Source organism: Pistacia vera, unplaced genomic scaffold (assembly GCF_008641045.1).
Source record: "Pistacia vera cultivar Batoury unplaced genomic scaffold, PisVer_v2 Contig787, whole genome shotgun sequence".
Lineage (NCBI taxonomy): Eukaryota > Viridiplantae > Streptophyta > Magnoliopsida > Sapindales > Anacardiaceae > Pistacia > Pistacia vera.
This window is the reverse complement of record NW_022196653.1, coordinates 453772-525860: the sequence shown is the minus strand read 5'-3', so window position 1 is coordinate 525860 and position 72089 is coordinate 453772. Positions and strand designations below refer to the sequence as shown.

Genomic DNA, 72089 nt, shown 5'->3' with positions numbered 1-72089 from the left:
CAGGGGTGACCAGAAGGCTTCTAGGGATTGTTACTAAAATGCTTTCAAGGCAAAGCGAGGGACCATGCAACAATTACAGAGCCGCTCGGTGGCCGGAGCCGAGCTGGACCAACCAGCCAGCCATGGAAGAGCTAGACGACATCCAAATACATCCCAATCACCTGAACCGTAAAACCCAGATTGGGGCGCAACTCAAAGCCAACATTCGACAGAAGTTGGTGGACTTCCTCAAACAGAACCAAGACTATTTCACTTGGTCTTATGTGGATATGACCAGGATCAACCCCGACGCTATTTTCCATATATAAGTTAAACGCCGACCCAAGCTACCCCTCTGTGAAACAGAAGAGGAGAAAGTTTGCTCTCGAGAGGAATAAGGTGATCAACGAGAAGGTAGAGAAGCTGCTAAGCAACGACTTGGTTTGAGAGGTTCAGTATCCCGATTGGTTGGCCAATGTGGTTGTGGTAAAAAAGAAGAACGAGAAGTGGAGAGTCTGCATTGACTTCATTGACCTTAATAAAGCTTGCCCCAAGGACCCCTTCTCACTCCTTTACATAGATATGATGGTGGACGCCACTATCGGACATGAACTGCTAAGCTTTATGGACGCCTTCTCTGGTTACAACTAGATATTGATGCACCAAGACAATAAGGAAAAGACCGCTTTCATAACTGAAAGAGGCACCTACTACTACAAGGTAATGTCGTTTGGTCTAAAAAAAGTCGGCGCAACTTATCAACGCCTCGTGAACAAAATGTTTGTCGAATACCTTGGAGACTTAATGGAAGTATATATCGACGATATGTTAGTTAAATCCCTAGTCGCTGAACAACACCTCGATCACCTCAGGCAAACATTCGAGGTGCTATGAAAATACAACATGAAACTAAACCCAGCCAAATGCTCATTCGGCATCTCATCAGGCAAATTCCTTGGTTACATGCTGACACAGCGAGGTATCGAAGCCAACCCAGACCAGATCAAGGCAGTCATAAACATTCCGTCTTCGACCTGTATCAAAGACGTCCAGCAACTCACTGGGAGGGTTGTTGCGCTGAGCCGATTCATATCCAAATCTGCAAAAAAATGTCATCTCTTCTTCGTCGCCCTCAGGAAATAAAAAAAGTTCGAATGGACCCCAACTTGTGAAGAGGCACTAGCCCACCTGAAGAAGTACTTAATGTCGCCCGTTTTACTATCTAAACCAAAAACAGGGGAACAACTCTCCACCTACTTAGCCGTATCAGAATTTGCAATATATGTCTTATTAATCTAAGAGGAGGAGGGAAAACAATTGTTGGTCTATTACACCAGTAAGTCTCTGTTGAACGCCGAGCTACGGTACATCCAACTTGAAAAGCTAGCGCTCGCCCTCATCACTGCTGTGCGAAAACTAAGGTCGTACTTCCAATGCCACCTGATCGTGGTCCTGACATCTTACCCCCTCAAGAAGATACTCCATAAACCTGATCTGTCAGGTTGACTCATTTAGTGGGCAATAGAGCTAAGCGAATTCGATGTCTCTTACCAACCCCGCATTGCAATCAAGTCCCAAGTGCTAGCCGACTTTATTGTTGATTTCGCACCTAGCACTTCTATTTAGGCAGAGAAGGAGCTCCTGTGCTTGACAGACCACCCACCGTCGAAATGAACCATTTTAGTGGATGGATCAAGCAACGTCAATGTTAGCGGCTTAGGGCTAGTTCTCACTTCCCCAGAAGGGGATACTTTGCAACAAGTTGTACGGTGTGGCTTCAAAGCAACAAACAACGAGACCGAATATGAAGCATTGATAGCCGACCTCTCCCTCGCCAAAGAAACGAAAATTAAAAAGCTTGAAGTCAGATCCGATTTGCAACTGGTGGTGAACTAGCTACACGACTCCTACCAAGCACGAGACGCCAAGATGATCTTGTATCTCAAGCTAGCCAAAGAGCTCCAATCATCTTTCGAAGAAGTCACTGTCACTCAAATCCCAATAACTGAGAACACACACGCGGATGCTTTAGCAAGCCTCGGCTCGACACTGAAAACATCTCTACCAACGAGTATCCCATTGGTTCACCTCCAAGCACCAGCCATAGGGACAACTAAAGTCTCGACAGTTGATTCAGATAAATCATGGATGACACCTATCCTCCACTACTTGGAGAATGATGAGCTACCTCTAGACAAGAATGAAGCTCAGCGGCTGAAGGCTAAGGTGGCTCGTTTCACCACCCATGAGGGTCGCTTACTCAGCAGATTTTTTTCAGGACCGTATCTCAAATGCATTACCCCTAAGAAAGCAAAGTATGTACTCGCCGAACTCCACAAAGGCAAATACGGTAATCATGCCGGGGGACGTAGCCTTGCCAACAGAGCATTGACCGTCGGCTACTACTAGCTAACCATATGCTTCGACTCAGCCGAATACTCTAAGAAATGTGATAGCTATCAACGTTTCGCAAAGGTATCACACCTCCCTCCGGAACATCTCAGTTCCATCATCGCCTCCTAACCATTCATGAAATGGGGGATGGACATTGTAGGTAAACTCCCCACCGCGTCCGACCAAAGAGTCTATATGCTCGCGGTTACCAACTACTTCACCAAATGGATAGAAGTAGAAACCTTCACCCAAGTTAGAGACCAGAAAGTAAAAAGCTTTGTATGGAATAACATCATTTTTCGATTCGGCCTGCCAAAAGAGATAGTAACTGACAATGGCTCCCAATTCATCAACTCCAACTTCCAAGACCTTTTTAGAATGTGGGGAATCAAGTTAAGCTTCTCCACACCACAATATCCCTAGGCAAACGGTCAAGCCAAATCATCCAACAAGACCATCCTACAAACTCTGAAGAAAAGACTCCAAAAGGCTAAGGGTGCGTGGGCAGATGAACTTTCGGGGGTGCTATGGTCATATCGCACCATAGCCCAGTCCCCCATAGGCGAAACACCATTCTCTCTAGCCTACGACTCAAAAGCTGTGATTCTGGCAAAGGTGTCTGTTCCCTTGGCTGGGCTACAGTGGACAGACGTAGACATAAATAATAGGTAGCTGCACCACAACCTCGACACCGTCGACAAACTAAGAGACTAAGCACTCGTCCACAATGTTGCCTATCAGTAAAAGGGGGCTCGACACTACAACAAGAATGTCCGAGCGAAGATTTTCAAAGTCGGCGATTGGGTCCTGCGTCGAGTGTTCCAAAACACAAGGGAGTTGGGAGCTGGCAAACTTGGCCCAACATGGGAAGGGCTCTACAAGATCACCAAAGTTGTTGGGAAAGGAGCCTACCGATTGCATACACCAAAGGGAAAAAACATCACCAACAGTTGGAATATGACTCACCTGAAAGCCTATCATTTCTGAAATCACCCGGTCCTGCTCCGCAACCCGAAGAAATCCTATCGAACGGGAGACAGAGTAGGCTTGTCCACTCCCTCGGTTCCGTCCAAATAAACTTTACCCTAGGGGTGGCCTATGTTTCCTTTTCCTTTATTTCTCTTTCATTTTCTCATATATCTTTGTTACTTTGTTTTATTTACTCATTAATAAATGAAGATACGAGATACCATCCGCAAAGACGAACGCCTCAAGGACAATAAGGGTCACACCTTTCACACACGTTCAGTGTCGCACTCGACCTAAGCACGTAAACAAAATGTACGAAAACGTTTGCTAAAAAAAAAAAAAAAAAAGGCGCTAACATGCAAAATGATAATAGATAAGTCAAAGGTAAATTACATCGTCCAGTGCGCTTAGCACCCCGAATACAAAGGCATCAAGCCAAGACATAAAAACAAAGTGAACCTAGTGCAATACGTCTGCATCACCCTTGTCACTCGGCCCTGCCCCGTCCACCGACGGCTGAGTCTCTCCGATACCAGGCTCATCCTCAAGCTGTGGCAGTTGGGCCCCAAAATCACGCCGATCATCACTCGGCTCCTCCAACTGAGTCTCCAAGCTGACTGAATCTTCCTGTCGTGTCACTGGCTCGGTACCACCCATATCCTGTTCAGCGTTTTCCTCTAGATCCCCTAGGAAAGACTTGTACATATCGATCTCTTCGTCTGGATCCCAATCATTTTGCTTGCTGGCCTTGAAATCCTCCATTAGCTCGGCTCTGGTCTTCAAAACAGCCTCGGTGGCCACAGATTCTAGCCTCTTCCCACTTCGTCTAGCTAGACTCCAGCTCGGCTCGGGCCTGTTGCAATTGGGACGTGATGTTGGCTCGGCTCTCACGTAACTCGTTTGCTTTTTCTCCTGCCTTGACCAACTACTTCCTAAGCTAAAAGTTCATGTTAGCCAAGTCTTGGTTCCGCTTCTCCTGAGTGGACACCAATTTCTTCAAATGCATCCCGCCGGTAACCTCCTATAACCAAGATAGTCGGCTCAGGTAAGTAAAAACAAAAAACTAGTTGGCTCGGCTCAGGCCAAATACCTAGAACAAATGGGTGCAAAACCAGTCGGCTGCCTGATGGACGCCAATCTCGCTCAACCGATGCTCATCCTCCAGCAATAGCAGCGAATCCATCACTCCACTAACAAAGGATGTGTCAGAATAAGCTAAGGCAATCGACGGTATAACTATCTTCAACGACTCCTCATCATCAGGAATTATAGCTTTTGGGACGGTTCCACCCTCTGTGCAGATAGCGTCACAAAGCCGGACAGGACAACATTAGCGGCGCTAGACAAACCTGCAACCAACTCCAACCTCTTCCTCTTCTTCCCCTTCTCGGCCCGATCTCGGCCCGATGCCTCTCCCGCGGTTCTTTAGCACTCGATACTTGGAAGGTCCCCTTCATTCTCTCCTCTGCAAGGAAGAATTCCTCAGGAGTTAGAGGGTGGAGAGATGACTTACCAAAGATAAGGATGTTGCAATACCGAGCCAACAAGGTATACAATAATAACTCCCAAGACGGAAATGGGATACCTTGCTGTATTTTTGGAATGTATCTCCACAAGTGGCTCTGCCTCAAACTCGATTCTGATAGCACGCGGTGATAATCCCTCTCCCAATCAGGAAGCTCAAGAATGACTCTGCTCTTCTCCTCAACGAGCAGCCCTGGCAACGCTCAGTTATAGGATAAGTCTGCAAAAGAATGAACAATACGACTCAGTACACCAGAGAATAACAAAAAACGCAAACGATACTCACATGTTACTTGCCAATAGAAAGGAATTTCCTTGGCGCTAGGGGTGGAAAAAAAAAATCGAAAACTGGACCAAAAATTCGGTTTTTTTTTCTGGTTTTGGTTCGAATTCGGTTTGCCATGTTTTGTAAACCAAATATTCATTTCGGTTTTTTGAAATAACAAAAACGGTTAACCGAACTAGATTTTTAAACCAGTTTAAGGAATAAAAAAAAAATTATATTTTTCAATTTCTAAAAAAATTATCCCTAGGTCTTCACTAATGCGCATTTTCCAAAATTCAATTTTTAAAAAAATAATTTTATATTTTGCGCATTTTAAAAAAATTTATCCCTAGGTCTTCACTAATGTAATTTTAAATTATTAATATTTGATGTACATTAAAATTATATTAATTCAAATTATTCAATTACAATAAATATAACTTTAATTCAAGTTAAAAAAAAAAAAAACCTGGAAAAAAAAAGGGCCAAAGTGGAGGGTTTGACCGAATTGGGTCGAACAAATGCAGCTCATCATAATTAACCGGTTTAAAACTAGTTAACTGGTTAACCGAATTGAATTTTTGGTTCGGTTTTAAACCGATTTATAACCGAAACTGGACCGGTTTCTGTTCAATTTTTTTTCGAAACCGAAAATTGGTTTGGTTAACCGGTTTTTTCCACTCCTACTTGGCGCCACTCTCACCAAAGACCAACCCCCCAACAAAAAGTATGCATCCTTCCATTTTTTATCGTAAGTCTTAAGCCCCGTAACTAAGTGTTTGTGACTATGTTACAGCATAAAAAGATATCGACCCCTCTCTTTGTCATGCTCCTTAATGTAGTAGGTATTGAGCAAATCCATCACCCCGAACTCTATTTGTAATCCCATGCATAAGCACTCTAGTAATAGCAACAACCTTCACGCATTTGGCGTCAACTGGCTAGGAACAATCAAATAATGGTTCAACACCTCCCGCACCAGCCTTGGTATGGGAAACCGCATTCCCTCGATCATAGTCTACTCATACGTACTGATCCAACCCGGCACTAACCAATCAACCCTCTCATATCTGGTGGGGGCCTTTATCTCTACAGACTCTGGTATCTTGCAGAGATACCTGAGCCTCGACATCTCTTCTTGGACAAGCCTTGATGGCAGATTATCAGTTAGCATACCGCCGAGACAGCTTGGGTCATCAACATTGCCACCACTTGTCGATGGCATATAACTCGTAAAAGCACGATCAACCTCAGACTCACTACCGGATTTGGAGTTATCACTCAAATCCACACTACTTGAGTCATCGCTGCTCGGCTCGGCACCCTGATCCCCAAGCATACGCCCCACATGGAAGGCTATACTCACACCCTCTGTTGGAGCCTGCGCGTCACCTTCGGGGAGCACAACCATGGTGGGAGCCCTCTCATACTTATCATCCCCAGACATCGGTATTCAGTTCGATCACCAGATGCGACCAATAACAAATCAGGTTGGCTCTGCTTCGGTCGACCCTTTATCACTAATGGTGTTGCAAAATTATCGTTATCTCCGCCAAATAGATCCAAACTGCTTAGCTCGGCTACCCTCTATATTGTTAGGCCCCAACCGTAATCTATGCTGATAATCAACCAAACCAACACGCCTCGGCTCAGTACAGCAGATCACATAAAGAGCAGCCGAACGGAGTCTCTGAATATCCCCAAACTCGTCCTCCTTACTAGAACTTTTCGCAAAAACCCCTCACTCTTCCCAAAATCGATTTCAGCAAAAACGTTTACAGCCTCCAGAAATCACCAAACTCTTACACCATTCATCGCAAATTTTCGCCAAACTGCTCTCAAAACCGATCGAAAACAATCCAAATTCCTTGAAGCGGCGAACAAAGATGAATAGGCAGGAATCAGACGAAGAAAAGATAGGAAATTACCTTAGAAATGGCAGCTAGAAATCCCGTATGAAGAAACGAAGAAAAAGAAGAACTCTCGCCAAAAGTCGACTGTGCGTGTAGAAGGAGAAGACAGATTTAAAAGAAAAGGAACTAAAAAGACAAGGAGAGAGAGTACCTAGCACCTAATAAATGCAGCTCTAATCGAAGCAGTGATGCGTGGTGACCTTTGAGAAGCTTTGGAAATTTGAACCTTTTCAAATCCCCGCCCAAACAAATCCCAACAAAAACAACAGGTTCACTCGCCATTCGACACGGCTCCCCAGGGAGTCTTGGAACAAATTACCTACTTTGATTGTCCTCCCAGCTCTGCCTGATGATTGATAAGGACAACAAAGCCACCCTCCGCTCGGCTTTCGCTCCTTCCCAAAACAAGCATAGCCGAGTCGATATTCAGGTCTGCTTAACCTTGCATAGACCATCCGATATTACCCCAAAGCCACAACAAGTGGCTCGGCTCTGCTCCCCCGAGCATGACCGGCTGATCTGGCCATCACCAAACCATAGGCTACGATGTTGCTTCTTCACGCTTTGCGCACCATCTGACTCAGGATGAATATGCCTCAAACAACCCGACTAAACAGTTCAAATGCCCTAGCAACCTTGTTTGGCTATCCATCCCCATCAAGCATCGTGAGCTGAGCCGAGCGATCTCATATGGTTCGCGCGAATCAAGCCGAATGGTCTGCGTCTCTATGACAATGACAAATACTTTGGATCAAACCCTCTTCGAAAAGACGTCGACCTACTCGCTTCACACTTGCGGGTGAATGAACCTACTCTCTAAGCTAAATACCCTTTAACTTAGAGAGTGGGTGACAAACTGTATGGGCCAAAAACCGTATTGGGTCTGACAAGGCTCAATAAAAAAATAAACATGCTACGACCCAAGGCCTTAGCCCAATTCTGGTTGGGCCCACGCTTAAATCTACTTTGCGAACTGCCCTCTCCACGAGTTGGGCTACCCTGCAAATTAAGCTTGACTGGGTTTCGACCCATCAGCCCACAACAGTCTAATAAATAGAGAATCATAATCCAATTCTGCTTCTTCTTCGGGTAAGACCTAGATTCTCATCGAAATTGGTGAGTCTAATTCGATAAAGGCGAGGAATCATATCTCTTCCAGGAAAAGAACTCCTCCAAAGATAGGACTCAGGATCCTTTCGGGATGGGAACACTCAAGGTTCACTATATAAACAGAGGCAAACTCTCTCATGGGGGATCGCCCAAAGCCCTAGCATTCCGCCCTAAAACCATAGCATCATTCCGTCTCAGGCTCCACGCCCTTTGCTACTTCTCTCGTAGGTCCATTAGGTTGCCAGTGGCCCATACTACTAGATTCGACCCTGTATTCGTGACCGTAGATTTTACCATCTACAATGTAAAAGATTTAAGTCGTTCAAAGAATTCAACTAAACTTAAATCCATTTAACAAAATTCTACCCATTTTAACAAATAAATAATAAAAATTAGAGATTGACAATTTGACATCAATTTTTTTTTCATAATTATAAAATTGCCCTTATTTCTTATAATATTTAAAAATATGTTAAATGAATTGACACAAATGGTTAATTACCCAACCCACCATATTTAACAACGATTATATCTTATTGGTATCGTGTCGTGATCGTTTATTGTTATAGGGTATGTAATATTATAAATTATCATCATATCAATGATTATATAATTACCTTAGACGATTAAAATGACAAATTTTGAAGATGAATTTTTTAATTATTAGGAAATAATAACGGAGAAAAAATGTTCATTGGCCAACTAGAATTGTTTGTCATTGTCAATACGGCATAGTTTTGGCGTGGAGAAGGCGATAAGCTTACTAATAGACGAAACATGAAAAAATACGGATGATAAACTGAACTGCCTGGGCTAAAAATTGAGAACAAAAAATTAAGAGTGTGTAGGAACACGTGGCATGCATAGGATCACAAAACCAAAGAGAAACGTTGATTTAGACTTTAGGAATGGATGTGTGGTGTGGGTGTGTGAAGGAGAAAAGATTTGCTTTGAATGGAAGAATTTTATTTTCCTAATAGGAGTTAAAATTGGGTTTATTTTATTTGATTACGTGACATTATTAAAAAGTATAAAAGACTTTGTCTGAATGAGACTTTTCTAATACCTTTTTTTGCTATATAGTTTTTTCTATTTCTATATATAATGTTGACCTTCTTTGATTTTTTTCATTTAAATTAGAAAATGGTGAAAAAGGCATCATACCATTTCATTCAATAAATCATTACCGCATTTATTTTTTATTTTTTTAAAATATTACCATAATTGTTGAGTTTAAATCACAGCCATCTTGAATTTTCGATTATGTTGAAATAGATCTTTTTCAATAAAAACAAATTGGCTTTCATCAGAGGCATGTGATCACGTCTTTATACTTTTAATTTGTAGAAGGATAAAATAAATGATTAATAAATTTTTTAACAGAGCTTCGAGCTCAAACCCCACTATTAAGGAGATTTTTTCCATTCCTTGAATTATTGGGTTCAAACTTTAGGATCACTTACCACGATAACGTTCAATAGACTCCAAATATTAGTTGAAGTGTATGCAAGTTGACTCAGACATCAAGGTTACCAAAGAATTATAGAGTATTCAATGGGCCACAGAGATTAGTTGAGATACACGTAAAAAGAAAAAAAAAAGTAAGATTAAATTATATATATACAATAAAACCTCTCTATAGTCATAATGGTGAGATTAACTAATTTTATTGTTACAAGGAGGTTATAATTTAATGGAGATGTAGTTACAAAAATTATAGTTTTGATTTCTTATTTTTTAATTCATATTTTAGTAGTACAGTATTAGGATTTCAATTCATATTTTAGTAGCATTCAGATTTCAATTTAGCATTTCAATTGCCTACTTTTGAAATGGATAGAAGACCGTGTTTTGGAACCAGCAAAGATATGTCATTGATAGAACTATAAATGCAGTTGATGTATGGTCAATTGATGTGAAGCCATAAAGAATTGTTAATGGTTTTAAGCATTGCAAAATTAGGACCGCCAATTTCGATGAATTGCAAATTACAAATGAAGTAGATGAGGAAAATAAAAAAGTTATTGCAAAATTGAGTGATCAGATTCAACAATTTCACTACACTAATCTAATGGATATTAATGTCTCTCTCGATCATCCAAATAAGCAACAAATCGTGTATGTTTTAACCAAAGAAGAAATTATTGCTACAATTAAACAAGAAGATAAAGGAAATAATTCTAAAGATGATAGTACGGAAATACAAAAAGTTTCATGCCTTGAAGCTCTAAACATGCTTGAGAAGCTAAAAATATTTTGGCTTCAATAAGAAGATGTATATGCTAGCAAGTTATTACATTCTAGCAAGGTAAAAGATGTGGTAACAACTCTAAAATATAAATCATTGTCCTAAACAACTTTAGATAGATATTTTATTTTATATTAAATATTTAATGTAATATAACATAACATGTATTTTTTGGTAATATACAGATAATTATGACTAGGTGGAGGCAACGTTTCTTAAGACGGGAATTAGAAAAATTATAACTTATTACAATGTGGAGTTTATTCTTATTTATAACTATCCCAAATTGGGACTAAAATTTTTTATGACTATGTAGAGTTTATTCCTATATAGAGTATCACTATAGAGAGGTTTTACTGTATATATATTTTTAATTTGTATAATACAATAGAACCTCTATATAGTCATAATGTTAGAGGTTATGACTTAATAGAAGTGTAGTTATAAGAATTATTGTTTTGATTTAAAAATTATTGTATTCATTTCTTATTTTATAATTCAAGTTTTAGTAGAATTAGAATTTCAATTTATTGTTTCAATAGCATTAGGATAGTATAGAAATCAGTATCAAAGAGTCATTGTAAAATTGAGTGATCAAATTTGATAACTTCACTACTCTAATCAAATTGATATTAATGTCTTCTTCAATTATCCAAATGAGCAATAAGTCGTGTATGCTGTAACTGAAGAAGAAATCATTATTAGAATTAGATAAAAAAAGGAAGGAGATAATCCTGAGAATGATAGTATGAAAATACCAAAAGTTTTGTGCCAGTAAGTTTTAAACATGCTTGAGAGCTAGAAATATTTTGGCTTCAACAAGAAGATATCTATGTTGGCAATTTATTATGTACTCAGGAGATGAAAGGTGCGGTAACATCTTTAAAGTATAAATCATTGACCTGAATGACTTTAGATAAACATTTTATTTCATCTTAAACTTTTAATGTAACATAACGTATATTTTTTGCAATATACATATAATTATTACAATGGAGAGGTAAATTCCTTAAGATGAGACCTAGAAAAATTATAACTTATTACAATATAAAACTTATTCTTATTTATAACTGACCCAAGTTGGAACTAATATATGGGGTTATTCCTATGACTATAAGGGGGCGTTTGGTTGGGGGTTATGTGAGATTACTTGGGTTATGTCATCTTATATTACTTTATTACCACATTTGATTGTCAAGTAATATAAGATTTCGGTAATCTTCAAATACCAATAGTAGTTATTGTTGGTAATATTGGAAGTAATTTGATTACCTCTATTTTCTTAGGTATTGTAAGATTACCAAGGTAATTTTTTTTGTTACAGTTCTATCCCTTATTAATAAAACTTTAGGACAATAATGCCCTTATTTTTAAATTTATTTACATGAATTTTGCTTTTACTATTTCACCCCAATTAATTAACTTTCTGGACAAAATTACCCTTGAAATCAAAACAAATTTCAACTTACCCAAGCCACCACCCTTACCCACTTGCTGCCAGCCAAAACACTGCCGGCCCCCGTGGGAAGTCCCTAGGAGTCACCAGGAGTAGCCCACCATTACCGAGAGGCTTCGATATGGTTGTTTCTGGCCATATCGGGAGCAAATCTGGCCAGAACTATTCTGGCCATTTCCGGCCAGATTGATGGGTCTGGATGTTAACGACCAGACCCTTGGCCTTTAGCGACCATATCTTGCCCAGATCTGGCCGATAATGGCTAAGGATCTGGCCATTAACAACCAGATCTAGTCTGATATGGCCATTTTCAACCATCAATATGGCTAGAAACAGCCATATCGGGGCCTCCCGATCATGGTGGGCTGCTCACGGTGACTCCAAGCGACTTTCGACGACTTCCAACTATGGTTTGCGATGGCGGCAGGGTGGTGGGGATGATTTTGTTATAAATTAAAGTTTTATATAAGAGGGGTGTTTTAGCTAAATTTTAAATATTGGGGGTTAAAAAATTATTTAAAAATTAATAATAAAAATAATATTATATTAATATTTAAAAAGAAGGTAATTTAGTAATTTAAATAACATGCTCACCAATTTATTCCTCCTAACCAAACATATTAACATAACATACCTACCCATTTATTCCAACTAACCAAGCACATTTTCCTAAAGATTCCCAATAATTTTCAGGGTGTGTTTGGTTCAGAGAATGTTGATTTACTAGAATTTTATATTACCTTAAAGATTATTAGGAATCTTTAGGAAAATGTATTTAGTTAATTGGTGGGTATGTTATATTAATATGTTTGGTTATGGGGAATAAATTGGTGGGCATGTTATCTAAATTACTAAATTGCCCTCTTTTTAAATATTAATATAATATTATTTTTATTATTAATTTTTGAATAATTTCTTTTAACCCCCAATATTTTAGATTTAGCTAAAACACCCCCACTTATATAAAACTTTAATTTATGACAAAATCACCCCCACCCCCTACCGCCACTGCAAACCACAGTCAGAAGACTCCAAAAGTCGTCGTGAGTAGCTCACCGTGACCATGAGGCTCCGATATGGCCGTTTCTAGCCATATTGATGGCAAAAAACGGCCAGATCTGCTCCTGATATGGCTTTTTCAGCCATTAATATGGCTAGAGACAGCCATATCAGGGCCTCCCAGTCATAGTGGGCTGCTCACAACGACTCTAGGTGACTTCCGGCGACTTCCTGCAGCGGCCAGTGATGGTTTGGTTGGCGACAGCAGGTGGGTGGGGGTGGTGGCTTGGGTTAGCTGAAATTTGTTTTGATTTCAAGGGTAATTTTATCCAAAAAGTTAATTAATTGGGGTGAAATAGTAAAAGCAAGATTCATGTAAATAAATTTAAAAATAAGGGCATTATTGTCCTAAAATTTTATTAATAAGGGATATAATTGTAACAAAAAAAGATTACCCAAGTAATCTTACAATACCTAAGAAAATGGAAGTACTCAGATTATCTTCAATATTATCAATAGTAGCTACTATTGGTATTTTAAGATTATCAGAATCTTATATTACTTGACAAACCAAACATGGTAATTAAGTAATATAAAATGACTTAACTCTAGTAATCTCATATAACCCCCACCTAAACATGGTTAGGGGTGAGCACGGGTATCGGGTAGAACCAAAACCTGGGGGTAGAACCGGAACCGGTACTGTGCAGGTAGGTTCCGATTCCAATTTTTTGGAACCGATACTGTGCGGTTCCGGTTCCAGTTCTTGTGTGTGGAGGAACCGGAACCGAAACCTGTAAAAAAGGTACCCTGTTTGGAACCTGTAGGGGGTACCCGGTTTGAAACCGATTTTTGGAACCTGTTTGGAACCTATTTTGGAACCTGTTTGGAACCTGTTTTAAAACTTGTTTTGGAATCTGGACTACAATGAAATATTTGTGAAATGTGAATAATTGAGGGTTTCTATTATTTTACATATAAAAAATTTTAAAATAGAAAAAGTTAAATTTTTAGAATAACCTAATTAAATAAATATACGAATATAATTATACTTATTACATATAAATTACACTATATTAAAATTTTTAATATATTATAATACATTAATATTAAAATTTTGATTAATTAAGTGAATAATTGGAATTATGATCCAATTAAAAGTTTTTTACATTTTTAATGTTATTAAAAGAATTATTTTTGAATAAAATAGTATATTTGATTGAGTAATAATATATTTAGTTATTTACTTCAATTATCAAGTTCTAAGTATATCTATAATAAATTAATAATTAATTAATTTTATATAATAAATTGATAAACATTAATAAATTTAATTACTAGTTAAATATCATACTCAATCAATTATAACATTACATTATAGTTAAATGATTACTTAATTAATTATAATTTTATAACATTACTTAATTGATTTATAATATAATTAATTATAGCGTTACATTAATTGATTACTACTTAATTAATTGACTTATAAGTTATAACATTTAGTATATTACTTAATTAACTAATTAGAAATTTAATTAATTATAGTATTACATTATAGATTTATAGTATAATTACTTAGTCAATTATAACATTTTATTATAAACATTAGTATAAACTTAATTAAATGATTAAAAAATTAATTAATTATAATATTACATTAAAAATTTATAGTATGATTACTTAGTAGTTAATTCACTATAGCATTACATTATAGTATGATTATATAATTAATTATAACATTACATAATTAAATGATTACTTAATTGATTATGACATTATATTATAAATATTAGTAATTACTAATTTACTACATAAACATTAGCACAATACTTAATTAAATGATAAGAAATTTAATTAATTATAACATTATCTTATAAACATTTCATTATAAACATTAATTAAGCATTACATTATAGTTAAATAATTACTCAATTAAATTATAATATTATTATATTACATTATATTATGATCACTTACTTAATTATAGCATTATATAGTTAAATGATTACATAATTACTTAATTAGTTATGAATTTATAACATTACATTATAAACATTAGTAATTTACTATACTATTACATTACTTAATTAAACGATTAAAAATTTAATTAATTATAACATTACTTTATATATTTGTAATATGATTACTTAATCAATTATAACATTCCATTATAAACATTAGTATATTAATTAAATGATTTGAAATTTAATTAATTATAATATTAAATTATAGATTTGTAGTATGATTACTTAATTCATTATAACATTACATTATACTATTATAGTATGATCATATAATTAATATAACATTACATAATTAAATAATTACTTAATTGATTATGAGTTATGATATTATATTTTAAACATTAGTAATTACTAATTTACTACATAAACATTAGCACAATACTTAATTAAATGATAAGAAATTTAATTAATTAAAACATTTCCTTATAAACATTAATTAAGCATTACATTATAGTTAAATAATTACTCAATTAAATTATAATATTATTATATTACATTATATTATGATCACTTACTTAATTATAGCATTATATAGTTAAATGATTATATAATTACTTAATTAGTTATGAATTTATAACATTACATTATAAACATTAGTAATTTACTATATTATTACATTACTTAATTAAACGATTAAAAATTTAATTAATTATAACATTACTTTATATATTTATAATATGATTACTTAATCAATTATAACATTCCATTATAAACATTAGTATATTAATTAAATGATTTGAAATTTAATTAATTATAATATTAAATTATAGATTTATAGTATGATTACTTAATTCATTATAACATTACATTATACTATTATAGTATGATCATATAATTAATATAACATTACATAATTAAATGATTACTTAATTGATTATGACATTATATTATAAACATTAGTAATTTACTAATTTACACAATACTTAATTAAATGATTAGAATTTTATTAATTATAACATTACGTTATAAATTTATGGTATGATTACTTAATTAATTATAACATTCTATTATAAACAATATTACAATACTTAATTAAATGATTAACAATTTAATTAATTATAATATTACATTATAATTAAACCCTAAACCCAAATATTATATTTGTTAGGGGTGTATTTGTAAACTTTTAAGGTATTTTTGTCATTTTTTAAACTAATAGAAGGGTAATTATTTTTTACAGGGTACCCCGGAAAGGAACCGGAACCTGTATTTTAGGTTCCAGTTCCTTGAATTGAAGAACCTACACTGTGCGGTTCCTGTTCCTTTTTTTTGGGAACCTCCACTGTGCGGTTCTGGTTCCGATTCCCCTGAAAAATGGAGTGTACCCGGAACCGCTCACCCCTAGTGAAATCATAAGTTTTCACCCTAGTTTCAAAAATTCCAAATTCATGCATTTGAATTAACATAAAATCGTTTAACGTAATGCTCAAAGGAGAAATTAGTCATTCTACTGGGAGGGATAGAAGAGGGAGGATCCCAAAAAAAAAAAAAAAACTCTCTCTAATTCTCAACTCAATCTCTTCATCTTCCACTTTCCCTCATCTTTGCCGGCATCGCCATGACCGTTTTCTAGTGATTGTGTTTGCCCAGCCCATATCTAATTGTGACTATCCGTCTCACTCGCATTTCTCCATTTGTTCTTCTTCCCTGAGCGACTTTTGCCTTTCCCATGAGTGCAGCGCCTAGCCACTCGATTCCGGTGTCATTGGACACCCCATCCCCACCAATCACTTCCCCTCAACCAACACATCAAAACCGCTCTCACCCTAACAAACGTTTGGTCACGAATCACCGTCTGTCACTTCCCCATCTCTTTGCACAACATATGGGTTTGGGTTGATTTGGAGCCTTCGTTTGGAGTTCGATTTGCTGGGGTTTTTTTTTTGTTTTTTTTTTTTTTTTTGTTTTTTGGAGTGAATTTGATTTGTTGATTAGTCGTGGGTTTTTTCTGGTTGTTTTCCTCGCCATCGGCTGTTAATTTTCCTTGCTACTACCGTCTCCCACCACTTGCTTGACGTATTGCCCCAACAAACTCCCAACCAGCATTGCGTGCAACTCTCCTTGGATTTTGGTGGTCGAGTTTAGTTGAAAATGGAGGGATGATTTCGCGAGCCACAAATCGACCGAAATCCGATGATTGGCATAATCGGTGGGGGTGGGGTAAGAGGGGTTTAGCGTGTGTGAGGCACGGGGAAGATGATGGTGCTAGTGGGAAAAGGCAACGTCGCTGGAAAACGATAGAAAAAGTAGGTGGCGATGTTTGCTAACGTGCGCCACCTCCTGGTAAAATGTGCCCTTAAATCTTAATATCTTGGGGGTTAGAAAGTAATTTACTAATTGGGGATGGTGTTGGTTTAGCGGTGGGAATTGGGTGGAAACTTGCTACTTCGCGAATCCTTACGTGAGAACATGTCATTTACTTATAAAATAACAAACATTTGTTTGAGGTTTTGAAAATAGCATTTAAAATTTAGGTGGTGGATGATAATTTAGTAATATATAAAAATATGTACAAATTTTAGTGGTTTATTAACAATATTATACTTATAAGTAATTTATACCTTAGTTAGTAAATTTGATGTTTTATACTTAAATTATACATCCAATCATATAATTTAGGCATAATTCATGAATTCCCATATGTTATTAGTGCAGCGGAATAATTAGTCAATTATATGTTTTAATCGTATAATTCAAATATAATTGTGGATGTATCCATATTTTTTAAGAGAAATGTAAATAAATAAGCAGTGGCTCGTACTTCTTCTGAGTAGTGTAATTGTTGGTCTATATGTGTTCCCTAGCCTCTTTTATTTTCATAGTAAGATGCTCCTTCATGAGCCAACTCATTCATACACTTGAAAAAAAAATCCAGATTCAAAAAGCCAATGGTGTTAACGTGTTGGCGGGATGATAGGATAGAATCAACACATTATCCTGCATGATCACTGTCAATTTCACCATTCATCCACGTGTCCCAACTTTACTCTCCCTGTCATTTTTGCCCATCGGGAAATTAACAAGATTACAGAAGCTCAACCATAATTTAACCACAATTTTAAGCCCACATATTTTTTTACCATTCTAATTATTTTTTCTTTTCCAAAATATATTTGAGAAAGTAACACCCATCGCGTGACGAGAGGTGTTTTCATGATTTAACTCTTTCTGAAAAATTAAATCATGGCCTTTTTTTTTTTTATTATTATTATGCTAATTAAACATATTTTCTTAATTATTGTATTATTGACAATGTATCATATTAAATTTATATATATCTGTAACATATTTTTTTCGTATCTGAATTTTATGACTGAATTTTTACAAATGTACTTTTTATCATTTACCGTATTATACCCGTAAAATTTGCATACCCTTTTTTTGTTATATCCGTATTTACTAACTCGAAGTTTTTATATAAAATGATTTTATTATTGTATTGATATGTCATTCACTATTGTTTAACGGATATTTATTAACTTATCTTTTAATTTTAATTCATCTATTCATATTCTAACATATTAGTTTGTATAGATTCTTTATAAAAATAGTATTATTCTAAAATAAATTTTGTTCTCCAAATGATTGATATTCTCATAATCCTATAATTTAAAAGTTGTTGAATTAGCATTATCAATAACCATGTTCAATAACCACTACGACACCATTGGGTGACCTGATAGTAAAAATCAAAAGGAGGTTTCATGAGCTCTTGAGCTCGAATTCCCGTAAGCCCTAATAGGGGTGGTCACTGAGGGACTTATCTGGCCGTCAATTTCAGAGCTTCGAGAGATTAGTTGAGGTATGTACAAATTAGCCTGAACACCTTGGTCACCAAAAAAATAAAAAATAACTATGTTCAATTAGTCAATTCCATTAGATTCTATTAAACTAATGAAAAAAAAAAAATGACATGTTAATTAACATATATTTTTGATACATGAAAATTTTGACTTGAGTTTCTTATTCTTATTCTTACTCAATTTTCTAATGCAGCTTAAAACGTGCATGCCTTATATCTAAAGCCATTTTATTTTAAGGTGTTGAATTTGAAGTTTTCTAACCCAGTTATGACCAATTATTTTATTATATGTACTATATGCACCCCCATTAATTCTCTAACTGGCCCCTACTCAAGACCAATTATTTTAAGATTTATGCTATATGCACTCCCATTAATTCTCTAACTAGCTCGCACTTAAAATAAATCTAACTTAATTGCAAAATTACCTCAATTATGGATTTTTTTTTAATTTATAAAAACTTTTTAACCCCTAACGAAAATACCAAAACCAGTTGAAGCCATTGTAAGAAAAAAGAAAAAAAAAATCAATTGATTTGAAATAGAAGAGAGCAATTTTCAGATTTGTAGCATTAAACTATTGAACCTTTTTATAAATATTTAATTTTCATATAATTTTTATTATTCGTTTCAAAAAAAAAAAAAAAAATTTCACTTTATGCAAAACGAAAATAAGAATTAGTTTCTAATAGAGAGTACTTTTGGCTTTTGGGTTTTATGAATAATTTTCATTCAACATTTAAAATTATTATGAGTATTAATATATTAATAATTATACATTTAAAATTTATTTTTAATATTATGAATTGACATGTGTGAATTGTGGAGCTTAAAATTGATTAATTTATATATTTTAGCTTATTTTTATTTTATTTTTGACTAGTTGAAAATTAAAATTGTCGTTTTACTTATTTTGTTACAATAAATTAAAGAAATTACCATTTGTCAATTGTCATGAAATTATGTCTTTATTTTCAAATCCTAATTTTAGTAAACGATAATGAACACATTTTCAAAATTTAAAAACACACAATCAAACTTGTTATTGTCGATTTCAAATTTAATTTTGAAAACAAAAACATAACAAACGTAAATGAACGTCACCTAAATATTCTATTGGCTATTTTACTTGATCAAATTTCCCGAATTCCTTTCAATCTCAACCAATTGTGTAATAGAAATATAAACTGCGTAAACCTTTAACTAAGTTTCTTATCGTGATTGTGTGCTCCAAGAAGCAAAAAGAATCGATTCTTTTAACAGAGAAGATTCTCGAACCATATAACAAGGAAGTAGTGAACTTTAAACCAGCAGTTGGTTTGGAGTTCTGTGATGAATAATAACTTTCAACACAAGATGAATTCCTCGTAAGTGGTCAGGATTATTTTGAGTGAATTTATATATATATTGGCGGAACCAAGAGTTGGATTGAAGAGGGGCAAAAATTATCCAAAAATAATATAATTTAAAACTTTCAAACTGATGGGAACTCAACCAAAAATCAATCAAACAAAACAATCTCAATCAATCTCAACATATCAAAAGTATCAATCAGAAATGATTTAGGATATATGTTCATATGAAATGAAAGACAATAGAAACAATTGCAAGGAAAATCAAATAACAAGAAGAAGCAAGAAAAATTAAAGGTACTAGCAGTTCGAAGAGCTAGTGGCCTTCCAACAATATTCCAAAATCAAGATTAAACATGCTTTTCACTTAAGATTGATCACATCATAAGCCTCCCAAATTGTTTCAAACGGAGGTAGGTCCTTCCATTAGATAAGGACTTCTCGAGAGCCATCTAGCAAATGGCGAATTGAGAGGACAACTTCAAGTTGCATTAAAAGTTCTAAGTCTTCAGTGAGGAAGGGAAGTAGTTGTTGGACAGGCACTGAGCTATGGAAGCTGCGTTTGAGCTGGGAAACATGAAACACCAAATGAATGTGAACAGTGGGAGGCAGATCTAGCCTATATGCCACTTGGCCAATTATTTCCAACACAGCAAAAGGCCCACAAAAAACCTAGGACTTGGCTTTTCATTCAGTTTTTTAGCTAAGGATTTAAATTTGTACAACTGTAGCTTCAAAAACACCAAATCCCCCAACTGGAAGGTGGCATATCTTCTATGTAAGTCAGCATTCTCCTTCATGTGACCTTGGGCTATTGCCTAATTACACTTAAGCTCATTCACGATAGAATTCCTTTCCGCAATTTGTCGGTTAACATACTCCACCAAAGAAGGACAGTTGGTGAACTCAGCAAAATGGGTGGATCTCTTCCATACAAAGCTTTGAAGGGTGTCATTTTGGTAGAGCTGTGATGAGTAGTTTGTACCAAAATTTAGCCCAAGATAGCCATTTTGGCCACTGTTGGGGTTGGAAGCTGCAAAAACATAGGAGGTAGGCTTCCTGTAACAACCCCCTCCAGCCGGATATCCTCTAAGTCTTTCATTAGGATGGAAACTTAGAGAATTCGCACCTAGAAGGTTGTGTAACTTAAAACGTAAATCCTGGTTACAAACATGTACTATATGAAAAATAAATAAATAAAAACTTCTCCTCTCATTTACATTACTTTCTTAATCAAGCTGTCGAAATATGACTATATATGAAAAATATGGTTGAAAGAAAACAACTACATCAATTGTTTAATAGTGGAAGCAAATATAAAATATCTCCCATAATTTATAAGCAAAACATATTTTTCTCGAGTTATACACATCGGATTATATGATCTTGGTCTCATTTTAAAGCTTAGAGAAAGGACTACAACTTTTATGTTTATGCCTCAACCCAGTTCGATAGGTAAGATGCTCAAAAATCACTCAGAAGGCTACAGACTTGACAGTGGCAACCATGGTAACATGCCTTTTTTTAAGGTTTTTCCATACCTATTTACCTCCACCTCCACCTACTCCTTAACCTTTCCTAACCATTCTCCCCTGTGAAAATATATTAAATGATCAATAATAACCTCCTTTGTAATATGTCAATTACTCATGATATAACCATTTCCATTAATTGCCATCAAACTTCAATTTTCAATAATTCACATATAAATCCATCAATTGCAAATTATAGCATCAAACCAAGCTCAATTTCTTTTGTGTGGCAAGAATTAAGGTTTCCTTATACTAAACCTAGAAAACCTAATCCTTATTTCATATCAAAGGGAGGTTTCCCTTACCTTGCATGAAGAAACCACACTCCTCTGCAAATTTCTTTCTCCTTATCTTCAATTGACTCTTTATCCTAACATAAATCATAAGAAAACTTTAATAACTTGAAATACATAATAGTCATATAAGATAAGGAGTTGAAATTTACTTCCTAATATCCTTAATAAAGGAAGAAATATAAGACACTTAAAAGATTGCAACTAAGAAGCTTGAAATTTTAATGGAGGAAATAGAATTAATGGAGAAGTATTGAAGAAGATGATGAAATATTAGAAATATTGAAGAAGATGATGGAAAATGAAAGAATACATGTGTTGGCCGACTTATACAAACTAAAATCAAGATTTTTTTTTTCCCAAATTTATTCATTTGTCTTTTGCATTTAATGACTTTTAACATTATTTCCTTTTTTGCCCTTAACAATTTTGTTTTAATTACTCCTTGCTCCATCATCTTTATCTTATCAACCCCACAAAATATCATCATTTTTTTACCACTTTACCCCTAAGACATGTGCATGGTAGTTAACTTAGCACATAAAAATAAAAAGACTATTTTACCCTTAGACGTACCAGTGGGGTTTACATTTCTCCCCTCCTTATAGGAATTTCGTCCTCGAAATTAAGCAAATAACTCTGGATAGTGGTCTCTCATGTCTTGCTCCACTTCCCAAGTAGCTTCCTCAATCTTGTGATTTCTCCAAAGAACTTTGACGAGTGGAATACTTTTATTCCGGAGCTCTTTAATCTTTCTATCCAATATTTGGACTGGACACTCCTCATAAATCAAATTCCCTTTCAGTTTCACTTCCTCTGCTTGTAATACATCAGAAGGATCATTTATGTACTTGCGTAACAATGGCACATGAAAAACATTATGCACTTGTTCCATGCTCGGTGGTAATGCAAATCTGTAAGCTACTTTTCCAATCCTTTATAGCACTTCAAAAGGACCAATGTATTGTGGAGCAAGCTTTCCTTTTCTGCCAAATCTCATGACATGTTTGTATGGGGCAATCTTAACAAACACTTTGTCCCCTACTTGAAATTCCACTTCCTTTCCCTTCAAGTTTGCATAGCTCTTTTGGCGATCCTAAGCTTGTTTCATTCTCTCTCTGATTAACCTGATATCTTCAATCATCTTTTGAGTCATCTCTGGTCCTAAGGCTTGAACCAAATACTCCTTCTCTCCTACTTCATCCCAATACAAAGGTGATCAGCACTTTCTCCCATATAGAGCTTCATATGGTGCCATCTGGATAGTAGCCTGATGTTATTATAGGCAAATTCCATTAATAAAATTATATCACTCCAATTCGCTTTATGATCCATAAAATAGGCCTGTGACATATTTTCAATCACATGATTGGTTCTCTCGGTTTGGCCATTTGTTTAGGGATGATAAGCTATACTAGAAGCTAGCCTTGTACCTAGCGCTTTTTGTAAACCCATGCCAGAAGGCTGAAACAAATCTTGAATCTTTGTCTGACACTATCGTCTTGGGCACACCATGTAACCTCACATTTTCTTTTACATAAATCTGACCCAATTGATCTGAAGTAGTTGTATCCTTCACTAGTATGAAGTGCGCTGACTTAGTACGTCTATCCACAATCACCCATAGCACATTATACCTTTTTTGTACACTTGGGAGGCCAACAATAAAATCCATAGATATGTCTTCCCATTTCTATTCAAAAATACAAAGAGGTTTTAGTAATCCTGATGGTCGCTGGTGTTTAGCTTTAACCTAATGACAAATTAAACATTTAGCCACATAATCACTGATATCTTTCTTCATACCTAGCCACTAGTAGCTTTTCTTTAAATCTTGGTACATCTTTACACTCCCAGGATGGGTTGTATAAAGTGTATCATGTGCTTCTCTAATTATTCATATGGGTGGTAAGGTCAGGGCTGTATATGAGGATATCGTCAAAGAACATAAGGATGAATTTCCTTAAAAATGGTTTGAAAATTGTGTTCATGAGGGCTTGGAAGGTGGAAGGTGCATTAGTCAAGCCAAAAGGCATGACTAAGAACTCATAACAACCGTCATGAGTTCGAAAGGTTGTTGTGGTTATGTCCTCCTCTTTAACTCGAATCTGGTGGTATCCAAACTTCAAATCCAGCATGGAAAAATAGTAGCACCAGCCAACTCGTCTAACGGCTCTTCAATAGATGGTATGGGAAATTTTTTGGGTATGGTAAGGTTGTTTAGGGCCCTATAATCTACATAGAAGTGTTAGTTTCCATCCGTCTTTTTCATTAATAAAACGAGGTAGCAAAAGGGTAGTGCTAGGATGAATAATCCCCGCAACCATCATCTCTCCAACTAATCTTTAAATCTCATTTTTTGTTAGGTAAGGGTATTTGTATGGCCTAATGTTTGGTGGTTTTGCTCATTCTTAGAGCGCTATGGCGTGGTCATGCTGCCTTCGGGGAGGGAGTCTAGTGGTTTGGTTGAAAATCCGCTTAAATTCTGTCATCACCTCTGCCACAACAGGTTTTAGTTCTTTTTTCTCTTAATTTTCCTTACACTCTATTGAACAAAATTCCACAACATACTCAGCTCCCTCTGTTTGTAATGCCTTAAGCATGACTTTTAGAGAAACCACTGTTTTAACCAGAGAAGGATCACCCCTTAGTATCACCTTTTCTCCTCCCTTATCAAACTCTATAGTCAACCTTCTGCAATTTGAACAAACATCCCCAAGTGTGCTTAACCATGTAGTTCCTAGCTCCACATCAGCTCCACCCAAGTCAAATGAAAAAAAATCTTGTTGAATCTCTACTTCCTGTATCTCCAATTTCATGTCCCTACAAATTCCTTCCCCTTTAATTTAAAATTGTTTCCCACCATAACCCCAAATGAGTTCGCCCCATCAACCTTAATTCCTAATGTCCGCACTAATTCATGCAATATGAAGTGTGTGAGGCTCTACTATCTACCAACGCAATCACCCCTTCCCCTCCAATCTTACCTTTGAGCTTCATAGTTTGGTCAAAGGTGATACCAACAATCAAGTTCATGGACAAGGCCAAGGGATTACCTTCTTCAATGGTTTCGACATTGGGCTTAGCTTCTGGTTCTCCTCTTTCAGACTCTTCATCATCCAAGGCCAACAAAATCTGTAAGGATTTGCTCTTGCATCGATGATTTGACTCGAATTTTTTGTCACAAGGAAAGCATAATCTCCTTTCACATTTATATTGTAAATTGGCCTCAGTAAGTCACCGGAACCCATCGCTTTTGACTGGAGACACCGCACTTTTCATCGATTTTTCTTTCCTCTCTTAGTTTTGGTTTTGCGATCCGTTATTCTACCCCAACTTTTGCATTTTTCGCTAAGTTATTCCACCAATTTGGGCGACTTAAATCTAGACTGGATGAAACTCGATTGTAAGAATCTAGTTTGTGGGTTTGGGCTCTATTAAATCTGGATCCGGGTTTATCTAAAGCCCAATTTTTCTCCTTAATGTGGTGGGCTTATTCAATTAAGTCAAATAAGGTTTTGGGCTTACTTAACCTCAACTCGACCCGCAAATCCTCGCTGAGCCCATTTGCAAAAATCTATATGAGGAGGTCTTCTCCTACCTTGCACAAAAGGGTTGAATGTGCCTCAAATTGCTCTCTGAACTCTGTCACAATCCTAGTTAGTTTCAGTGCAACCAAGGATTCGTAAGCAGTTCCCTGGTATGATAGCCTGAAGCATTCAACTAATGCCAATATGAAGGAGCTCCAAGAGATGATCAATGCTCGAGTGTCAACCCATTAGTACTAGTTTAATGCACGCCCTCCCATGCAGATGTCAGTAGCTTCAACCTCCTCCTCTTCCTCAAATTGATTTACCTAGAAGTAGTGATCAGCTTTAAAAGTCCACCTCAATGGATCTTTGTCGTTGAGAATAGGTAGCTCTAATTTCTTCACCGTCCAATCTTTTTAACTGTTTTTGATCCCTCTCAATCTCTCTCAGTTACTTGAACTTTCAGGTGCACCATTTCCTTCCTTTCCGGTGTTTATACTTTCTTCTTTTTCATCACTAATCCTCATCCACTCCCAAAGTTCCAAGAGAAAACCCTTAACACTGCCTAACTCCTCTTTCACAAATTCCATCTCTTTTTCCAAGCTCTCCATTCCATTCTCCATTTTTTATTTAACCATTCCCTACCCTTGGCTTTGATACCAATTTTATGGGAACTTAACCAAAATCAATCAAACAAAACAATCTCAATGAATCTCAACATATCAAAAATAACAAATGATTTAGGATATATATTGATATGAAATGAAAGACAATATGAACAATTGCAAGGAAAATCAAATAACAACAAGAAACAGGAAAAATTAAAGGTAGTAGTAGTTCGAGGAGCTAGTGGCCTCCCAACAATATTCCAAAATCAAGATGCCCATGAACATGCTTTTCCCTCTCTTATATACTGAATGAAGTCACACTCAAATCTCTCCTGATTCCACGTGGAAGATTCCCCAATTAACTAACCCTCAAATTCCCTTGTTGCCCATTCCCCTCTTCTTCTTATAAATCTTAGTTATAGGAGGTCTATTACAAACTCAAAAGATATATTTTATAGGAATGAATTTATGATAATTTAAAACTTACAATTAAAATAAAATTAATAAATAGAATATGGAAAAAAAAGACACAAAAGTATAATATCCTTTCCAACTATAATTTTTTTAAAAATTATATATATATATATATGGTCATTTGATGATGTTAAGGTAAGAAAACATCATTTCTGCAAGAACCTACACCACAATTATTGACATTAAATTAAATGCATTTTTTTTTTTTTTATCAAATTCTCTATGAGGAATGTCTTTATGCTATTTTTTTTAATTGTAAAATCTAATTAATTAAAAGAAATTACTATTAATTTGCACCTACAAAATCATTACGAAAATCCATATTTGAAGTAAATCTGTACTTAAACTAACAATTTTAGATTTTTTTCCTTCATATAAAGTGAAGAACATTAAAATTATTACTTAAAAACTTTTAAAAAGTTCAGAAAGCCCTTCCTAGTCATATAGTGATTGTGCACAACTAGGACTGTTAACGAGCTGAGTCGAGCCGAATTTTTGGCTTAACGAGCTCGGCTCGTAAAAAGAAAAAAGATTCGAGCTGAGTTCGAGTCGAGCCGAGCCTTTAATTTCTTGACTCGGCTCAACTCGTAAATAAATAAAAAAAAATCGAGCCGGCTCGCGAACCAAGTAAATAACATGTCATTTTTTTTTTAAATTCTGCGCAGGCGCGTGCTTTTCTCCTCCCTCATTTATTACTCTTTCTTTTCTCTCTCTCTCATTTATTAGTCTCTCTTTCACTTCTTTCCTCTCTAATTTATTATTGATGTGCCTTCTTTTCTCTCTCCAGACTCCAATGGCAATGGCTCACGTTTCTCTCTCTTTTTGTTTTTTTTTTCCCTTTCTCCCTGTTTCCCTTGCTCTCTCCAGTCTCCACAACTCTGGTATTCTCTTCCTCTTCTCTTTTGTTACTTATTAGTTATTACTCTTTGCTTTCTCTTATTTTCTCTCTCTAATGGCGCCTGTTTCTCCTCTTTTCTCTTTCTTTCCTTCCTTCTCCTTTTTTCTTATTTTCTCTTTCTTTCTTTCATTCTTTCTCCTTGTTTCCCCAGCACTCTGCAGTCTCCACCAACTCTGATTTCTTTCCTTCTTTTTTCTCCTTGTTTTCCTACACTCTCTACCAAATCTGATGCCGACTGCCTAAAATGTGTTAGTTTAGTTTGGTTTTAGGGGAAAGGATTTTAGTAGCATTTTTAGGGATTTTAACATGGGGTGTGCTTTGTTATTTTTTCAAACTTTTTGTTTTAAAAATTTCAGTTTAATCCCTTATACTGAATAAAACTCTTAAAACGCCCCTAATAATTCGAGCCTCACTTCGCTCGCGAGTCGAGTCGAGTCGAGGCAGGCTCAAACTCAGCTCGTGCTCTCTCATGAATCGAGCCGAGCTGGCTTGATTCCAGACGAGGCGAGCCGTTAACAAGCCGTACTCGAGCCGAGTTAGCTCGCGAGCGGCTCGCCTCGTTGAACAGCCCTATGCACAACATAATTATATGATTTTATTAATTATATGATATTAACACAATATTTGCACACAATGTGCACATCAAAAATTGGCGTTATGTTGCTTTTAACTACTAAACAGATATATGTTACAAGATCGTTTGCCAAGTCATATATAAGATCGTAATAAACATGTGACTAAGATACTACCTTGAATCTATATAATTAATAGTTAGAATCTAAATAATTCAATTCCTCTGAAAGAAGCTTTATATTTATTTGTTTATAATGTCAACCTAGTATCATACAGATGCATCAAGTTGTTGTTCAATGTTGTGGCTTCACTGTTGTTAACTGAATTTGCTCTGACATTAGTTTAACTTTTGTTGCAAACCATATTGAAATATTTTTTTTGGTGGTTCTTGGGTTTAGGACCTTCTGGTTATGTATATCATTTTATTAGTCAACCCTATTTCATGAAACGTTAAGAGAAATATCCTGTCATGATAGTTGCTTTGGCTAGAATTTTGTTAAATACTAATTTTTTTTTTTTTTAATATTATGTAATGCAGAATTCAAACTATCGGAGAAACAAGGTGAAGCTATATTGGGCATGAACCTTGGAATGCTTCCCATGCTTGAGGTGCATATAATTCTAATTTATTTTCTATTTGCTCGATAAAAATTTTAGGATATAGTTTTCACAAATAATACCAGCTAAAAGAGATTTTGTTCTTGTTATTGGTCAGAGAAACAAGTTTGTCAATGATAGTAAAACCTTGACACAACAAATTATGAAGCTACAGGAACTATTGTCAAGCAAGAATAATATACTATAGGTAACATATTTTTGAGTTATTAGGTGTTAGGGTTAATGTGAAACAATAGTAGTCTTTAGTAGATTTACAAATTTATGGAGCTACTTTTAATTCTAGAGAGACAAGTTACCTTTATTCTCAAATTGTTTTCCTTTCCTTCTCTTCCTTTTTCGTATGTAAAACTTAGATGCAAAACAGTTTCAATTATGATTTATCTGATATGCTTGCTCATAGAATCTGTCCAATCAGTTAGATTCTAGTTCCACTTCAGTGCTTGTTGACTCTTTAAAGCTGTGAGCTGATTGACATGTTATTTGCTATTTATGTTTGTATGTCTCTGTCTATGCATATGATATTGTTGTTAGCTCTGTGAGACCTTCATTAATCAAGTGTTGTTATGCTTAATATAATTTTGTTTGATTAAGTCTAAGTAGCATAAGAACCCCACCTTTGAAATATCATGAACAGTTCTGGTAGGTTGAGCATAGGGTTGTAAATGAGCTGAGTCGAGCCGAGTATTACCCTAAACGAGCCTGACTCGGTTAAGCATTAAACGAGTTCGAGCCGAGGTAGGAAAATTTGACTCGTGACTCGATTCAAACTCGTTTAACTTGACTTGAAAAGCTCGATTATGACTCGATTAACTTGAGCTCAAATTGGCTCGATTATGACTCGTTTGACCCATTTTTTATATAACCTGCAGATCTTATTTTATACAAATCAAATCCAATTTTTGGTAAATTTGCATCCAAATCAACATAAATCACATCTAAATCAACACAAATCACATCCGAATCAACAATGTATTACACAACAAATTATAAAATCCTAAAACTTTAATTGGGGTTTGGGTTAATTTGCAATATTTGAAAACTTTTACATGTCAAATTACAAAATAGACCTAAAACTTTTTTTTTTGTAGAACCCTAAACGAGCCACTATTGACTCGCGAGCCGAGCCGGGGTAGACTCAAACTTGGCTTGGAACCTAATTCGAGTCTTATTCGAGCCGAGTTTAAGTGGCTCGGCTCGGTTGACACCCCTAGTTGAGCATTGTGGATGATAAAATCTACGGTTGATTTGAAAGGGACGGATCTTGCGAGAAGCGAGCCACTGACAATCGTATGGACCTGCATAGAGAGAAAGAACGAATGTGAAGGCTTGGGGGACACAGGTGTGGTGTCTGCTGTAGGCACTCTGATGCTCAAGTTAGCACGGTTGAAGGCAAGTTTAGTAAGGGTTGAGAGCGGGAAAGGGTTTACCATAATATGGCTAGAGCAGGACTAACACAAAGTGGCCAGAACACAACTTTGCAGAGGCGAAGGGTGGTAAAGTTAGTTAGAACTAAGCTTTACGGCGAGAAAGACGATGATTCTTGAGAGCAAGAATTTAAGAGCTAAAGCTTTAGGCTATTTTTGCTTGCATAATGAGATGTTTGACCTTTGTTTATATAGGAGCTCAAGGGAGCTTGAGTCCTAGTAAAACTTTGAAACCTACTTGGCATGGGAGTCCGAATTAGGAAAGAACTCTTGTTCCTTGCCTTTATTGATTTAAGAGTACTAATTCATGTAAGATACTGGATCTTGAATGAATTAGATAGGTGATAGGATTCTAATTCATATTTTGGGACGAAAGTGGGCTAATGGGTTGGAGCCTAATTTAGCTTAATCTTATAAAAAGACCTAACTCATGGAGTGGTCCAAAGAGTAAGTTGGCCTGGTTTGTTGGGTGACCCTGCTCATAGAAAGGTCTAACTCGTGTAGTAACCCAGCTCGTGGAGAAGACTAACTCATGGTGTGGTCCAACTCGTAGAATGGGCCAACACATAAAATGCCCTTTCTCACAAGTTTGTTGTGGTTTATTCTTTTTTGAGTGTAAGGAGAGTGCGAGGGAAATGGGTAACCTAGTCAAGGGTTCTTGATGCTGGATTTTTATATTGTTTCTACTCTATATTTTATAATTTGTGAGTTGAGTGACTTGTGTGCTCTTTAATGGTTGTACTTACGGGTATATATATAATTCAATTCAATTCAATTTTACCTTTTTAAATCATCTTCACGGTAATTAAGAGATCCACGAGAACCTAATTTCAATAAAATAAAATAAAAGTAAATATTCAAGATGAAAGGTCAAAACTTCTATGAAGCCCGACCCAATTAAAAAAAAAAATGGGTTGAAGATCCACCGAAGTGGGAAGCCTAAACTGGAAGTAACAAGAAAGTGTTTATATATTGTATAAAGTTAAACATTTATTTTCAACTATCTAACTTAGAAACTACATAATAAAAAATAAATAAATCAAAACCTTTTATGATAGGATTGATGTGTTGAAAGAGTTGGTCCAGTTTGAGTAACATTGGCTCCGTTTGGTTCACAATTTTGTGTTTTTGGGAAAATTTTTTTGAAAAAAGTTAAAAAAAAGTTGAATTGGGCGGGTATTACGATGTAGGATTTACAAATTATAAAATACCCCCTATGTTTGTTTTTTTACAAAACACCCCTTATAATAAAATATTAAAAGTTAACAAAAACACCCCCAATCCACCCTCAAATACGGACAGCCGGCCACCACCGCCGGAGGGTGGCCGGAGTCGCCGTAACAAAAACATTAAAAATATTTAGGGGTATTTAATTGAATTAACAAATTTAGGGGGTTTAAAAAATGTTGAATAAAGTTGAATAATATTGTGAGTTTTTAGGTATTTTACTGTTTAACTTTTTTGGGAATACTAAAAGTAATATTCCCAAAATCCAACCAAACGAAGCCATTATTGTATCCCCAACCTCGATCATAAGAGTATCTTCAATGGACTTATATGACATAAATTTTTTATTATAAATAGTTTATCCACAAAAACAAGAATTCAATAAACTCTCTATTCTTTAAATATAAATTAAAAAGTGGTTTAACTCTCTGCATCTAAAAAGTCAAATTTCACTCTCTACCCCAATTTTAGTTAATAAATTATAAGTTTATATACATTTTATTATTAATTCTCTCTTATATTAAGTTTATCTCTTATTTATTAAATCTAATTTAAAGAGTTTATTGGATTTGAATACAATTTTTATTCTTTATATTTAAAAATTAATAAAAATACTCTTTATTTGTATAAAATATGCTCTTTAAAATAAAAAATACCATTAAAGATGCTCTAAGATGCAAATTAGTATTTAGTGTAAGCGACCTGTTCCCACCCAAGGTTTAGCAAAAGTCCAATTCCCACCTCTGGTTTCATATGAATTATACATTCTAACCTTGAATTAATACCAGTTTGTTTCTTTAATAGATAAAAGGTTTAAATAGACATGTATAATATTATAATATTTTATTTCTGCAGAAACATCTCTCTCTCCCTTTATCTCCCACCCCGCAGATCTTGCAGATCGTGGCCACCGCAACTTTTTTCTGCGCGTGATCGTTACTCCCTGGCTGGATTCTTGCAGATTTCATGCAACAACATCCCACCTTCCTCGGCCTTTATATCAGACGCCTTACTCAATTTTGCCTTAATCGACTTCGTTAATGCCTTTCATTATGTATTTCCACAATTAGATTACCAGGAATACTAGTCTTATAAAGATATATACAAGAGTAGTATACAAAGATAAATCATACCCTTAAAAAAGGAAAAAAGAAAAAGAGAGAAAGACAATCATAAAGATTAAGGGTATGATTTGTCTTTGTATAGCTCCCTTTTGTAAGACTAGCATTTCTCTTAGATTATACTAGGTATCTACATGAAGTTATAATCTCGTTTCCCTCTTAATATAGTTCGCAAATCGCAACATATAAGCTTTGAATGCTTTGACCAACTATTTGTTGGGTTATTTGATATACTCCAAGTGAGTGGAAAATTATGTCTATTGGATTGGAGGCGGAGCAATTCCTTGTCATGGTGGCGGTCAACTTTGTGTCAACCTGACACTAACACGAGCTTCATCCCCCCACCCTCATCAAAACCCCATCACCTCCTGGCCGTACCAGCTCGTCGTTCGTCCGCTGTCGCAACTGTTCTTGCACAATTGCCGCGCACTTGGAAGCCTCGCCACCGATAGTTTTCACCTCAAATCAGACACAATTAACACCTACTATTTTATTTGGTTGATTGTTGTGTGTAATCGAGTTGCCGACAACCCATCTGTCATCGAATTTCTGCACTTTCAAGCCATGCCCACAACCTGCTTGAAGAAAAGTCACGCCCACAACCAACACCAAATCTGTTTTTCTAGGAAAAGAAATTATATTCTCTATTTTTATTCTATAAACTATGGATCCTGGTTTGACACCAAGAAATCTGATTGCTTGATTTGAGTTGTGTGTTGCTTGATTGAGACAGCCGATTGCTTGATTTGAGTTGTGTATTATTAGCATCTAGGTAGAAGAGGGTGGCAGATTTGTTGTTCATGGTGGCCTCGGCCACGCGAACGGTGTTGGGGTTTTTGCCACTGGCAATATTGTGGAAGTAGATGTGGAGGTGGCTGAGCTTTTGCTTTTTGAGGCCAAGGGATTTTGGAGAGAGGGTTTTGGGGAAGTGATTGGATTTTGCAAAGGTTAGGGTGGAGGAGAGGAGGATTATGAGAAGAATTGGGATGAGTTTTGGGGCAGCGACGACGACGGCGACGGTGGCCATGGCTTTTAGAGGGTTTGGAGTCGGTGAGATGAAGAAGAACATATGGAAGGGCGGTATGGTAATAGCAGAGGAGGGGAGGTAAAGATGAAGAAGATGAGGGGAAGTTTGGTAACAATATTCTTTGGATTTGTATAGAACCCAATAATGATTAATAGTGTTAATTAAAGGGTGGGATCTCGAATTTATAAAACCACTGGCGAGAGTCGGCTATTTCGTTGAACCGTGGGTGGAAACATGTCTTTTACTCTCAGGGGCATTTGGTTGGGGGTTGGATGGGATTATTGAAGTTAAGTCATTTTATATTACTTGATTACCATATTTGGTTGTCAATGATTACCATATTTGGTTATCAAGTAATAGAAGATACTGGTAATCATTAAATACCAATGGTGGTTATTATTAGTAATATTATAGATAATCTGATTACCTCTGTTTTCTTAGGTATTTTAAGATTATCAAATTTATCTTTTTTTTTTGTTACAATTCTATCCCTTATTAATAAAATTTTAGGACAATAATGCTATTATTTTTAAATTTATTTACATGAATATGGTTTTTACTATTTCACCACAATTAATTAACTTTTTGGACAAAATTATCCTTGAAATTAAAACAAATTGTAACCCACCTAAGCCACCACTCTCACCCACCTATTGTCGTTAGCCGCTAAAAACCACTACCACGGCCAGCCGTTGGAACAATGCACGGAATGTTGAAAATGGTCGTCATGTGCTGATATGACCATTTCCGACCAGATCCATCATTGATCTGGCCGTTGATGGCCAGATCCATCGATCTGGCCGTCGACGACCAGCTTTGTCACGTTTGGCCATTTCCAGCCAAGTCTCTGGCCGAAAATGGCCATACGGCGCACGGAGACCATTTCTTGTCTTCTGTGTGCCGTTAGGTTGCTAGCTGCCGGCAGTGACTGGGTTGGTGGAGATGCTTTGTTGATTTTCCAAACTTTTTATTATGGGGTTGTTTTTGCTAAGTTTTTAAATGCAAAGGGGGTTATAATAATCTAAATAATAATCAATATTAAAAAATAATATAATAATAATATTTAATTATAGGACAATTCAGTAATTTAAATAACATACTCACCAATTTATTATTCCCGACCAAACATATTAATATAATATACCTACCAATTAACTAAACATATTTTCCAAAAAATTCACAGTAATCTTTAAGGTAATCTAACTTTTCAGTAATCCAACATTCCCTGAACCAAACGCCTTCTTAGTATTTATTTCAGACATTAAACTCATAGAATTCAATCTCACGTTAATGATTGTGATACTGTATTGGGTATTCAAAACTCTTGGTAAATTTTGTCAAGTATAGTTGATAATGTTCAGGTCAATATTTCGATTTTAAAAACGACATTATAGTTTCATATAATGATGTTAATTTTGATAACCAAGTGTTCCGATTTTCATTTAAAATGTGAAAATTCCTTTTTACTTTCTCATTAATGGTGATCACATTTCAAGAACTAATGCCTGTATATTCTATAACCTGAACACTTAAATTCAACCATATATTTCTTCATATTTGACCAATTACTTATATGTCATAGCCTATCTTATGATTCTGCATCAGGTGGCTGGTGGTCATGAAATCTTTTGCTTATCTTCTCCCGTTTCCATTTTTTTTTTTTATTTGTTTGTTGCATATTATTATAAAGATTACTACTATGTAACCAATTTTTCAAATGTCACACTTCCTGTTTTGTTAAATAATTTAGAAAATTGATTGGATTTAATAAAGAACAAATTTTACTGCAATTCAGGACTCAGGAGACATGCGAGTGGTTGAGTTTTGTGTCAAGAGTAATGAATGAATGTTGATTAAATAAAATATAATTGAGATATTATGGGCTTAGTTTGGTTGCCAATTGGGAATACTACTTTTAGTATTCTCAAAAAAGTTAAACAGTAAAATACCCAAAAACTTTGATTTTTGGGAATACTACTCCCAATATTATTTAACTTTTTTTAAACCCCTTAAATTTGATAATTTAATTAAATACCCCTAAATATTTTTTTAAAAATTACAAAAACACCCCAGTAATTCATATTTACCAGATTCCGGCCACCACTACCGGAAAATGGCCGGAATCTGTTAGGATGGCGCACTACCGGCTGAATCTGGCTGGTAGTGCGCCGATCTAGCCTTTTCCGATCAGATCCACGGTGGATCTGGCCGGAAAAGGCCAGATCTAAGGCCAAAGATCTGGCCGTTGACGGCCAGATCTTTGGCCGTAAAGGTTTATAACGACGGCCAACAAACGGTCGTCGTTGACCATCAACGACGACCGTTTGTTGGTCATCATTGACGAGAAACTACGGCTAGATCTGGCCTTTGTCGGCCAGATCCACCGTGGATCTGGCCGGCAAAGGCCATATCGGCGCACGACCGGCAAGATCCAGCCGGTCATGCGCCAATACGGTAAACCCAGCCACTCTCCGGCGGTGGTGGCCGACTGTTCGTATTTGACATTGGGTTGGGGGTGTTTTTGTTAACTTTTAAAATTTTATTATAGGGGGTATTTTATTGATTTATAAATCGTACATCGTAATACCCGCCCAATTCAACTTTTTTCAGAAAACTTTTCCCAAAAACACCCAATTATGAACCAAACGAAGCCATGGTACATGATAAATGAAAGCTATTTTTGATGAAGAATATAAACGAATGTCTTTTTTTTTTTTTTTTTAAGAGATTAGTTAAAGTATGTGTAAATTAAATCAAACATTTTTAATCATAAAAAGCAAAAAATTAAATGAGATAGAATAAAATTGTTAATGAAATTTTATATTCTTGTTTCTAAGATTAAAGAGAAATGAATGAAAATATTCAATATTTAATTATGAGAAGTGCTAGTCTTACAAAGACAAATACAAAAAGAGCATATAACGGCAACTCCACCTTTGATCTTTATGATTTTTCTCTTTCTCTTTCTTTTTTTCTCCGTTTTTTTCTTTATTTTATAACCTTCTTTGTAGAATAACATTTTTTTTAATTATATAAATATTTATTATTTTGAAAACCCTGCCGTAGTGTCATTGACTCATTGTCTATCAACAACCAATAACCCCCTAAATTAAAAAATTAACCAAATAAAAAATCAAATAAACCATTAAAATAAAAATAATAAATCAATAAAAAAGAAAAGAAAAAAACATAAAAACACAACTCCATCGCCTGCACCTTCGCGGCCACGTCCCACGCCCTACAGATTCGAACCTATCGTAACCGCCATGCCACACAGCTAAGGAGCCCACCTAGTCGGGTAGATATGATAGATTTTGGGTTTTTTTTTTTTTGTTTTTTTTGTTTTAATGTTTCCCTTCTTTCTTTAATTGATTTTTAATGGTGGGGGAGTTGCCATCGAATTTTTCAGTAATGGTTGTTTGTTGATATTGGGTTTTTGTTCTGATAATGAAATTCTTTGCGGCTGCACTTTTGTGGAGTTTGATTTGTTTCAATTGAAGTGAAACATTTTATGACTATGAATTTCTATTAGATGATGGAAGTGTTGCTCTCTTTTTATGTCTCATTGGTTTTTGATATTATATCATTGTAGTATGAATTTGAACAACAATTAAAAAATTCGGCTGATATAGTTTACAGTGAAACTAGAGATTTTAGATTTTCCTAGTAAAGTTACCGATTTAATTTCTTTTAAAATTTTAACAAAAAATTATTGGTTACAGATATGCAGTTATAGAGAGATGCAGAAATTGGGTGACTTCAAGCTTCCAGCGTTCTTCAATTACCCGCCATACTTTAGGTGTGCTCTTGCTCGATTAATATGTCATTAAATTACTAGCATTTTACTATTTTTTGCTGGCTATTCAGACGTTGGTAAATACAAATAGGAATTTCTAATGCATGTGAGGAAAATCTTCTTAACTGATCTTGATCTCTTAACTATTTATTATTGTGGAATAAATTATTTAGAATCACCTTTCTGTGAGTGATCTGAGTTTAGCAGCTAACTTGTATGATGCCTACCATATTAGTTTGGCAACTTATTTTGGATCCATTGGTTTAACCTTTAGATGCTGGTTATATCATGACGAAAGTTTAATTGTCTCTCAATAAAGTTTCATCCTCTCATTGATTCATTTTGATTGTGTCATACACATTAGATGCTCTCAAAACTTACCTCTTATAAGAATTTGGTTAAACTGTTTGACAATATATATCCCAAGTTCTGGATATACCCATGAAAAAATATTGCAAGTCCCTTCGCATTTTCATTTTGCAGAAAAGCAGTATTCATTATGATAGCCAAACTTTTTTTATTTGTTATTGAAATTAACTTTTTCTTGTGAAACATTTTAGTTTTATTTTTCCCATTCTTTTTTCCTGTTTACTTTACCTTCTTTCATTCTTATTTTGCCTCGGGATGATCATGTTCATTTCAACATGTATTTTGTTGTTTGTTTTCAGCTTGCAACCAGTGAGAGACACTAGAGAGAAGCAGGTACAGCTTTGGAAGGAACTTATTCTTGATTACTGTAGAACTCAAAAAAAATTTGTGATTGGACTGGAAGAAAATATTTCCTCTCTTCTCGATCCTGTGATTGAAAGTAAGACCAATGTTCTCACTAGGTCTAATTAGGATATTGAATTTTGTGATTGACTCTTTCAACTATTTGTTACACTGTTTCAATGCCATATGGAAGATTCTAAATAGCTTCAGGAACCGTAATAAGATTAAGTGTTTGCATGTATTCCACTCTGTACTGGGAGGTACCCTTACTTGACAAAAGGCATGCTGTTATAAAGGACTATTGAGTGTGGAGGAAAAGGAGCTGCTTATTGTATAGCTTCCATTAACTTATTTAGGGATCCAACACATTTTAAACAGAAAATGTTCATTGCTACCATAAATTTGAAGTAAGTTCATCACTAATGGCTAGTGGCAATCTTATTGTTTGCGTCTACCCTTTTTCGATTCTCCCTTCTTTGGGGAGATTGCATAGGAGGTAGCAAACATTAGTTTGTAAAAGTTGTTTGAGTGCCTGATGAAACTGGATAAGAATGAGATTTTCTTGGCCAGTCATTTGACTTTGGAGTAGGTATGTTATGTCGAATTGGTGGTATATGATCTAGATATTGAGTCCCAATGTGCAAGACTGCAAACGTTTTATTTTAGACTTGAAGAGATGGGATAGTATAGATTTTAAGTACATGGAGAGAGTTTTTTATGGCTTACTTGTACATCGAATTGCAAAGTTGCATAGGACATAAGATTTGGAAACTCTTTAGTTTGAAGAAAGTAATTCTCCAATCATAAATTTTGTGGGCTACTTTCTCAGCCCTTTTAAGGTGCTTTCTATTATCCTGATTACAGTTTGCTCGAAGACTTGAGCTTGGCTTAACCTGTCTGTTTATTTTAATCTGGGCAGTTGTGTTTAACATTTTGTTTTCACATTATTTGTATTTCATAGTTGAACCCCCTTTGATCGTATAGGAATAGTATCTGGTGATTATTTTTGTGATCATTTACTTAGAGTGTCATCTTAATACCCCATCTTCTTTAAGCCAATGAGGCAATCAGCATTGGTTCTAACATGTTAGCCCTTTTCATACTCTGCTTGTTATTATGTACACCTCCATTTCTGTGTCATACAATGTTAGGTGGATGACCTTATTGATTGGGTTAGCTTATAGTAGTTTGTAAAGTGGAAAGTTCTAAAATTCCTAAGTAATGCTCCACTGTACACTTACGCTGGAATATATTGCATACAAATCTAGAAGCCGGAGGTTTAATTTGCTACATGTATTGTCCAATTGATGGGGTTCTACTTAATTGAACTTATTATTGCTTGGAGGATACTCAATGCTATCTTTTTAGAAATTGCTGGAAAGTAGATTGATTATTGGTTTTGGCCAACACTAAGATTTCTGTCACCTTGAATTTCTTTCAAGAGAATCATTACATTTGTTTATAAAGTGAAGCGATACCATTATATTTACAATTTTAAAAATACCATTTGATGTGACATTTAGCATGAATTGATCAAACCTTAATTTTATTTTTGTTTCTATTGTATATAATGTTATATTTGAAGATTGATTTGATTTTTATTTTAGTATCAGTTTGATATTTTATGTAAAGGTCTTGGATTTGATATATTTCCCTATCAGGATAAATAGGATCTAGAGGTCTTTTTCTATAAGTTCCATAAAAGTCTTGAAGGGCTTCAATATATGAGTGAGAATCAATAAAATTTAGAATATTAGATAAACTTTGCTCATGTGCTTTCTCTCTTTGTTGTTTTTCTTTTTTTCTACTCCTTTTTCTTATTTTAACTCTTTTGCTCTCTCTCTCTCTCTCTCTCTCCCTTTTATTCCCCTCTGCTTATTCATGTTGTTCTTTCACTCTTTCCTCTCATTTTCTTTCTCGGCCTTTGCTTATCTTCTAGTTTTACAACGTAGTATTTTCTAGATAATTCACATTTTGATGGAAGGGAATTATGAAGAATACAAGTACTGTTAAACTTGGAAGAGGGTACTATATTTGTCATTATATAATATATATTGGGTGTGTGTGTTGTGGGTGTGTGTGTGTGTGATCCTTTAGATAGATTCTAACTTTTGTGGACGCTTGTTCACTCATTTGTAAGATGGTGAGCTTTTGCAGTAACATACAGGCTTTTCAAGTACTGATGCTACTGTGAATATCCTTTCTTTATCTCTGCTGATATGTCATACTATTTAATTATATCATGCAGGATCCCTTAGTAACGAAGCTAGAGAAGCTTTTCTATCAGCTTTAGTTTCAGAAGGTTTGTTCTGGTCCTGCCTAATTGGATTTTTTTCCCTGTTTTATATTTTATGGTGATGTAAAGGCTATGCTGTACCTTCTATGTGTTCAGTGCATCATTTATTAATTGCCATTCTGTTTAACAGGGCGAGCAGAATGGTTGGATAAAGGACATAGGAAATGCCTTATCCTCTGGCACCGGATTCAGGATTGGGCTGATATTATTTTACGCTTTGTGAGTTATATGTGACTTCGATAAAATTGTTTGAACTTGTAACTGGATCCTTGGTAGTTTTTTTCTGATATTCTTGCATATTTGATTAGGCAAAAGATAATGGATTAGAGGATACTGTTACAACAGTGGAAGAAATACGAACAGGAATAGAATCTCGAGGGACAGGTAAACTAAATGCTTTTATTGTTTCATTGCTATCTCTCTCTTTCTCTATGACATACACACAATTCAGCTGTAGTCACAATTTAAACGAAGTCCAGAATTTAATTGTTTTGCATCCTAATTTTTTTATGCATATTGATTAATGTCTCTCTCCCTTTCTTCATGTACCTCAGAGCTTCATGGGATGGATCGCACGGTACTTATGCGAGCTCTAAAACTGCTCGAACATAAGGGGAAGCTTGCGATCTTCAAGGGCACTTCAGCCGATGATGAAGGCGTGAAATTTTCTGTGTAATTTATGAACCATATTGATTCTTAAAGTTCATTAACAGCACGTTAATAGGCCAAGTATTGCTTTCGCTGTTTGATCAACAAAGTTAATTTAGCGTAATTTTACGGGGCATATAATGAACTGGACCAATAATTCTAGTGTTATTTGTTTTTTTCTTCTGGCTTTTTGTTTGGCTTCTGGGGAATATATGGAAGGTGGGCAGAAGAATTATTGAAGCCACTGTGTTTTGAGTTGGCACAAGTTATTCTTTAATTTTTTGTCCTCTCATGATGTCCAAATAAACTGCATATAATCTTCAAACAAATTGCCTTCATATATTGAGTTTATTAATCAAAATTTATTTTTATTTACTATAATTATCTCAATGAATAAAATACTTTATTAATCGAAAATGATATCAATCAAAATTAAAAGAAAGTTGCTTTCAGTCGTTGGAGCCATTCCCTGACATGACAATTAGTCTCCCGTGAGCATTAGTATATTTTTTTCATAAGAGTAAAAGACTTCTACCTATCCAAGGTTTGTCTTAATGACACTTTTCTATCCAAAGTTTATATTTTATTAATATTTAAAATACATTTTATTTTTTTAGTTAGCGTTTTGCGAATTATTAGGAGTTAGGGCTTGATTACCAGAAGTTAAGGTAAGAGAGGTTTTGTAGAAAGGAGGTCGGTAGTTCGAATGGTGGTGACCGATTAAATACTCGTTGTTGGAATCAATTAAAAATTAACTAAGAATAGGAAACCCTAACTTTACAGTGGCTGACAATCGACAAAAAATCAAATGCTGGAGTGAGAGTGGTTTTGTAGAGAAGAGACCTAAGGTTCAAATAGTGGTGACGAAGAGAATTTTTGTCGTCAGAATCAGCTTTGAGTATTAACAGAATATAAACTTTGGGTGTGAAAAAGTGGTTTTTTAAAATTTTTTGGGTGAGAAAATGACATTGTCGTTCACTCTTTTGACTACCAATCAATAGCCTCCTTAAAATTATTATGTATCAGGGATTTTTAGTAATTAAAGAGGGTTTTTTAACAGTTTCTGAAGACTTGGGTATGCTCATGAGACAATTCTACAAAGGGGTTTATAAAATGAGAGAAAACACAATTGTAAAAATAATGTTCAAGTTTCACAATCATCAAAAGTACGAATACATATTTAAGAGAGAAATAGCTTTGATTTATTTATTATATACACACATTGATAGATAGATCACCGAACTTTGATCTCTTTGATTTTGAAGAAGTCGTCCCATTAACTTGAAATTTTTTTCCAATCTTTGAATTTGACTATTGTGGACAACTTTCTGAATGTTTTTAATAAAATAATTTAAATTTTAACATAAGTTAAGGTTTATTTGATACTTTAACACACCCAAAGTTTTAAAAAACTATTAAAAATCCTCAGACAAGGATACTTATAGGGAGGCTTTTTAATAATTAAACAATCTAGTTAATGAAATAAACCTTAAGTTTAGTCTTTTAGATAAAAATTATTAAATTATATAAATACTTATAGAAATGTAGATATAAATTACTTTAATGTAATAATACATTAGCACTATTAAAAGATGAAATTAGAAATGACGATGTATATAATAATGGATAATACTAATATTTATAAAAATTTAGATAAAATATTTTATAAAATTGACGTTTCAAAATATAATTGAATAAATTAATGTAACAATTATTCATTATCATTTAATATGTATTTATTATATTAATTTATTATATTAATCCATCCAATCATATTTTAACACGTAATTTTGACAAGTAAGATGTTAATATTACCTTATAATGACAAGGGTTGTTTTATTATTGTTTTTTAAATTTTTTGAAAAATATTGAAAATCATGGGTTTGCGCGCCAAAAGATCCCAAATACCGTAACGCTCCCATTTCAAGAGGGATTCTGTGAATGTCTGCCCTCCCTCATTCAATCATTTATTCATATCTTCGGGATCTCCCTTTCCCAAATTTATTCACTACTCTTTCTCCTTCTTCTCTCAATTTTAGGGTTTTGATTTTCAAGTTTTTTCTTCTGGAGTCATAAAACTACAACTATGCCCCCCTCACACTCCCATTCAACCACCACTTGCGGTTCTCTCCTCCAAGAATTACAGGTTCTCTCTTCTCTTCATTGTCTCCTTTGACACATTGGAAATGCTTTTTTGATCTTAAAAAGCACTTCATCTATAATAGCTTTTTTACCGGTGCCAAATGTGCTATGAGATAACTATTAACTGCTATTGCCATTTGCAATTTCAAGTTGTTTCTATAATTAATTAAGTTTTTTTTCTTTAATTACGAGAAGAATTTACTTATCTAATTTAAATTTTTTGTAGCCGAAGAAATGAAAAGATTATTATTTTTTAAAAATTTTTTAACGCTTAACCTAAACATTGGGTATCGGAATATTGGTCTGTGATGGATAGTTTAGGCTTTTTTTTTTTAATTGAAATTAAATTTTGGTGTGTTATTGTTTGCCTCTTATTGCATTTGATTTGAAATTCTAGTTCAGTTTGAGCTGTATTCCTATTTTAGTTGTTTATGGATGTTATTATTAATTTTCTTGTTCTATTTGTAGTTTTATATGCTTATGTTTCAATATTTGATATTAGATAATATGGGATGAAATTGGGGAGAGTGATAGTGAAAGGGACAAGATGCTTTTAGAACTTGAGCAAGAATGCCTTGATATTTACCGTAGAAAGGTTGAGCGAACGAGAAAGTGCAAGGCTGATTTGCATCAAACATTGGCCGAGGCTGAAGCTGAAATTGCGAACCTTACTGTTGCCCTTGGTGAACATGCTTCCTTTTCACGGGTTTGGTCCATCTTGCACTGTTATTTTTCTTGTTTATATTGCTTCTTTAGTAGAAAATGTGATTCTTATTAGATGGTGTGAGGTAACTTATGAAATTGTTTAGAAACTTTTTTATTTTATTTGGTGGCGGAAAGTTATAATTACTGCATACTGAAAGTTAGGCATCGATTGATTAATTTTTTGCTATTTGTAAAGGGAAATGGCCCTCTAAAGCAGCAAATTTCTGCAATAAGACCTGTTTTGGAGGACTTGAGGTCAAAGAAGGAAAAGAGAAGTAAGGAATTTTCAGAGACCCACTGTCAGATTGTTCGGATTTGTGCTGAAATAGCAGGAAGTGGGCAGTCTGTTATTGCTTCTGATCCACAAGTTGATGAATCCAATTTGACTGTGAAGAAATTGGGGGATCTTAAGGCGCACCTTCATGATTTACAAAATGAGAAGGTTCCTTCTATGATCTTGAGAGGTTTTTAGCGGTAATATAAATGCAACATATTTTCTTTTAACTTACGTTGGCTTCCTTGTTTTGCTTAATCTGCAGAATCTTCGGTTGCATAAAGTTAGCAATCATATCAATACTATTCATGAGCTGTCACTTGTGATGTCAATTGATTTCTTTGAGACTGTCAATGAAATTCATCCGAGCTTGAGTGATCCAACAAATAGTCAGTCAAAGAGCATCAGCAATGACAGTCTCGCCAGATTGACTGGCGCAATTTATTCCCTAAAGCAAGAAAAACTACAAAGGCTTCAGAAGGTGATTTTGATGGTTGTCCATATGCGTGTGCATGTATGTGTATGTTTATGTGTATATCTGTGTAAGTGTGTATATGTATGTTTGTATAGGCAAACACACACATAGAGCCTCTAGCATGCAGTGTTTGTCTTCAATGACGAAAAAGTGCTTTACAAAGTATTGTCTCGGTCAAAAGATTATTGAAGGGTAAACTTGAAAGCAGCAAAAAAGAATGCTTAGAAGTGGCCTAAAGCTTCCTTGGGTTAATTTGAAATGATAAGCAGATCAGAAAACAGTCTTCCTTATATGGTTTTTTCTCTCATATATTTATTTATTTTTTTACTGGATAAGAATTGGTAGCTCATTATTAAATTTGAATGCGTTGTTGCTTCACCTTTCTCAATAATCTTACTTGATTATCACTGTTTTCCTTTCTTTTGGAAAAATAATCTTCCAAACTGACCAAACTTTGTTCCATCATGTTTGAGATTTGTGGAAATGGAAAGATGTAATAACTTCAAATTTCCGTCGTTGTATAAGCCAAACAAATACTTGGCAATTAAGCAAAGAATCATGGCTAGTAGATTAACTTTGTTAAAGCAAAGAGTTATTTTCATTATTTTTCATGTGATCTTTATTGATTAATTTCTAGACTTTCTTTTTATAAGCTATCATCTCTTAGTGCTTTGGAATTTTAAAGTGGATATTTTCCTTATTGTCATTACAGGCTAGTTATTTTGTGCCTTTTTATTTTGTTTTGTTGGTGTATATGAACAATTTGTGCAATTGATGACTATAGTTCTTTTGATAACTTGTAATGGCTACAGTTGCTTATTTGTGTAAGCTAATATCTCTCATAGCTTCAACTGTTATATATATAAATATGTTTTTTTTTTTTAACTGTCTTTTTAGTACAGATGGTGTATTTCTGTGCCTTCAGGCCCTGTCTTCAAGGGTCAATGTGACTAATTTGTTACAATTGCAAATTATCAAATGGCTATTATAAGTGTTTCCCTTATTTGGATAGTTTTGTTTGGTATAGCTCCAAGGTCTAGGGAGTGCACTGATAAAGCTGTGGAACCTCTTGGACACACCTGTTGTTGAGCAAAGAAAATTTGAACATGTTACTAGTTTAGCTTCTTCCTCGATTGATGAAGTTTCAAGACAAGGATGCCTTGCTCTAGATGTCCTTGAGCAGGTGATTCTTATTGTCTTTAATTTGTTTTGGGAAGTTGTATATATAAGGAATGTTTTTTATTTGTTTCAATGTAGTATTTTTTACCACTATTTTCTTTATTGTTGCTAGACGGAGGTTGAGGTTGAACGATTAAATATTCTGAAAGCCAGCAAGATGAAAGAGTTGGTGTTCAAGAGGCAAAATGAGCTTGAAGAAATCTACAGAGGGGTTCATATGGATGTAGATAGTGATGCAGCGCGACAGATTCTCATCAGCTTAATAGATTCAGGTCTTAATCCTATTTTGGAGTTTAGTAAATCTAATTTAAATTATTTGAAGTATCTAGTTTTCGGTTATGCCCCTATTATAGATCTTTCACTCTTTTCTGTTTTGAATGAAATCAAATTGCATTTTTCTATTTAACATGTGCTTCGTTTTAGACTATAAAACTGATTTACTTCATCGGGGGTAGTTTCATTATCCATGTGGCTTTAATGTGATGAATGTTGTTTGTGTATTTAAAATTATTATTGTCTTGCATAATATTAGTTGATTTTCTAGTGATAGTTTTGGTATTTATGTTTATATATACGTTTGTCTTTGTAGCTTCTGATGAAACTATTTCTTTAGTTTCTTCATGTATATTTATCTCTTGGACCATGTTTCTTCATTGATAATACTTTTCCAAACTTAGTTATTCCGTACGAGCTTTATTTAGTCCAAAAAAAAAGGACAATGGATGTTTTTGAAATAGAATAAATTTAGATTCTATAATTTATTTGTGAAAAGGAATTATCTAGAGCTCCTGTGTTTTTTGACTGCTATTTAGAATGTGCCTGTGATTGTTGTGCGTTGTTTTCCATTGGTCATATGTAATGTTATGAATTAAAATTTTTATAGAGGATGCACTAGTACATTGGACTTTTTGTGCTTGTTATTAAGTAAATTTTTTTTCTAAAATTCTGAATCAAACTTTGTCTTTGTATATTTGAAAATGGTTGTTACAACATAATTCAATAGGAACTACCCTGGAATTGGTTTATGATTATTGTGCTAAAACATATCTCCACAGGTAACGTTGATTTGTCTGATCTTCTTTCAAGCATGGATGATCAGATAGCAAAAGCCAAAGAGGAAGCTTTAAGCAGGAAGGATATTTTGGACAAGGTAGAGAAATGGAAGCATGCATCTGAGGAAGAAAAGTGGCTCCATGAGTATGAAAAGGTAAATACCATTTGTAAACTATTTATATTATATGCAATATGGTTGGTCTATCAAATAATGTGATTTTTAAACTATTAATGCTGAAGTTATGTTGACATGCAGGATTGTTTTAATTTTTTAATATCCCAGAAAAATTAAATTACACTAAATGATATCTCGTGTTACGTCAAATTGAAACATTTTACTTGCTTGTCCTGCAAATTATTGCCCGCAAACAAGAGTAGGTGCATACATATTATTGGTGATTTGTTGCAGTTTTACTTGAAACTCGTTGAGAGGTTATACTTGTTTACTACCTGGAAAAGTGCAGGTTATTGAAAGTTGCTTTGTTTCGACTTGTTCTGTTTGAAAGAATTGTATTATTCTAGAATCAGTGCAATGTTAGAGATGAACTTAATAAATTACTCTTTAAACTGAGTTGAACCGTTTGTACTCTCTTTTTCTTTCTTTCTTTCTTTTTTTTTTTTATGGGTCCCAAAAAAAAAAAAAAACTATTTTCAAAGATGAGAACCATTCATGTTCTAGTTTCAAGTCGCTGATTGCATTTTTCTAAATTTCTTGATAGCATTTGAGGTATTGTTTTGTAGAAATATTTGTTGAAGTATTTATGTATTTTGAAGTACTAAACTGCTACTCTGTTCATTTCATCCTTTTCTTTCTTCGTCCTTGTATCCTCAGGATGAAAATCGATATAGTGCTGGTAGAGGAGCACACAAGAATCTCAAACGTGCAGAGAAAGCTCGAATTCTTGTCAGCAAAATAACATGTGAGCATATAATTATCTTTCATTAAAAGTACTTGTTGGATGCTTGCATCATTTGTTTGATTCTGATTGGGAAACTTTCATAGACACCGACCTTTTGTTTAATACACTAAGATCCCTGTGATTTAAAAAATCACTCCTGCATCTTAGTGGCCATTTAACCAATTTATTGAGCTATGGTATTTCGGTAATTTAAGGGATGGTTGTTAGTTAAGACAAACTCTATAGCCTGACTGTGTAATCAGGAAATGTCTCCTAGAATTTAGGTTCTGAAATTGTTCCTTAGCTGAAAATGTGGTCAATATTTATGAGCATTGAAGAATTTCACTGCGAATCTTTATTGGAGTCTTAAACAAAGGACATAGGATTTTAATAAGTTATATCTATGGATTAAGAATTTGGAGCTTCATCTACTTCCTAGAATAGACTAGACCTTTAAAATCTCATGTGCAACTATCAATCTGTACAAACAGGAGTAATCATGATAGTTATGATCCGTGATAATAGTTTTTATAGTTGAATAGCATTGCATAGATTAAAATGTGTATAAAATTTTGGATTGAAAGACTGATTTCTTGCAGGAAAGAAAATTTAGAGGAAAAAATCATGGTTAATGATAAAGAAAATGATTTACATGTTATGACGTTTATATGTTGAATCAGTGGTTTGGTTTCCTGAGAATGGTCTATGATAAAATAAGTAGAAAAAAGTTTGCCTGGATTGTAGGATGTATATCAACTCTTGTTTTGTTCTGAAATGTCACTAGTGAAAGATCAAATTTCTTCACTACGTAATTCCTTTAATATTTTATGAGTATCATTTTTAATTATTTTTAGAGAAATTAACAACCATTATATAATTCTTAATTCTCTTCTTGAATAGCTTTAATCGAAAATTTGACTGCAAAAACAAAAGCTTGGGAAATGGAGAAAGGGATTCCATTTTTGTATGACAAGGTGATTGACAAATCTTAATTGCTTTGTGGTTCATTGTTTACATTATTCCTTAGTTTTCAATCTCTAAACTGTTTTCAACTTCCAGGCCCCCCTCTTACATGTACTGGACGAATATACTGACTGTGTCACGCCAAGAGAGAGAGGAGAAAAGCGTAGATCTCGGGTATGCTATCTATAAGTTTATGTATAATGTCGTTAGGATCAATGTATGCCTTGTCACGGTAGGTAGTAAAGGATTGAATTTTAGTTGTACTTAACAGGTTATGGAGCATTTTTCTTAGATTTAATTACAACTCCTGCTATACGTTTTCTTGTTGCCCCATCCAATCGATTCATATAGACTATATACATATTTGGATGAATGTTCAATTAAATATATGGATCCTGACTTCGGATGTAAAGCTTATAGGCATTCTTGCAGTCTTTGCTCTTTTGTGGTGGCTTTTGCGTGCAATGACCAAAACAACTAAAAGATTTACCATACGTTACCTCTGATGATTTCAGGAACAAAAACGGCTGCAAGAACAACTAGCTACAGAACAAAGGCCATATATGGTTCAAAGCCCACAATTAAAAACCTTTGGGTCAGTCTAACACCATGGTTGGAACTCCAATGATTCGTCGTGCAATGACACCATCAAACCGTCATGGAATCTCTGGTGGGAAGGATCGTAGAGAGAGTAGTAGGGTCACAAATGCAATTCCTTTGAACTATGTTGCCCTTCCGAAGGATGATTCATTCTCTTGGGGCTTAGACTGCTGGTGGCTGGTTTTAGTATCCGATTGTAAATGATGCTCCCAGAAAGAATGCTTGGCCATTACATGTTGTTTCTGAATGTTTTAGAGTATCATAGGAGAAAGATGTTTAATTTTACATTTAATAAGAATGCAAATAAAATTGTGGTAACTGGGATATCTGAATCTGAAAATTACTAGAAGTGTGAAGATCAATGTGTAATTTTACATTACTTATTGTGAAATAATCTAATCTGGAAATGGAATTTTTGTGAAATTGCCCTAATTGTTGAGTAACCTGTTGGCTGTTGCTCAAGCTCATGTCAATTTTTCTACCAATGAAAGAACAAACTGAGTCACTAGAATTGATATTTGCATGTTCATGAACAGACCATTACTCCTTGTAACACTATAAATATGCTTTGAGGAAAGTTGATTTTGTTTGAAGTTACAACCAAAAACCATCAAGAGGAGTTGTCTTAGCAGGTCTTTTTGATCCATTTAGGCCCAATTCTTTTAGCCCAATTAAGATCTGGATTTTGCTTACAACTTTTCCTGGAAATTGATTTTTTTTTTTTTTTTTATTAGATTGTCCAACTTCAAAGAATCATTGATTAAAAATATTTTAAAAAATCCAAATTTTAAAGTAATCTCCCCAAAGTTGAACCATATCTTGAATTAAATGGCATAATTAATGTCTCCAATAATGAAGAAGCCTTGTCTCTTTTTAATTTTATCTATTTCTTTAACAAGAAATGTGGCGAATTGCCTTCTGATGTACTAAAATAAAATAAATAAAAATCAAATCGTGCAAATCGATAATTGAAATCTCCTCCTCCAAAAAAATAAAAAATAAAAAAAAAGGTCGAGATCACCAAGTCATTTTCAGATCATTAATATTGTTGCCACAAAAATCCATTTGTTTTTGGTTAGTGGCTAGGTCAGATGCCCTTTTTATTTATTTTAAATTTTAATTTAATGTAAATTGTTTGTGTTTAAAGGTTATTGGTTATCCAACACAAAATAAATCAATTCTCTATAAAACAAAATTAATTTTTTTTGTTCTATATATCATGTATTGGCAAATCAGAATGTTTTCTGATTCTTTTAGTTTTAATTTTTTTTTTTTTTTAAGTTTGGAATCCTTAGCACAATTGATGACATATGCTACTATAACTTCTTGTATATGACATCATATCATATATACGTTAAATTGAGCATCCTTGATATATAATATTGAGAAATTCTCTAAAATTTTGAACATACAAATTAAGTTAGTGATAATTGTTTAGCATAGCTTATTGTATATATATTGGAAATTTTTAATAACGGACCAAAGTCAATGATCAAGCAGCTTACTTTGATTTGCGTTTTGTGAAACCAATACTAGTTGATGGTTTTTGATCCACGCGTTAACAATTGATTAATACCTAAATGGCTATATAAACTTGGTGTATTACAATTTAATAGTTTAACTTTGGTAAATTGGTATGAAAACACTTGTTTTGACGACTATTAGTATTGATGGTAATGGATCAATGGTTGAAAGATTAGGGTTGCAAGGGTTTAATAAGAATATTAAAATATATAAAGGGAAAAGTTAGAGATAGAGATTCTACATATTACAAATCCGATTATTTAAAAGCAATTCAGATTCCACAAACAGGCAATAGAATAATGGAGTGGAAGAATTTAAGAATAACTAAAAGGTTGAAGGTGCAAATAGAGTCATTCACCAATATCAAATTATTTTATTCAATCAAAGTTTGAGTTAGTGTGAACATAATTTATCTTCTTCTAATCCATTTATTTATACTGTATATAGAATCATCATCATCATCTACTTGTTGGAAACGTCTAGGAAATAAATTATTGAATTGAATAGCAACACAAATCAAAGCATAATTAAGTGATTATAATAAAGTTGAAGTGATAGTTACGTTTAAGAATCTTGTGCCCATTCAGTGTAACAATGGGATCCTACTCTTAGAATTTAGAAACATCAATAGCTAATTAAAATTAATATATATATATATATATATATAGGAATCGTTTGTTACATAATCAAGCAAACTCTCTACTGATCTCATCATGCTCATTAGTCCATCGATCTTAGTTAATTGTTTTAAGTGTTTTTATACATTCTTAACTTATAGTATAAGTCATGGATGCATGCATGGACACGTGGCCTATCCTATAAACAAAAGCTTCTCTGTAACGATTCAATATATAACTAATTAATATATGATATACGTTCGTCTTAGAATTGATTAGTTATAAAGATTTTTTTTTTTTTTTTCATTTTACAAGTTTGAGAAAATATTTTATACATCCCATGTAATATAACCCAATAATGAGAGAATATTACATTAGTCCGAGTGAAATACACTTATTTTTTCATTGGTGCCTTGGTGGTCGTATTGCAACAAAATGCACGAGAGAAAATTTACAATATCTTTTGACAAAGATGTCCATCATCGTTAATGTAATTTCATGTGCAATTAGATTTAATTAAGTAAACATATAAATGATGTGATAAACTTGTCCAATCTCTTTTAAAAACAACTCTTCAAAGAAAATGAATATGGGAAAACTAAAAAATTATATATAAGATAAATATGTGTAATAGAATTAAAAAAACAAAGGGAGCCAGCCCTTTTGTTCCTTCTGAATCAATTCTATTAGCACGTTGGCCGCGTTTTCATACTTATCATATATACTCTCATTAATTTAACACAATCAAATCTCACCAAGTTGACTTTGTATATGTATATTTATCTCTTTTCTTTTAATTTTTTTCCTAATTAATATGCACAATTTATTATCCAAAACCTTATAAACATTAATATCAGTTTGAGTTTGACAAAAAAATAAAGAAAATAAACAAGAGAGAACAATTAATAGGATGTTAACCACGATCGGGTGACCTGATGGTAAAAGAATCAAGGAAGATCTAACATGATCTCCCAAGTTTGAGTCCCTTGATAGTAAAAAAATAAGATGAGGATCTAACTTAGTCTCCCAAGAGGAGGATTTAACATGCTCTCTCAAGTTCGAGTCCTCTTAAAGGAAAAAGAGCAAGAGGAGGATCTAACATGGTCTCCCGAGTTCGAGCCATATGGTTGCTAATGGGGTGCCACTGGAACTCTTACTTGGTCGGTAGTTTCAGAGTCCCAAAGGATTAGTTGTAGTGCTCGTAAGCTGGTCTGGACACTCCCGATCATAAATAATAATAATAATAATAATATGATGTTCAATGAAGTAAGAAATTAAGATCAATGAAGCTATTAATTTCATGCAATGCAAATTCTTTTTTCGGCTTTCTTTTTTTGATTTTCTAAGAGAATAAACAGCTAGCAGAAAAATTAGACTTGCAAGAGCTTCGACAATCTGGGAGTCTGATAAATATATTCTGTCTGCTTGAAGAAGGTGTTAATATATTAAGTGATAAGGGAATATTTATATATTTTTGGGCCATCGAGAAAAGGAATATGATGCTTCAATTTTGTTTCTAGATTAAGCTTTTAAGTGTATCAGATTTAGTGGGAAAATTGGTATGATCCTTCCTTGAGGATTAAGATTCTAATTCTAATTAGCTACATGCTTCACGTGGTTTAAACATCATCTCATTAACTTAAATATCCATATGGCATCTTTACACAATCAAACCTAACATTATAAAGCTTATCCACACCGCTGAATCTTCCCCCCAGACTACAACCACAATTAGAGATTTAATTTGATTCCCATATTATATTAAGTTATTTCTGTTGTTACAATTGATATAGAAACTTAATGTATTAGATTTGGACTGTTTTAGGTAGCACCAAAGTGAACTCAAGATCTGTTTGTGTAGTGTGACGACCTTACTGGAATTTAATGTCATAAGCACCATGGAAATCGATTATACTAATGAAATATTCCTCGATGCAATTAAATATCGTTGAAATATTCAACATACATCGACGGTTTTCATGTGGCATTTTGAAATATCTCCCTGATACAAGAGATGTGTGTTGGATACACAGTTACGACATAGATATGCGTCATACTTAAGGTGAAATTTATCATATCATCATTATTACACTTTGTAGAATCTCTCCAATACAAGATGCATGTGCTGTTGGATTCACAGGTTACGATGTAGATAATGGTCGTTATTAAGGTGAAAAGTTTGTCATATTCAATCACAACTAATGAGAATTAAATATAAATCGGTTTATAAGGTTTGAGTTATTTTATTAAGTAAATGTGAAAGTTTGATATAAAACCCTAAGACAAATCCGTGTGAACTAGTCCCAAAGTAGATATGGAAGGTTCCAGGGGTTCAATATCGTAATAAAAAAATGACAATTGATCGGGTGGCTAGGGAATGAGATTCAATGTTGATATTCTTCTGATCAATAACACAACTTGGCCACTGAAATATGCTATGCGCATGTGCATGGAGTATGATAGTATGAATAATCCACCACAAAAATCAACTGTATATTTGTTGATGTGTTTATAAGTACAGGTATCTTGTGCTTATAGGATATGAATATGATAACTTATTAAAAATGTTATATGGGTCGGCAAGACAAGATATACCACATTACTATTGCTAATTATCAATATTATGATTCGGTTTAGATTTTGGCTGCTAATTCGATCTAGATATTGCTCAGGAATATAATTTCCATCGTTATCACAGATTATTCTAGATAATTGACATAGAATAATGGGCTAAAATAAGATTATTGAGATATTTATTGATATGCCAAAGCTCTTCTAGGAGAGTTGATAGTGATTATAATTAATTTCAATTAGCAATTACTCTTTTCAGTAGTAATATGTATTTAATTAAAAATAAAGGAAAGGGAGATGGAACTTGAGAAGGCATGTGAAATAAGAAGAATGAAGATAAATCATTAATGTGAATGGGATGCTGAAAGCTACAAAACTTGAAAAGTCGTGAGTTGGGAGATGCATGCTCATTATCAAAAGAGAAAAAGAACAATTTCTGATAAGTCTTTACAAGATTCTCTCTGAAAAACATATCTAACTTGTAGTTGTGAGGAAGAAATTTATAATTCATCTATTCCATTCTTGTATACAGTATAAGAAACTTTATCATTCTATTATTTGATTTTACTTTATTTTTATTTAAAAAAAAAAAAGAAATTTGACTTTTTGTTTATTAATATCAAGAAATGATAAACGACAAAAATTTTATAAATTTAGAACTTATTACAGGTTAATTAATAATTTTTTCCCACAAAAACAAAAAAAAAAAAAAAAAATCTCTTAATCCCAATGAATAATTTTATTTCTTTAATTTATCAAACACTTTTTGATAAAATTTATCATACATCTTCTTTTCTTTTGTTCTACAATTCTCTTTCTCTATTTTTATAAGTAATTTGTTCGTATCAACAAGATTAACAATGGTATTTTTTTATGCATATTCACAAATTTCATTCACATTTCGATAATATCTATTAACCAACGATCCACTTTAGAAATTGAGTAGTAATATTATATATAACTTATAATATTGTTAGGTGTTAATAATGAAGCTGCAGTATGTGGGGAGGCAATTTGTACCAATGCCTTTGGACCACATGATTTGCTATGCTAATTGCGGCAAGCATCAAAATGTATACCTCTGTGTTCCATTAATAATATATTTATAATGAATGGAATAATGAGAGAGTGATTTTACCTAATACGGCAACCACATATAAATACTTGGAAACAAACAAATTGAAAGAAAATTAAAAAAGATAAAGCTAGCAGACAATGAACTTTATCCTCCAATGGTGTCCCAATTGGATCTCACTATGGTATCATCCATCAATTCACTTGACGTTGGCTAAGGAATTATGAGATCAATTGAATGCAGCATCAGATTCCAACCAAAACACTCAACTACCATTTCTAAACTCCTAGTGGAATCTGCATCACTTGTCATTCCAAATGTTATTATCAGCTGATCCACACATTAGTGAAGATTTGTTTTTCCTAATACGACAAACACTATTCAGATAATCAAATATTGGTCGATCGATTACACAATATTTCGTAAAAAGAGAGAAATTTTTTCATCTTTGGTACAAAGTCCTTGGAATGTTTTCACCTTACATGATTATCAAATTTAACACAACAAAAACACAAGAAAAACAAAGCCCCGGGCAATATTTATATATGTAACTTTGAGAACATATAACAAAAAAGGAAAAAAAAAAAAAAAAAAAAGAGCCCTTACTTCTCTTCCATTTTAATTCAAATACTTAATTATTTCTCTTGGTGGATTTTCGCTGCAGGCATGCTAATAGCAACTGATGAACTGAGCTTTTTATCATTAGCTTCTGCCTTCTGAAATTCTACTTCATTAGCTTCAATATCTTCAATCATTGAAGCGGAATGCCCATTCCCATTTGCTTGTACTCCCTTTACGGGATCCGGAATCTCTTCGGCCACTAATTCTTCTTTCTTTTCTTTGTGTTTTCCCCACAGCACTGAGTAGAGGCCTATTACTATCAGCACTGAACCAAGCACACTGCACCCAAAAGAAGTACATTTATTTAGAGATATATAATTAATAGTCGAACCAGAAAATTGCATTTAACTTTTTAAAATTAATTAGTTAATTACCTTCCAAGATAAATATTCTCCGCGAGGATGAACGAACCCATGATGGCGACGATGATCATCATCAACGGGCTGAAAGCCGTGGCGAAAACTGGACCTCTTTTCTTTATCACAAGTCCTTGAACATAGTACGAAATGCTTGATGTCACAATGCCCTGTCAAATTATCATCATAGTAAAGAGAGATTAAGTAACTTGTAATTCGAAAATGAGATATATTTAGATAGCGAAAGGATGAATGATTACAGCGTAGGCTGCAGCGAGGAGGTTCATGTCCCAGCCGATCTGCCACACTGAGGGCTTGTGCTCCATCACAAATGTCACCGCAATCGCTTGCAAAGTGCCCACGAAGCACACAAGCGTTGTGAGCGAGAGCTGATGGTTCTTGTATGTCTCCAATGCTTTCGTCTGTTGATTCATAAAAGTTAATTTTTTGTTCTGGTTTTGATGGTTTGTTTAGCGTTAACTTTGAATAAAACTAACTCACCTGTAAAACAAACAGAGACGCCCAGGCGAGCGTGGCGAAGATGAGAAGAATTGAACCGATGAGCCATTCTCGGTCGGAGTTTCCGGTCGAGGAATTATTGGCATAAGATTTATGGGGATGAAAATTTTTGGTCCAAAACAGTTCAACAATTGGTCCTTTGTATAAGGTCATCAACATTGCTCCAGCCACTGTCACAAAAGTTCCCACCACCTTCGCTTGACACCTTATTTTCTTCATATTCAGCTTCTCCATTCTGCAGTAAATTCATTCGAGAACAAAATTATTATAAGAACTACTAAAAATAGAGATAGTTTTAATTAATTTCATATATGTTATGTAATCTTACCGGAATATGACTGCCATGACAAACGTCATGGCAGGAAGCATGTTACTCATGGCACATGAAAAAGTCGGAGAGGTAAATTTCAAACCCGCATAGTAGAAGTTCTGGTCAATCACCGGCCTGTAATTCAAGTAATTTGAGTCAAATTTATATCAAATAATATAGTTTTTTAAAAGTTCAAATCCAGCAACATGAACGTACCCGAGAAGGGCAAGGACAAAAATTTGCATGAAGACTGGGAATGTTATCTTCGGTTGCGCCTTCCTGAAATTGAAAAAAAACAATCAGAAATCGATCAGATTTACGCTAGAGTTACATCAAGTAGACTAAAAGTGTACAAATTAAAAGTTGTTTGATTGAACCTCTCAAGAAATATAGCGAAAGGAGCAATGACAGCGGTGGCAAAGGCGTGCCGATACACCACAAGAACGTAGTGAGACATGCCGCGGTTTAATGAAACTTTAGTGATGATGTTCATGCCGGCATAGCCGAATTGCAGAGAGATCATGGCGAAATAGGGTTTGGAGTTCTCCAGGAAACTGCTGCAACATCTTAACTTCTCCATTTTGGCGAAGAAGAAGAATAAATTGGAGTGACAAAAAGAGAAGAAATTGAAGGAAGAGGAAGAAACAGCTGAAGATTGCTGTGGTTGCTTCCTAATCAAAATGGTGGTACTTGACACCTATTTATAACTTTGGAAAAGTCAGTGAGTTGGGGAGATGCTCATGCTCATTTATCAAAAAGAAAAAACGAACAATTTCTGATAAGTCTTTACAGAGATTCTCTTCTGAAATAACATATCTAACTTGTAGTCTGTGGAAAGAAATTTATAATTCATCTATTCCCATTCTTGTATACAGTATAAGAAACTTTATCATTCTATTATTTGATTTTCACTTTATTTTTATTTTAAAAAAAAAAAAAAGAAATTTGACTTTTTGTTTATTATATCAAGAAAGATAAACGACAAAAATTTTATAAATTTAGAACTTATTACAGGTTATATAATTTAATTTTATTCCCAAAAAAAAAAAAAAAAAAAAAAAAATCTCTTAATCCCATGAATAATTTTTATTTTCTTAATTTATCAAACACTTTTTGATAAAATTTATCATACATCTTCTTTTTCTTTTGTTCTACAATTCTCTTTCTCTATTTTTATAAGTAATTGTCGTATCAACAAGATTACAATGGTATTTTTTTATGCATATTCACAAATTTCATTCACATTTCGATAATATCTATTAACCAACGACCCACTTTAGAAATTGAGAGTAATTTATATAAACTATAATATTTTAGGTGTTAATAATGCGCGCAGTAGGCGGGAGGCCAATTTGTACCTGCCTTTGGACCAATGATTTGCTATGCTAATTGCAACAAGCATAAAAAAATACTCTGTGTCCAACAATATATGTATTTATAATTAATGGAATAATGAGATGTGATTTTTAACTTAATAGAAAAATTAGACTTACAAGAGCTTCGACAATCTGGGAGTCTGATAAATATATTCTGTCTGCTTGAAGAAGGTGTTAATATATTAAGTGATAAGGGAATATTTATATATTTTTGGGCCATCGAGAAAAGGAATATGATGCTTCAATTTTGTTTCTAGATTAAGCTTTTAAGTGTATCAGATTTAGTGGGAAAATTGGTATGATCCTTCCTTGAGGATTAAGATTCTAATTCTAATTAGCTACATGCTTCACGTGGTTTAAACATCATCTCATTAACTTAAATATCCATATGGCATCTTTACACAATCAAACCTAACATTATAAAGCTTATCCAATGTTAATCTTAAGACTCAAAACTTAGAGATTTAATTTGATTCCCATATTATATTAAGTTATTTCTGTTGTTACAATTGATATAGAAACTTAATAGGTATTAGATTTGGACTGTTTTAGGTAGCACCAAAGTGAACTCAAGATCTGTTTGTGTAGTGTGACGACCTTACTGGAATTTAATGTCCATAAGCACCATAGGAAAATCGACTTATACTAATGAAATATTCCTCGATGCAATTAAATATCGTTGAAATATTCAACATACATCGACGGTTTTCATTGTTGCATTTTGTAGAATATCTCCCTGATACAAGATGTATGTGTTGTTGGATACACAAGTTACGACATAGATAATGCGTCATACTTAAGGTGAAAAATTTATCATATCATCATTATTACACTTTGTAGAATCTCTCCCAATACAAGATGCATGTGCTGTTGGATTCACAGGTTACGATGTAGATAATGCGTCGTAATTAAGGTGAAAAGTTTGTCATATTCAAATCACTAACTAATGAGAATTAAATATAAATCGGTTTATAAGGTTTGAGTTATTTTTATTAAGTAAATGTAGAAAGTTTGTATATAAAACCCTAAGACAAATCCGTGTGAACTAGTCCCAAAGTAGATATGGAAGGTTCCAGGGGTTACAATATCGTAATAAAAAAATTGACAATTGATCGTGTGGCTAGGTAATGAGATTCAATGTTGATATTCTTTCTGATCAATAACACAAAAGCACAACTTGGCCACTGAAAATATGCTATGCTGCATGTGCATGGGAGTATGAATATAATCCACCACAAAAATCAACTGTATATTTGTTGATGTGTTTATAAGTACAGGTATCTTGTGCTTATAGGAATATGAATATGAATATAACTTTATTAAAAATGTTATATGGGTCGGCAAGACAAGATATCTCTTTACTAAATATGTATATATACACATTACTATTGCTAATTATGAGGATGATGCATGGCTCTTCTGATTCGATTTAGATTTTGGCTGCTAATTCGATCTAGATATTGCTCAGGAATATAATTTCCATCGTTATCACAGATTATTCTAAGATAATTGACAATAGAATAATGGGCTAAAATAAGATTATTGAGATATTTATTGATATGCCAAAGCTCTTCTAGGAGAGTTGAAAATGATTTAAATTTTATTATAATTTAATTTCAATTAGCAAATTACTCTTTTCAGTAGTAATATGTATTTAATTAAACAAATTAAAGGGAAAAGGGAGATGGAACTTGAGAAGGCATGTGAAATAAGAAGAATGAAGATAAATCATTAATGTGAATGGGATGCTGAAAGCTACAAAGGAGCTTTGAAAGTCAGTGAGTTGGGGAGATGCTCAGCTCATTATCAAAAAGAGAAAAACGAACAATTTCTGATAAGTCTTACAGAGATTCTCTTCTGAAATAACAATATCTAACTTGTAGTCTGTGGAAGAGAATTTATAATTCATCTATTCATTCTTGTATACAGATAAGAAACTTTATCTCTATTATTTGATTTTTCACTTTATTTTATTTTAAAAAAAAAAAAAAGAAATTTACTTTTTGTTTATAATATCAAGAATGATAAAAACGACAAAATTTTATAAATTTAGAACTTATTACAGGTTATTAATTTAATTTTATTCCCAAAAAAAAAAAAAAAAAAAAAAAAAATCTCTTAATCCCAATGAATAATTTTATTTCTTTAATTTATCAAACACTTTTTGATAAAATTTATCAATACATCTTCTTTTTTGTTCTACAATTCTCTTTCTCTATTTTTTAAGTAATTTGGTCGTATCAACAAGATTAACAATGGTATTTTTTATGCATATTCACAAATTTCATTCACATTTCGATAATATTATAACCAACGACCCACTTTAGAAAATTGAGTAGTATATTATATATAACTTATAATATTGTTAGGTGTTAAAATGAAGCTGCAGTAGGGGGGAGGCAATTTGTACCAATGCCTTGGCCAACATGATTTGCTATGCTAATTGCAACAAGCATAAAAAAAATACCTCTGTGTCCAACAATATATGTATTTATAATTAAGGGAAGATGAGATAGTGATTTTACTTAATACGGCAACCACATATATATATACCCAAATACTTGGAAACAAACAAATTGAAAGAAAATTAAAAAAGATAAAGCTAGCAGACAATGAACTTTATCCTCCAATGGTGTCCCAATTGGATCTCACTATGGTATCTACCATCAATTCACTTGACGTTGGCTAAGGAATTATGAGATCAATTGAATGCAGCATCAGATTCCAACCAAAACACTCAACTACCATTTCTAAACTCCTAGTGGAATCTGCATCACTTGTCATTCCAAATGTTATTATCAGCTGATCCACACATTAGTGAAGATTGTTTTTTAATACGACAAACACTATTCAGATAATCAAATATTGATCGATCGATTACACATATTTCGTAAAAAGAGAGAAAGTTTTTCATCTTTGGTACAAAGTCCTTGGAATGTTTTCACCTTACATGATTATCAAATTTAACACAAGAAAAACAAAGCCCGGGTAATATTTTATATGTAACTTGAGAACATATAACAAAAAGGAAAAAAAAAAAAAAAAAAAAAAAAGAGCCCTTACTTCTCTTCCATTTTAATTCAAATACTTAATTATTTCTCTTGGTGGATTTTCGCTGCAGGCATGCTAATAGCAACTGATGAACTGAGCTCTTATCATTAGCTTCTGCCTTCTGAAATTCTACTTCATAGCTTCAATATCTTCAATCATTGAAGCGGAATGCCCATTCCCATTTGCTTGTACTCCCTTTACGGGATCCGGAATCTCTTCGGCCACTAATTCTTCTTCTTTTCTTTGTGTTTCCCCACAGCACTGAGTAGAGGCCATTACTATCAGCACTGAACCAAGCACACTGCACCCAAAAGAAGTACATTTATTTGAGATATTAATTAATAGTCGAACCAGAAAATTGCATTTAACAGTTTAAAATTAATTAGTTAATTACCTTCCAAGATAAATATTCTCCGCGAGGATGAACGAACCCATGATGGCGACGATGATCATCATCAACGGGCTGAAAGCGTGGGCGAAAACTGGACCTCTTTCTTTATCACAAGTCCTTGAACATAGTACGAAATGCTTGATGTCACGTGCCCTGTCAAATTATCATCATAGTAAAGAGAGATTAAGTAATTGTAATTCGAAAATGAGATATATTAGATAGCGAAAGGATGAATGATTACAGCGTACGCTGCAGCGAGGAGGTTCATGTCCCAGCCGATCTGCCACACTGAGGGCTTGTGCTCCATCACAAATGTCACCGCAATCGCTTGCAAAGTGCCCACGAAGCAACACAAGCGTTGTGAGCGAGAGCTGATGGTTCTGTATGTCTCCAATGCTTTCGTCTGTGATTCATAAAAGTTAATTTTTTGTTCTGTTGATGGTTGTTTAGCGTTAACTTTGAATAAAACTAACTCACTGTAAAACAAACAGAGACGCCCAGGCGAGCGTGGCGAAGATGAGAAGAATTGAACCGATGAGCCATTCTCGGTCGGAGGTTCCGGGTCGAGGAATTATTGGCATAGATTTATGGGATGAAAATTTTTGGTCCAAAACAGTTCAACAATTGGTCCTTGTATAAGGTCATCAACATTGCTCCAGCCACTGTTCACAAAAGTTCCCACCACCTTCGCGGTGACACCTTATTTTCTTCATATTCAGCTTCTCCATTCTGCAGTAAATTCATTCGAGAACAAAATTATTACAAGAATACTAAAAATAGAGATAGTTTTGAATTATTTCATATAGTTATGTAATCTTACCGGAATATGACTGCCATGACAAACGTCATGGAGGAAGCATGTTACTCATGGCACATGAAAAAGTCGTAGAGAGGTAAATTTCAAACCCCGCATAGTAGAAGTTCTGGTCAATCACCGGCCTGTATCAAGTAATTTGAGTCAAATGATATCAAATAATATAGTTTTTAAAAGTTCAAACAGCAACATGAACGTACCGAGAAGGGCAAGGACAAAAATTTGCATGAAGACTGGGAATGTTATCTTCGGTTGCGCCTCCTGAAATTGAAAAAAAACAATCAGAAATCGATCAGATTACGCTAGAGTACATCGAGAGACTAAAAGTGTACAAATTAAAAGTGTTTGATTGAACTCTAAGAAATTAGCGAAAGGAGCAATGACAGCGGTGGCAAAGCGTGCCGATTACACCACAAGAACGACGTAGTGAGACATGACCCGCGTTTAATGAAATTTAGTGATGATGTTCATGCCGGCATAGCCGAATTGCAGAGGATCATGGCGAAATAGGGTTTGGAGTTCTCCAGGAAACTGCCTGCAACATCTTAACTCTCATTTTGGCGAAGAAGAAGAATAAATTGGAGTGACAAAAAGAGAAGAAATCTGAAAGGAAGAGGAAGAAACAGCTGAAGATTGCTTCCTAATCAAAAGGGTAGTACTTGACACTATTTATATAAGATTTTCAGAGACCTGTTCGATCTTACGTATTCTTGTGATATGCATAAATATTATATTACAAAAATAAACTTGAAATTCAGTCCAAATAATTGGACTGTTAGTTAAATGGTTGATAATTGATGGAATTCATTGAATTTTGTTATTTTTTTAATTTAAGAGAGAAGTTTAATTATCCAAAATGTGGAGAACACGTGGCAGATAGTGGAGGGTATGATTCTGAGTCAGAGCCACTGAAGGGGATTAGGACATGAGAGTCATTTCAGTGAAAGTTTTCCATGACGTGATCACTTTGATTTGCGCGAAAGCAGGGCCGTTGGATTATCAACTTACGTATCTTGTAATAACTTTCATCAAACACAAATTTGCCTTTATTCATTGGGAGACAAGAATCGGAATGATCAAAACAGGGAGAAGTGAAGTGAATAAATTTATTAGTGAGAATGAAGTGATCACTAGTTGTATATTTTTGAATAAATAGGAAGTATTGTTAGGAAGAAATCAAACAAGTGAAATAAACTTAAAAAAAAAAAGAGTAGTGGAGCACCAAGAATAAAATGGGGGTCTAATCACCCCCAATCCATCTCGCTAAAGTTAAAGACACGATAAAAATTGAATTCAATCTTTCTTCTTACCAGCGCCTGTCATTATTTCAATCCTATAATTAAGGATCTGTGATCATTATTAGTATCTAATTTCAATAAACATGTGATAAAATTAACATTTGGCAAGAAACAACTAGACCCAGATTCACCTTCACCTTTCATTCATATTTATTTTTGGCTAGCACAGAAAGAAAGCTTATATAGATGCATTTATTAAACGAAAAAAAAGTTCTTTTATTTTTTATTTCAAGTTAAGATAAAGATAGGCAGCTGAAACATGTCTGTGATGAATGGTTAGTTGATAGGATTGGAATTGAAATATAAGTGACAAAACTTAAGTGCAGATACCAGTGGAGATTTTTTATAGTGATGTGTCCCACTCTCTGTTTTTATGGTCGGAAATTCTCAGGCACTTCCACTTGTCTTCGGACCCTCGCACTACGTTTCATTCATAACTTTGTTCTATTAACCATGCGGACATATCATATATAGACGTTTACATTTTTTTTTTTTTTTTAAATTAGTTGGAAGACAGAATTACCAATATATCAACTTTTGCCTCTAAAATTTTGAGGTGGGTATTTTTTTAAATTATTCGAACTTCATATATTGCATAGGACTTGTGAATGAACACAATTATAGAAAATACCAGTGTATGTACTTTAATAATTAATTGAATGGTTGTATATATACTACAAAAAGTTAAAGCATTAAATCAAGTTAAATGAAAATATGAATATATTTATATATATATTAGTACTAACCTTTTTGTATATTATAATATTCGCATAATTCTTACCAAATCCCAATTACAAAGGAATCGACAAAATACATATAATATACCATCATCCACTAAAACATTCATAATTCCATATTCGATACCACTTAGAACTTTCCATTTAATTTTCTTTGTAATTCGATTTTAGTGCTAAGGATAAATTAAAGAATATCAAACTTCACATTTAGGACATTCACACATGCATAATACTAGAGGAAAGATGCTACTACTCTGTTTGTTCGTCGAAATATGCAAATATTCTTTATTTATTTATAATATGTTTATGTCATGGTCAACTATACTCATCACTTCTTTCGCTGTTCTTAACCAAGTCACTAACTCCTTCAAGCTAATTCAAGTAATTAAATCAAATATATAATCAAAATACTAGCTATTATTGGAATCCTTCTCTTCACTTACAAATATAATTTGTCGATTAACCTGTTCATTTAAATTCTCATTAAAAATCTTGGTGTCATTCTATATCTAGAATTTTAGTAAGACCATAAATAAGTGATGTGTACATTATGAATCACAAAACGTGAGCCTATGAAGTTATTTAACCTATTAACATTGCCATAAATATAGTGAAAATAATACTCTAATTTTTTTTAAATGCAATAGAGATACTACATCAACATGTGACAACCAAATGTTTTTACATATTAAATTCTATAATCATCTCATCTCATATGTAAATTACTATCATTTTAATCGTGGTGAACCACTAAAAACAGTATTAATTCATTAATGTCATGACATTCAAAAAAAAGCATGTAGTCCATTCCTCAATGTCATGACATTGAAAGCTCCTTAATTCTAATTAATTGCATTGGTTGAAGATCAATCAAGCCCCACGTTTCATCTTTCCACAAACAATGACAATTTAATTAAATATATATAACCAAAAGGTTTTTTTTTTTTTTCATAATTCTCTAAAATTTTACCCATCTTCGCATATATTTGTTTCCTTCCATGGATCCAAGTTCCTTAAAGTTTCTTTCATTTCCCACCTAATCAAATTGCTCTTTTTAAGGAAAAAGAAGGATACAAATGTTAATAATCCATCGTGTACTTAAAGTTTTAAGTCTTCTTTGACCAAAAGCCTTCAATATTGAATCTACTCAAAATCATGCGACAAAATTATTCAAAAGTTTTGGTCAAAGATTCACTCTCTTCTTCAATTTATTATGAACCCTTACGTGGAAGCAATTTAGGGCCCCTTAAAGCTCTTTGCTTTACAGCTTTTTCTTTAGATTTTTGGCTTCTACAGAGTTATAATTTTCAAGAAAATTGAGCGATTATTAAAATTGAAAACGCACGAACGATTCATAAAGAAAGTGTTATTTGCCTTTCGAGTATCAAAAGCATTGCTGCTACCAATACCATTAAAAAGAAAAAAAAAAAAAAAAGCATTGCTTTCTATGAGAGAGGTTCCCAATCAACAAGTTCAATTAGTTAGGAAAGAGTATGGATAACTAAATATGGTAGATTATCCTGACCCACCCTATAGTTTCAAAATAATAGATATGTTAGGTTTCGTGATTTAATCAAACAATACCCTAGATTGTGAAAAACTCATCACTAACATCCTTCAAGCTAATTCTGTATAACTTCAGTTTAACAAACAAGATAAAATCTTTTATATTTCAAATCCGAAATATAAAACTATAAACTAAAAAAATTATAAATTAACATAATTACAAACTAATTATTGAAAAACCTAAAATTACTTGACACATTTAGCTTGAAGGGGTGTATTGATGCGTTCTTTTAAATTTAGAGGTATGTTTGATTAAATTTAGTGAAATCTCCTAATTAAATATTTTAATCTTAATTTAATCACGTAAGCAATTTCATGTAGACGGAGGTTGCTGTTTGGTCATAATGGTGGTGAGGAGAGACCAATTATTAGAGGCCAAAATGATTAAATATTGAAAGGGAATGAACTATAAAAAGCATTGGCTTTTATTATAGGGTTATGGCATGACTACGATAGATACTTTACTAAAAAAATTAATTAGTTACGTTAAAAAAGGAAAAAAATCTATATGCCTTGTCTGTACATCGATGTTTTTATTGACCAAATAAAGAATTCGTTCATGCAGATGTGAGCTAGCGAGCATTGACGTGCCTCTACATGCATAGTTCCTCCTTTCAACTTGCCCTCTCCTACAGAAATTACCACGCCAAGCAATATAATCGGGTGATTGATTGGGAAAATAATACACTATAGTAAGTTTTTCCCATAGGTAAGAAACCAAATTGTCAATAACAACTTAATATTCAATAATTTGATGTGTCACGTCTCTGTTGATAAATATTATTTGATTCAGATATTGTAAACAAGTTAGTGTAGCGGTTCAGGATTATTGTTAATCAATTAATATATAATGATATGTTGGATATTGCGACCACTTCAAACAATAAAAGGCCCGTAGACCACTTTGAGGGTCTCGTTATCCGGTCAATGGGTGGAGCCCCAACTCCTGGTGAGCAAGCGGGGGTGCAAGAAGCAGTGCCCCCAAGGCTGTAGGCGGTTTGGGCTATTCCATGAGAGAGCCGCTAGATGATTTCTACAATTAATTCCTAATTGGGTTTGAGTTTAGGAAAAAGAGATCCTTATAATATTAGGTTTCACACTTTAATCTAGTATATAAATTATTTTTATCTCTTATATGAGTGTGATGGTAAATCATATGGCAAATGACATTCATTGTAACGAGAAAGGTGAGACAGTTTTCAATAATTGTGACTTTGTGGACGTAACTTTTTAATTTGAGCCTATTCCATGAAGATCCGCTATAAGACTTCTTTAAGTTATTAATTCTTAATTGAGTTTGGGCTTTGGAAAAGGGGATCCTGTATATTAAGTTTTACACTTTAAACTAGCATATAAACCTAGTTTTTCTCTTGTATGAGTGTGATAACAAATCATAGGACAATACATTATTGTAACGAGAGAGGTGAGACAGTATTTCAATAATATTAACCCTGTTGGACGTAACCTATAATTGGGTCTATTCGTGAAGAGCCGCTGTAGAATTCTTTAAGTCAGTAATTCCTAATTGAGTTTGGGCTTAGAGAAAAAGAGATCCTTGTATATTAGATTTCACTTTAAACATAGTATTTAAACTTATTTTTTATTGTATGAGTGTAATAGCAAACATAGGCAAATTACATTCATTGTAACGAGAGAGGAGAGACAATATTTCAATAATGTTGATTGTTGGACGTATCTGTAATTTGGTGAATTGGGGTAAATCGCGTGTATATTTTGAACCAGAGTAAATGCGCGCATTATTATTCTCTTTACTTGTATGCTTTATTGTTTTTGGTTTTGTATTACTCTAGTTGTTTCAAGATAAAGGTTAACGGTAAATAGAAAGAATTCATCTTTCATGAATTACTTCGCTTAGTAAAATGTAAATAGGAATAAGTGTTGGAACATGGTGAGAGATAAGGCTATGGACCTTAACAAATGAAATCTTCCGCCAATAGAAGACTTGTGGAGATTTTGGGATTACCTATGTCTATCTTCAAAAACCAACATCTGACGAACATAGGTTTGCAACCCAAGGCAAGACTGAGGTAGGAATATGTGTGTAAATGGTTTGTAGTCTTGTTTTTTTTTTTTTCTGTGGATCCTATCCCAGGGCATGTCCTGTGGTAGGATGTCTTTGTCTTTGTGTTCCTTCGCTTGCTTCTCTCCTATCTTTCGTGTGTTTAAGATAGACAAACAATGTAAGTTATTTGTCAACTTATGAATCTAGAGTGGTAACTCTAAGTCATGATATGAACACCTCACTTTGTTTTAGCACAATCGTTTTGTTTAAATTTCTAGTGTGACCACCTTTTGTTAAAGCGGCTGCCTTCTTATATGTTGTTTATCTACTATATTGGGTGAACACCGCTAAGTCAGAGTGATCACAATGCATCTGGCAGATACTAATAGGTAACACGTGTTGTGTTTCTAGAATTCAATGAGCTGTCTTATTCTCTTATAAGATATTTGTGTGGTCCATAACACTTGTCAAATTCAAATTCAATGTGCTGGAAAGTTTTATTCTCTTTGGTAGGTGGCATCTTGATAAAGGAATATAACTTTAATAAAGTTGAAATGCATAAAGTTATTGTTAGCCACCTTACCCTTGCATCGGCCCTTTTTTACTTATATAAACTATTCTCCGATGCACTTGTTTGTAAGCCTAATATTATCTCTGAAAAGTACTATGAAATTCTCTGAATTTTTCCTTTGTTTTTGTCAGGTTTCTATGCTTAGGTAAAGCTTAAAAATACCTTCATTCAAATACCTAGAATGCGTCCTTACTCTCTGCGTTTTGTTCATAGCTGATGAGTGAAGCTTGTTGAGCTTCTTCAACCGAAGTACGTCTTTGTCTCGTCTTTGTCTCTATACCTTGAGAGGAGCTCAAGGCTCGCCAATTGGTTGGGTGTTTTTGTAGCTAGCTATGGTTGTACGTTGTTTAATCAAAGGATAGAGATTGAAGCTTTGCAAAACAGGGGTGTTCTAGCAACTGAGGCTTAATCTCTAACTTTGAAATTAAATTGTAAAGTAAACCTAATGGATTAGCTTTATTCTAAACTTGGTCCCATGGATGTAGACATTTTGTCGAACCATGTAAAAATTTGGTGTTGTTTTACTTTGGTTTATTTTTATTACTTTATGTTTATGTTCAAAGAACTCTCAAAATTAACATAGTAACCATTTTCGCTTAAGATTAATTCACTTGATAAATGAATTAAATCTTTCAAACAAGAGTAGATTAAGTTTTCAGTCTATTAAACTTGTGTTTTTGTTCCAATCACAACACCTATTCTAAGGTAAGATGACTGGTTTTTTATGACCTTTCTATACATTCTTTCTCTCTTTTAATGATACTATTTACTTAAAAAAAAAATGTCCATTAACCTCATCAAAATCCTCGACCAATAATTTCCCTGGTATAGATTGATTTCTAGAGTGAATATCACAACTCTTATATACTAGTTTAATTCTTTCCAACATTTATGATATATCATGAAGCAAATTAATTGTCACTCTCATTCTTTAATGATCTCGACAAAATTAGCAATCTATACCTAATGCTCAAACTATGCAATCATAAACCAAACACATGAAAACGATATAACATACAGTAAAAATTCTATATTAACTACATTACAAAACCCTAAGTGGACTGCTCTATTATATTAATTTCATTATAATAATAAATAATAATAATAATCTTTGAAATAAACAAAGGGTTTTCTTGTAGTGGATTAAATGATTCACTCCATTAGATAATTTTCACCAATGAAATTACTTAAAATTAAAGTATGCTTTATTTTTAACTCTTATCATATGCGGCAACTGACCTAAACATTTTGTCACAATAACAATTTTCCATTGGTTATTCCAAATCAAATGAGATTACAAAGTTATATGTTAAAATTAATTTATAATTGAAAGATTAACAAGCGTGCCATTAATGGGTTTATTCTTCATCACCAAACATGGCGTCTATACCTTTTCATAAAACGATGAATGACTTTCGAAGATGATAACTCAGACAGGGACATGTTATAAATCTTTTTTTTTTTTTTCTGTATATTAATCAAAGCAATATTTGCATTTATTGGTTTTAATTACTTAATATGTTTTTATTTAACGTGATCATTCATAGTACATTGAAAATTTTGATTATGTAACTTATATAATCATAGTAAATAAACTAATTAATTAATGAATTATGCTGTTTTAGCCTAGTGGGACGACAAGAAGTTAAGGGCATGTTTGATATAAAATTTAACTATAGTTTTTTTTTTTTTTTTCTTTTTTTTAAAGCAAGCGATATAATAAATTTTATGAAAATGCATTTGATAAAAATGAGTTGAATTGTTTTGGAATGATAATTTTCAAATACAAAAACAAAAAACAAAAAAATGAAGAAAAAAAAAAAACAAAAAAAGATTATTTAAATTCTATATCTAACAGGTCTGAATTCTCATGTAATTTTCTGCAAATAAATGATTGAAAAAAATTTCTCAACAAATTATTTCTCATTTCTTCACTATAATATGACATAGTTATGATCTCTAACTTTTGAAATATATTTACTAGTATTAGAACATTGAACATTAAGTTGCATGTGAGAATTAATTAATGGACACATCATATCTCTTAATTATTCATTACCCATTTGATTTAAGACAAAAAACTCTACATTCAAATTTACTACGCCAAAATTGAGCCACTTTTATGTTGTGGGCTATTGCTCTTAAGTTAGTGGGTTTTAAAACCCTATCATTATTTGACCCAAGCCCAAAAAGATGAATAAATTGCTCAATGCTTCAATCCAACAAAATAGGATGAATCCAACTTGCCATTGAGATATTCTACTTTTATCTATACAACAAGTATCTTTGTCCAACATTTGATAGTAATCAATAGATTTAGTCATAATAATATGAAAAATATATTCTTGATATTCAATTTAATTTTCATATAATTTAGAAATAAATAATTTTTTTTTTTTTTTTATTAATTCTCACTTGTAAGTGATGACGTAAATCATGGAGTGATTGATATTTTTTTTCTGAATGTCAAATATTCCTTTAACATAATTTGTCTGATTAGTCCTTTATGATATGATTGTATTTTCTTTATTACTGTTACAAATGTGTATAAATTGAATATTGTACAGACACACGATACAATTGAATACCAAAAACATTTTTGCATCTCTTTCTTTACCGTTACTGATTTTGTTTTTGAAAACAAGAATGTCAAAAACGTAAATGAACACCACCTTAATTGGCTTCTTTGAATGAGTTACACAGGGGGAACTTATAATTAGGTGTTTTGGTCTTAGCAATGAATTTTTTTTTTAATGTATGTTGGAAAATTAGATTGATTTACTTATACTCACATTGTGTTTGACCATATAGGCAGTTACTTCAAACCTTCAGACAGTGAGAATGTTACTGTCCTAAACTAATTAATTAATGATTTTTGCCCAACTCTCACCTTGAACTGGGAATTCATTGTAATGTTTAGAGGCTTAATTTCTTCCCACTTTTCTTGCATGATTAATTAATTGTAATTTTTCTCAGTTCCTCAATTTTTTGTTTAATAATAGAAAAGATTTTGACAGTAATTGGAGGTATATTTTGTTTACCACATTAAAAAAATATTGAAATCTGCATTGCTTGAACCCAATGAAAATAATTGGACCTGGTGGTAAAGGTTGAGTCATGGTGAGGGAAAGTAAAAAAAATACAACGATTAATGACAATGGTCAATACTTAGACTTGGGCTGACTAGGTAGAAGAATGGGCTTTGGGCTGACTAGGCAGAAGAATGGGCTTTTTTGGGGTTGCTTTTAGGGTAAATGACTAGATTGGATTGGGCTTTAAGGGTTTCTGGTTAGGCTTAAAGGCTTATATTGGATTGGGCTTTATGGGGTCTTGTTGATAAATTTGCCAAAACTAAGATATATCATCGATTAATGAAACATATAGGGGTGGTTAGTGATAATCTCCTAATTAAAATTTAATCTAATTTAATCACGTAAGCAATTTCATGTAGACGGAGGTTGCTGTTTTGGTCATTATGGTGGTGAGAGGACCAATTATTAGAGGCCAAAATGATAAATATGGAAAGGTAATGAACTATAAAAGCATTGGCTTTTCATTAATAGGG

General features: G+C 33.6%; 3 protein-coding genes, 1 long non-coding RNA gene and 1 pseudogene across 4 annotated transcripts; 3 read left to right on the top strand and 2 right to left on the bottom strand.

Annotated features, from left to right (window-relative positions):
* The first annotated feature begins 36512 nt into the window (after positions 1 to 36512).
* On the top strand, positions 36513 to 37933 carry LOC116116881. The gene is made up of 3 exons (XR_004125883.1): positions 36513 to 36661; positions 37086 to 37162; positions 37828 to 37933. It is a non-coding gene; the product is annotated as an uncharacterized LOC116116881 (long non-coding RNA).
* A 2077-nt stretch (positions 37934 to 40010) lies between these two features.
* LOC116116866 (vacuolar protein sorting-associated protein 25) lies at positions 40011 to 41069 on the top strand. Its single transcript, XM_031402911.1, has 5 exons — positions 40011 to 40026; positions 40119 to 40172; positions 40297 to 40385; positions 40475 to 40550; positions 40721 to 41069. Exons 1-5 carry the CDS (start codon positions 40011 to 40013, stop codon positions 40840 to 40842), a joined length of 357 nt encoding a protein of 118 aa, XP_031258771.1. The 3' UTR covers positions 40843 to 41069.
* A 1818-nt stretch (positions 41070 to 42887) lies between these two features.
* Positions 42888 to 49308, top strand: LOC116116865 (65-kDa microtubule-associated protein 5-like). The gene is given in 12 exon segments (XM_031402910.1): positions 42888 to 42960; positions 43459 to 43662; positions 43858 to 44103; positions 44201 to 44416; positions 45438 to 45593; positions 45702 to 45861; positions 46645 to 46796; positions 47475 to 47562; positions 48442 to 48515; positions 48601 to 48678; positions 49020 to 49088; positions 49090 to 49308. Coding segments are annotated over 12 exon segments (1722 nt in total). The 5' UTR covers positions 42888 to 42900.
* A 5963-nt stretch (positions 49309 to 55271) lies between these two features.
* LOC116116874 (WAT1-related protein At5g07050-like) lies at positions 55272 to 57355 on the bottom strand. Its single transcript, XM_031402916.1, has 7 exons — positions 57075 to 57355; positions 56914 to 56976; positions 56716 to 56832; positions 56370 to 56622; positions 56129 to 56290; positions 55887 to 56038; positions 55272 to 55791 (listed from the first exon to the last, which is right to left on the bottom strand). The coding sequence occupies exons 1-7, from the start codon at positions 57275 to 57277 to the stop codon at positions 55527 to 55529; spliced, it is 1215 nt and encodes a 404-aa protein (XP_031258776.1). The 5' UTR covers positions 57278 to 57355; the 3' UTR covers positions 55272 to 55526.
* A 3604-nt stretch (positions 57356 to 60959) lies between these two features.
* Positions 60960 to 63652, bottom strand: LOC116116864 (annotated as a pseudogene).
* Positions 63653 to 72089: the final 8437 nt, after the last annotated feature.

Coding starts and splice junctions, on each gene's coding strand:
- LOC116116866 (XM_031402911.1), top strand. Junction 40,173..40,296: donor ATCAGCTTTAGTTTCAGAAG/GTTTGTTCTGGT, acceptor TCTGTTTAACAG/GGCGAGCAGAATGGTTGGAT. Junction 40,551..40,720: donor AATAGAATCTCGAGGGACAG/GTAAACTAAATG, acceptor CATGTACCTCAG/AGCTTCATGGGATGGATCGC.
- LOC116116874 (XM_031402916.1), bottom strand. CDS start 57,277: ATGGAGAAGTTAAGATGTTGCAGCAGTTTCCTGGAGAACTCCAAACCC. Junction 56,039..56,128: donor TCCTCGCTGCAGCCTACGCT/GTAATCATTCAT, acceptor ATAATTTGACAG/GGCATTGTGACATCAAGCAT. Junction 55,792..55,886: donor GAGAATATTTATCTTGGAAG/GTAATTAACTAA, acceptor TTTTGGGTGCAG/TGTGCTTGGTTCAGTGCTGA.